This window comes from Lathyrus oleraceus, chromosome 2, assembly GCF_024323335.1.
Source record: "Lathyrus oleraceus cultivar Zhongwan6 chromosome 2, CAAS_Psat_ZW6_1.0, whole genome shotgun sequence".
In the NCBI taxonomy this organism is placed as follows: Eukaryota; Viridiplantae; Streptophyta; class Magnoliopsida; order Fabales; family Fabaceae; genus Lathyrus; species Lathyrus oleraceus.
The window spans coordinates 61,960,289-62,032,377 of record NC_066580.1 but is presented as its reverse complement, the minus strand read 5'-3'; positions in this window follow the sequence as shown (position 1 = coordinate 62,032,377).

The window sequence follows — 72,089 nt, the reverse complement described above, 5'->3', positions numbered from 1 at the left end:
TTCTATGTTTAGGCTGAGATTGCACGGCATGTGCTTCGCCTTCTTTCCTCTTAAACGCCCCATATCGTTTAGAGGAAGAACCATCATCTTTGGCCAACCGTCCTTCACGGACACCTTCTTCAAGACGCATCCCCATGTTCACCATCTCGGTGAAATCAGAGGGAGCGCTTGCTACCATCCGCTCATAATAGAATGAGCCAAGAGTCTTCAGAAAGATCTTGGTCATTTCTTTCTCTTCCAGCGGTGGAGTGATCTGAGCTGCCAGCTCTCGCCATCTCTGGGCGTACTCCTTGAACGACTCTTTATCCTTCTGCGACATGGACCTGAGTTGATCTCGGTCAGGCTCCATATCGACATTGTACTTATATTGCTTGACGAAAGCTTCGCCAAGGTCGTTGAAAGATCGGATGTTGACACTGTCCAGGCTCATGTACCATCTGAGCGCGGCACCAGACAGACTATCTAGAAAATAATGAATCAAGAGTTGATCATTATCAGTCTGTGTTGACATCTTCCTGGCGTACATGACCAGGTGAGCAAGTGGACAGGTGTTCCCCTTGTATTTTTCAAAGTCAGGCACTTTGAATTTGATCGGTATCTTGACACCGGGAACTAGGCAGAGTTCGACTACAGACTTGCCGAAGAGATCTTTACCACGGAGGGTCCTCAATTCCTTTCTCAGCTCAAGGAATTGGTCGTTCATGGCATCCATCTTTTCATGAACATCTGAGCCCTCAGATGGCTCAGAGTGATAGATGGTGTCGTCTACCCTAGGCATGGTATGCACGACAGGAGGAGCGGGAACAGGGACCGGGCTAGATGCCGGCATTTGAGCAAAGGTTGGAGCTGGCAGATCAGGCATGAGGCCTGGAGGCATCCCCCAAGGAAAACCGGGAGGCATAGCATTGGGCTGATGGGTGCTGACTGGCACCGTTGAAGTAGCTATTTCAGAGATAACCGTCCTCTGAACAGGAGTTGCTGGCTGTTGAGCAGGCTGATTTTGAGCAGCAAGGAGTTGCTCCATTAAAGCGCCAAGTCTGGCGACCTCTTCCTTCAATTCTCTGTTCTCTTGTTCCAATTGCTCCATGACCCTTGCTGAATTAACCCGCGTATAATACCGGTGAGTCAGCTTGTCTTCAAAATAAATGAAGAACAAAGGTTAGGACAAGAAGACCAGAAAAAGGAGTACCTGTTTATGCAAAAATGATGCATGAAATGCTTGTGCAAATGCTTTGTTTTCAAGGAACCCTTAGGGTATTATTTGCAATATTTTGAATATTTAAACATTTTAATTACTCATGGAAAATATTTCATTTAATATATCGAAACAAAGAAATACAGCATTTTTAATTATTACAAAGAGAAAAGGTAAATGACATCCTATGGATCCCTAGAAGCTCGGGATGCTGGAAGACGAGAAGTGCACAACTTCTTGATCTCTCTCTCATAGGCCGCCTCCATATCAGCTTTCTCTTTCGCAAGTCGATCATACCTCCTCTTCCAGAATTTGGATGACTGAGGAAGCAGAGAAGTCCAAGTGTCGTTCGGATCGTCGATCACTCGGTGCTCGAGAAATTCAATCATACATCCTTCTCCTTGAGCTGCTGCAGCAATTCCTCTCTTTCACGGATCCAAGCACGCGAAAGGTCTTCTTCTCTCAACTCCTCTACACGTTGGGTAGGGAAGGTTGAAGGCCCAGCCACATCCAATAGTGTAGGTCTTGGATGATCATACGACATCAAGTAGGTGGCAGCTCTCTGTCTGACCCAAGAGGTGTATGGCTCCAAAGCAACGCAGTTCTTCGGACCCAATTCGTTCCTACTCTTCTTGTGAATACTGCGCCAAGCACGGACAAATCTGGCTTTCAGGCCTTGGGGATCTTTACCCTCCTGGAAGAACACACCGTCTAACAGAATGCTATTAGGTTTATCCTTCAGGGGGAACCCAAGCTGACGTCGTGCGAGAATAGGATTGTAGGTAATCCCACCACATGTGCCAAGAAGAGGCACATTAGGGAATTCACCACAATAATCGATGATCTGGACGGTATCATACACGCGATCATACCAGGTGATATCATCATTGGTGAGAGACATGAGTCTCTGAGACCACCGTAGACATCCCTTGTTCTCCTTGAAAGCAACTGTCTGTGGCAAGTGCGAAATAAACCACTTGTACAGCAACGGTAGACAGCAGACAACAACTCCTCCACCCTTCATATTCCTTAGGTGCAAAGAAACATAAGCATCACCCAACAAAGTCGGAACTGGATTAAGAACTGAGAAGATCCTAATGGCGTTCATGTCCACGAACTTGTCGAAGTTGGGAAACAGCACCAATCCATAGATGAGCAGCACAAATAGAGCTTCAAAGGCATCCTCACTCATGACCTTCCCATAAAAGGTAGCTTGGGCAATGAGGAACTCGGAAGGAAAACCCTGAATTCCGCCTTTGGTAGTCAGATTAGCTCTAATCAGATCTTCATCTATATGCAACAAGCCAGCAATCTCTCGAGCAGATGGAATACTCTCTAAGCCACTGAACGGCACTTGATCCAGAATCGGAATCCCAATAAGATGAGAGTACTCCTCCAAAGTCGGCAATAGCTGGAAGTCCGGAAATAAGAAGCAGTGATGCAACGGATCGTAGAACTGAGCCAAGGTACTCATCAACCCTTCGTTAACCTGAGTGGTGAGCAGAGGTAGAAGCTTCCCATAGCGAGCTTTGAAACCCAAGGGATCTAATACATATGATGTCAGATTCCTTAACTCTTTTACATCGGGCTGCTTAAAGCTGTACTTCTTTGTATGCCTTTTTGGTCTTTCCATGTCTGAAAATTTTGCAAATAAACCCTTTAAGTTCCTTGAAAATTTTATTTTTTCTGATGACATGAATGCGGATGAATGCGTGAATGCATGAATGCAACAAACACACTCAAGGATCAAGCAAGGCACACCAAACAAAGGTCGTGGGAAAGCTCTATGTATCCCTAATATCAATCATCCATTTTGGTGGATTTAGGTTTTCACCTTATCGACACCCAAGTTCCATTGATATTAACGGTACATGAACCGGTTCAAACATCCTTAATATCAACCAGCCGCTTTGGTGGATTTTAGGTTTTACACCTGATCCGGGATCCATTGATATTAACAATGTTTGAACGACTCAACCACGAATCATGGGTTTGTTGAGAGTCACGAGCATGGAGTCTCGGTTAAGGACCACCCAAAGGGAGTGTACTAGGGTTTAAACCTGCCAGACATGTTCTATCAGAGGTTCCCATAATCATCGTTCCATCTTTCGAATATTATCGGAGGAACGAATACTCGTACTCCAAGAATATTCTCAAGAGAAACTCTCATGAGTGTAGTATCGCGTAACAATCGCATCAGAACTCACATCTGAACGACCTCCGCACTACGTTCCTAAAAATAGGCCAAGATGGGTTTGGTAAACTAAGGTCCTTGGCTTCTGCGGAACATGATTGAAAGAATAATGCCTAACCACAAATAACTTGTGTGACATTATTAATTCAAAATGACCTCCACCAAGTGAATGGACTCGCAAGTCAACTGGCTAAGGAATACTCCACACCAGTCAACAAGACTATGCCATTCTCCTATCCTAGAGTGCACTCGAGTTCGGGTATAGAACTCATCTCACAGATCACCAAAGCAAACAGCAATTGTATATCAAGCAATTCAAGCATTACAATCAATACAGTGATCTCAAATTGTACAAAAATATGTCATATAACAAATAACAATATAGCACAACAAAGGTGAAAAGTAGGCAATACCACCAAGGATCGTTTTCCCCAGCAGAGTCGCCACTTTTCTGTAGCGGTGTATTCGTCGCTATATGATTTATCGATTAAACCATAAGCAAAGCATACAATGAATTTCGAGTCGCCACCGCACTTTTATTTATCCAAAGGACTGGCTAAAAAGCGAACAAAAGCCTAAGAAGTTTTACACGTAGAAAACTAATAAAAAGATCAGAGAGTCTGGGTAAGGGGTAAATTACGCAATGGGAAGGTGTTAGGCACCCACTACGTCCTAGGTACTCCTAGGGAGCCCTTTTCACACTTGCTGTATAAGATTGTTATTTGTTATGACATAAATATTGTGCAAACATGATTGGGATGATGAGAAAAGAATGTACATGTTAGTTATTTTTGTGTTCGAACGGATGAACCCGTTGCCTACGTACCTTCCATCAAAGGTAAGGATCAAAACACCGTAGTTCGGCTAAAAGATTTCCAAAAGTTAGTGGATTCAATTTTAAACACAAGCCCTAAGGTCTTACGTTATCCACGGGAGAAAACTCAACCTTATACAAACAACAAGTCCACCATGTGAGAACAGCTTCAACTTGCTAGTGAGGGGTTAACCCTATAATAAGCAAGGAAGACATACAATTCAATCAACTAAGGACAATTAGGTGAGATTGACATCAACCAACTAAGATAAATCAAACCTATAGCTCATGTATGAAAAGATTAACGATGGACGAAGCCAAAACAATTGAATGGGTGAAGTTAATTGATTATGATTATGAAAGTGGAGTCAAAATATGATTAAGATTAATTCAAAGAAGTATTATGAAATGGAGTTTGAAAAAAAAAAGTCAAGGACTTGGGTCCAGGTTTTTAATTTGAAAACATGAAAATGTTCGCACAATATCTATGTCAAGTTTGAAATCAAAGTGTGAAAAGGTTTAGGACATAATGAGGATGAATGGATGAAGATGGATTGTAAAACTTCTCAGAAGGTTCACCTCTTGAAATCATATAGAAGATGATTCAAGTGAGTCCTTTGGAATAAGCAATGGATAATAACAAACAAACAAAGAAGAAAGTCAACAAAAGCGGATACCGGATGCCAATCACTGGGCTTGTACCAATCTCCTAAAACAGAACCGGATACCAGAGGCCACTCAATGGTCTTACACTAATCTCCTCAAACAAAGAAATAACATAAAGTGGATACCGGATGCCAATCACTGGACTTATACCAATCTCCAACAACAAAAACAACATTTGGATGTCAGATGCCAATTTATCTGGGCTTACTCTAACCTCCACAGTATGGTCCTAGGAATACAAATGCCAAATTACACGGACTTACAATTGTATCCTCACATACAAACAAACAAAGCAACATGTGATCATGGGAAAGCAAATGCCAACTTACAGGGACTTATAATTGCATCCTCACATACAATCAAACAAATGCATCAAGCAAAGATAAGATGAGTGGCCAATGAAATGGTCTTATACTCACTTCCATATCATAGGAGCAATGGCCAAAGGAATGGTCTTGCAATTGTCCTCAACGGGTAAACAACAATGATGATGTCACAAAGACAAATGAGATGATCATGCATTAATGAGCAATAAATGATGATGAGTGCATAAAGCATACAAGCAAACATGTGCATATGAAACAACAATCAATCAATGAAGGCATTCAGCACACACTATATCCAAACAAGGAGGCTCATACAAAAGGGTTAGGCATTGAAGCCAACTGGAATAGGGTCACAGGTGCTCTTAACCTTGCCATTGAGGGGCTAAGGTGAAGCAGATGAAAGGATATGAAGGGTGTGCCTCATTGCTCTTATCCCTGGTCAGGGAGAGCATTTGAATATCAGAAGGTGTGGGAGTTCAGAAAGTAGGAACTCTCTCCACATATTAGACTCAATAGATCTTGGGTTTGGATCTCAATGCTACAACCATGTAATGGGAGCAAGGAGAAGACTCACAGAATAGTAGGAGATAGGTTGCTTATCTCTTTGATCTACCAATTGCCTTATTTGAAGGACTTTTCCTGCTTGGGACAAATGTAAACACACACAAGCATTGCCTCTTAAGGAGGACTTCAGACAGTTGCCTGGCCAAGTAACAGGCCAGGTCTTCCAGACTACATGAAGAAAAGGAATTATACCTCAATGCAAATTGCTATAAAGCAAAGCAAAGCAAGTTCAAAGAACTAAGCAACTAATGGTACCTGAAATGGTCAAACAGAATCAGTACACAATTCAACAGTTAAAGTAAAAGGAGAATAGAATTAACAGTCAACATAATCAGATGAATGTGCAAAGCACAAGACTCAAATCATATGAGTCAAGCCACCTACAAAACAAAGAGGTTAGCTCATGATAAACAATCAGGCTCAATCAAATTATAATGATTTCTTTGAAGCACTTGTTGCTTAACCTGAAACAATGAACTCAAACATAAGCAACAGGACCACTAGGACAAGCCTAGGGTCAAAAGAGAATGAGAAAATCAAAACAGCAAATGATAGTCAACCAAAATCAAGTTTAAACAATCAAGAAGCAAACTCAATTGGTCCCACATTCATATCATTCATCATCATCATTTCATAAGCAAAAGAAGTCAAAGCATGGCAAATGAAAGCTCATAGAAGTCAACAGCAAGACTTAGCTCAAAACCAATCATAAACAATTCAATAAATCATCAAATAATTCATGATCAATCATAATCCATAACATGACATGCATATAAAATTTCAGCTCATTTGGATCATGGGAAGATGGTCAATGAAAATCAGAAAGTCAAAGCAAGTATAAGCATGCTCAAAGAAGTCAACCAAACATGTATCAACTTCAAAAAATCATAAACCAGTGATAACATATGAGAAATGAATGGGATCAACACCATGGCAACGCTTAAGATGTCTAGTAATCACATGTAAAGTTTCATGTTCATCCAATAAGGTATGAGAATTTCACAAAGGAAATGGCAACATGTATCACACAAGTCAACATTTTGGTCAAACAGGGGAGAAAATCTCAAACAATTAGGAAATGCCACAAATAATTCCAAGAAAATTCACATGTAAACTAGACATACAAGAGTAGTTTCATGCAAAAATTCACATCAATTGGAGGTCCAGAAGCATGGTATCAAAAATCATGAAGTTGCATATCATTGGTGTGACACAAATTGTCACACCCTACTTCAAAAATTCATAACCCACAATCCAGATAAGATAAATTCACAAACTCTACATCAAAATCACCATGAATGAGTCTAGTTTAAGCACAAAAAATTTCAGGGCCATTGGATAATGCATCATCATTTCACAAAGGTTTTGGTAAAAGGTACAAAATATGCATACATGTCACAAACCAATATGCCAAATAAAATCCATTCATCACAAAAATCTGGAAAAAATATGACAATTAAGTAGAGATCATGATGAAAAGAATGCAAAAAATCCCATTCAAATTGGACTTAAAATGATGAACTTATGATTTTTCAAAGTTTGATGATCAAAAGATGGAATTAACATGAAAAAACAACAATATTCAATAGGTCACATGGCACGGATGGCATTTTTGCAATTACTGGATCCACTAATCTAAACGCGGCCGTTTTACCCAGGACAAGGAAATGTTGTGATTGGTTCATATCAATAGAACAGTAACAAGGCCCATGCAGCACGTGAAGAAGAAGAAAAATCTGGGAAATTAGGGTTTGGCTGTAACAGTGTCATGCGTTCATCTTCTCAAAATCGTGAAACAAAAATTGTGCCCAGAAATTCAAATCAAACATGGCATTTGTAACAGCAAGCAACATGCATCATATATCCAGCAACCATTTTAACAAAATCAACTCAAACAGCATGAATCGAGCAAAAACAATATGCAACATCAAATTTAAAAACCAGATTTCTCCTAAACTAATCAACCATTTTCAATCATTCAAAGCTCAGTGCGACCAGGGCAAGGAGATCTACAAAGTGCATATCATGAATTAGAGAAAAAAATAGATCGAGTTTTTACTTGATTCTGAAGAAATTCGAGAAGCAATGGTTGTTTGGTGCTGCAAGCTTGAAACAGGTGCTCTATAGCCCTCCAAATGATGGTTGGTTGAAGGATTTTGGCTCAATGATGCTTGGAATGGATGCACACGAGTTCTGCCATTGATGATGCTTTGAAAAAAACAGTCGAGCAACAGCTGCTACAGATGGAGAAAGAAGGTTGGAATGGGCTCACAATGATGGTCAGATGATGGAGCAAGCAATGATAGCTCGAGTTCTCTTTGAATTTTTCAGCAAAAGTTCAAAAATGAAACATGAGATTTTTGTGAGAGAGAGAGTTTTTCTGTGGAAAATGGGAGGCTGCTAGGGTTTAGTTTGACAGAAAAAGAGTTTATATACTTCTTTTTAACTTCTCTAATCAAGGTTAATGGAAGATAAAATTGGAATTGCTAATTTGACATGTTTTTGCTAATTGGTGGTTTTCACTTAAGTGCATGGTGTATGGTGGCTGCAGCTCGAAATGGGCTTTCAAACAGATCCAAAATGCATTTTCTGAACTACCTCAATTGGCAAAATGTGTTAGAATTGGTTATTTCACAAAATCACTTTTGCACCACACTTGAAATTAATTAATGCAAGTCCAAAAAGGCCATTTTGATTGGTGATGTTTTGATGAATGATGATAACATTTTTGGAAAGAGGGGATCAAATGTGACTTGTAGGATAAAACCCCATCCAATTTGGCCAAATGGTTTGAGAGATATGGCCCTTTGAAGTTCAAAAATGTTTGAGATTGAATTGATCATAACTTGCCAACCATACATGGGAATTGAGTGTTCTTAGACTTTTTGGAAATGGGAGAACAAGATCTTCAACTTTCATGTTGGGCAAAAATTCATTTGAAGCTTGTATCATGATGTAAGTTTAGGATCAAGAAGTTTCCATTTTTGGCAATTTTGAATTACAGGTCAACTTTCTATTTCTGGAAATTTCTTGTCTGACTTTATTTTCTTCACTGTGGATGCTTGACATGATATATGAAGCTTATATAGACATGAATGAGACCTCTCAGACCAAATCCCATCCTCAAATCACTGATTAAATGGACAGTTGACCAAGTTTGACTTTCTAGGGTTTTGGATGACTGAACCACCTTCTGATGAATTCCAAACCCTAATTCTTCAAGATCTTGATTCCAAATGATGTCACAAGTCATATGAACCCTTGATGATTGATCATGGTGCCCAAATTCTGCAAGAATGGCCATCATCCACTGCAATGACTGACTTTGACTGATTTTGACCTAATTGGCTGATGATTGCTTCAGCTTCAAGTAACATGGTTAGATGACAATATTTTTGTACTTTTTGGTTAGTAATCATATGAAAAGCAAAGATATACAAATGCAAGACATGCTTGGTGATCAAGAACCACACTCACAAGGCAATCTACCCACTAGGAGAGAAACTAGGGCATGCAATGATCCTTGAGGCCATGATATGATATGATATGGGCCATGAGGGATCTTAGGGCCAAAATTGGGGTCTTACAGTTTTTTATTTATTTTAAAATACTCTTTGACTTTTAAAAAATCCAAAAATATTTTCATAGCATTTATGGATCAAGATAAGTCAATGAAAAATAGTCTCATCAATTTCTTATTTGATTTGAGATTATTTGAGATTTTAATTCATATTATGCTACTTTTAATTGTTTTTAATTGATTTTAAATACTTTCTGGTTTCAAAAATTTGTGAGAAAATTAGTCAAAGCTTGTTTGACTATGTTGAACCTATGAGAATTTAATTAGACTTTTTGAAGTTGATTTGAATTGAATTTGAGGTTCAACCTTATTTGTTTATTTTTATTTGCATTTTATTTTAATTCAAAAATACCAAAAAAATACCATTGACTCTTTGACTTGTTATCTTCATTTCTCTTCTGTTTGGTATGGATTGATATTGGTTTGATTCACATTTGATCAATTGGATTTGGTTGTGGTCTTATTTTCCCTTCCCTTTCATCTTCATCCCTTTCTTTCCATCAAATGGCCAATGAGTTAAAGTCTTGAAGTTGGTCTTGACAAATGAGAAGTTTAACCTTCTTTGATCCAAACCAAACTCAACTTGATCCATGATCAAGTGAGTTATTTTGTGTCCAAGATAGGTTGCTTCTTGGTCAAGCAAATAACTAAAAGTCAATACAAGGCCCTTCCCCTTTTGTCTGGCATGGCAAGTTTATGGAGTTTGGCTTACTAGTCATGATCTCTAACTTGTGTTCTTTGCCTATATTCTTATTGACCGGCCTCGGATAGGTGTGACTACAACTTTAGTCCACTTATGATTACATAACATAGCGCTACATTGTCTTATGACAAGCTAACATAACCTTACTAACCATTAACTTTAATTTGAGCATTTAATTTCTTGTCATTTACTTTTAATGTCATTTATTTCTTGCTCATTATTCATATTGATTTTCACTTTGCTCACTTGAGCACATATTTTATGTTTATGTCATTTTTCTTTTGCTCATTTGAGCCCATTATTGTGTATATATATATTGCTATTTTGTAATTCTTTGTGTTTTTTTTGTGTGAACCAAAGTGCAAAAGGAGAAAGGACTTAGAATTAGGACTTACCCATGCTTAAAGGAGTTCAAGAGCAACTAGGCCGCATGCCTTTAGAATGCTAAATATGTTGAAGAGCAACTAGGCCTCATGCCTTTAGAATGCTAAAATTCAAAGTTGACCTCAAAGGACTTCTCCTCCAAACTGATTCTTTGTCCATTCCCTTTATTGTGTTGTCAACTTTTTGATGTTTGCTTTTGTGTGATAGGGATCCTACCTTGAGATTGTGAAAAGAGGACCATTATCATGAGTAGCCAAGTTAAGAGGCAAGCCAAATGGAGATCCTGGGAGTTTGATTTCAATTGTTTGATTGCTTGTTTGTGTGCTAAGTCTAAAGGAAAAGGAGCATCTTGAGTCATCTCTATATGACTTCAAGCAAAGGAACTCCAAGGGTTTTTCTTTCCTCTCTTATCTTTTTATGCTTTAGTAATAACCCTTGTCTTCTTCTCCCCACTCTAACCAAGCCAAAAGTCATTTTCAAAACTTTGACTTTGTTTCAAATTAGAAACCTAGGCCTCAAGCCTTTGACTTTTCAAAACTATTTTCATAAATACTCATTATGAATAAACTTTAATCCAAACTTTGTCTTCATTTTGTAAATAATTCTAACTTGTAAATATAACTCATTTCAAGTTGTTTTGTGGCTCCAATGGCCACTTTGTTAAAACCTTTTCATAAACATTAGTCATAGGTTTGAGTTATCATAGTGGTTGATGTAAATCTCACCTTATCGTTAGTGTTGGATTATAAGCCTTCGATGCTTATTATAGGGTTAACCCCTCACTAGCATGTTGAAGCCTTCCTCACATGGTGGATTTTTGGTTTAGGTTGAGTTTTATCCCTTTGATAACAAAAGACCTTAAAGCTTTTAGTTAAAATCAATTTACCAATCTTTGAGACTTTTACCCCGAACTACGAGGTTTGGATCCTCCTTTGTGAGGGTCTGTAGGCAATGGGTTCGTCCATTCAAACAACAAAATTTGTAAATATAATCTATTCTCTTCTCATCCCTCCAATCTTTTGTACAAATCTTTTCACAAATACCAACCTACAACACATATTTGCACAAAGGGTTCCCTTAGAGTACTAAGGATGTTTTGGGTGCGTAAAACCTTCCCATTTCATAACCAACCCCCTTACCTAGATTTCTGACATTTTTATTAGTTTTTGATTTGAAAAACTTCTTACTTGGCTTTTGTTCACTTTTTAGCCTTTCCTTTGGACAAATAAAAGTGCGGTGGTGACTCGAATTGTATGTTGACTTTTGCTTTAGTCAATAAACCTAAAGGTAACGAAAACCCCCGCTACAGATAGTTCGAATTCAGCTTGGATTGCAAGGCAAGTGTGCATTTGGATTTGAAGTTTGATCCTTGCCAAGTGATGTCACCATGTTCATGCCATGCGCAGCCTATGCATTCCTTGTCCAAAATGAATGAATTTTAGCTATTTGGAAAGGTGGGATCAAGAGGAACAACTTTCATGTTCAACACTTTTTCATTTGGAGCTTTAAACTTGGATAAATTTGAGGTGGAAGTTTGGAAATTTTTGACATATCAAACTTTTTCTAAGTGTCAATTCATATGTCTCAATATTCCACCTTGCTTAACTTTTTATATGAGATTCAAATTAGAAAAATGTCTTCACCAAAGTTGTAGCTATCTCAAATACCTTCAAAATGGTCACCAATTTCATGTCATTTGGATTTAAAATGATAGAGTTATGCATTTTTGAAGTTTGGAAAAATCACTTGATCAATGGTATAGGAAAACATGTCCTATAATGTAACCTCATATCACATGCTCAAAAAAGTTGAAATAGCTCCCCCTCCAAACATAAAAGTTGAAGTAGACACATTGAATTTTATTGTGAAACTTGTAAATATTTCATCTCATAAAAATTGAGCAAGCTATGGCCTTGGGAAGTTGACTTTCAAATTAGGGTTTAGACAAAATGACCTATAATGTTACAACATAGAAAATGATTTTCCAAGAAATAATAGCTCTAGGTCTCAACATGAAAGTTGTTTGGAATGTCATTTAGAGTAGGTTTTCTCTTGTAATCATTTTCATATGATGAACATTATAGGAGATAGGGTCTAGGGAGACCCAGTTTTGATCAGATGAATCCATCTTGCCAACCACCATGAACCAACTTGCTAACTTCCAATTCTCTTGACTTTCTTGGCTCATGGTAGATCATATATGCATAAGATGATTAATTTTGAAGTGTTTCTTGATATATTTGATCAATTGGTGAGATAGATTGTTGGAGAAGTTACTCAAGGTATGATCCCAATGCTAATGCTTATGATGGAATTGCATGAGGGATCTTAGGGTCAAAATTGGGGTCTTACACTTCCACCTTGAATAAATTTTGCTATGGACTTCAAATGGAAAAGGTTCCTTCATAAAAGTTGTATATATTTCAACCCTATTCAATTAGATCATAAATGTGACCTCATTTGGATTTGGCATTAAGGAGTTATGCATTTTATAAGTTAAGGAAAATCACTTGTTCAATGGTAATGGCTCAAAGTGACCTATAATGTTTCCTCTTGGCACATACATTTGCAAGTTGAATTTGAACTTCTTCCAAACATAAAATTTGGATAAGGCATCTTGAATTTGATCATGAAACTTGAATGGCTTTCATGTAAAAAAAATTGAGAAAGTTATGGTCCTTGGAAGTTGACCTCCTAAATAGGGTTCACACAAAATGACCTATTATCTTTCAACATAAAAAAATGACTTTCCAAGAAAAACTACCTCTTGACTTAAAAATGAAAGTTGTTTGGAATTTCATAAAGAGTAACGTTGCTCTTGGAATCATTTTCATATGACAAAAAGTTTAGGAGATAGGGTATAGGGAACCCTAGTTTTTTGACCAGTTGGCTTTCTCTAGTTAACCACCATGAACCATCTTGCGAACTTCACATTCTATTAACATTTGGGACTCATGGAGGATCATATATGTGTAAGATGATATAGTATAAAGTATCCTTGAAATATTTGATCAAATGATGAAGAAACTTGTTGAGGGAGTGACACAAGATACCCAGATGAATTAGGGCTTCCAAGGAAAACAAGCTTCAAAATATTGATGAATTCTTGATCAAAATAGTAAATGAAGATCATGTGGATCCATATATGACGTCTAGAGTCAATTTGAACCATCTCTTGATTAGCATCCTTTCATTGAGGGTCTCAAACTCTAGATATGAGCTTGATGAGCATGGGTGAACACACACACTACCTAAAAAAGAAGTAAATTATACATTGACATATTTTTGGAATTTTGGTTAGTAAATAATGAAAAACAAAGCATGATACAATCAAAAGTGCTTGGTGACTCTCCCAATGCAAACTCAATGAATGAGGGGTAAGGAGGATGCCAAGGTGTGATCCCAAAGTTAATGCATATGATGAGATAACATGAGGGATCTTAGGGTCAAAATTGGGATCTTATAAGATGTACATGTTCTCCAGCTGCATGTACCACTCGATGGAATCCCCACTTAGGCTGTCTTGGAAGAAGTGCATGAGTAGTTTCTCATCATTAGAGTACGCAACCATCTTCCTGCACTATGCTCGGATGTGCGTCCTGCGACAACTGACCCCTTTGTATTTGTCAAAGCTAGGCACTTTGAACTTGGTAGGTATCTGAACGCCTGGCATCAGGCACCTTTTAGCAGCATCTAGTCCAAAAGCATTTGACCCCTCCATAGCCTTCATTTTCTACTCTATGGCTCTGAATTTCCTTTCGATTTCAGCACTGGTCGGCCCGAAAGCATCATAGACAGATTCCTCCCTGGGATTAAATAAAGTATCATTTTGATCGTCTACCTCAAATCCAAGAGGAACGACCTGGTTCTGATTCACTGGAACTCCTCCTCCAAGTGGAGGTACACCCCCTAGTGGACCCACATGGATTTGAACAGCAGGGTTGCCAAGTGGTGGCATAGGATTGGTATTAGCAGCAACCCTCTGATTTGCTAGACGGAGTTCCTCATGACTCCTAGAGATAGCTTCTTAGCCCCTAGCCACAACTTGAATGGTCTCCATCAACTGCTACATCTAGGCACACATACCGAACATTTCTTCCCTTAGAGCACTCTGGTTCTATTCGAGCTGGTCCATGAATTTTTTTTGCTTGCTTCGAGTGTTGTAACGATATTGAGATGTCAGCTTGTTGTTTCTGGATGGGAAAAGGTCAAGTGGTAAGTTTCTTGTTTTGCTTTTGTGTCATGCAGAATGATGCATTCTTTGGTATTATCATTATTATTTTTATCTTTTGGCAAAGCTCTTAGTTGTCATGTTATTTATTACGAGAAACAATTCAAACAATTGGCATTGCAATCAAAAATAAAAACACATACAAGATGGAATCATAAAACCTCATTCATTCATTCATCCTTTTCTTATTTTTGGAACACAACAAGTACAAGCAAATTAAAGAGAAAACCCTCTTTGCATTAATCAGAACAAGCTACAAATTGACTTGAAATGTAATCCCCTGGGAATTATGGAGAGCTTCGACATCTGTGATTAGCTCGACCATGGTCTTCTTGCAGAACTCCACAAAGTTGTAGACTTGATGAGGAGTGTTCTCAAGACACATGATCAGGTTAGCCTCCTTCATCATGTCACGGAAATCCTGGAGAGCATAATTTGTCAGAACTGCCATATTAGCATACTTGTCCCTCCATTTGGTGTAGAGCCCATGCAGGTTTCTGAGTATGGCATCTCTTTCAGCTATATCTCCTTCGGTCTTCCGATAAGCATCCTGCAAGTATAAGAAATTTTTTCTCATCTCTTGATACTCTTCATCAATGATCCCAACCTTCATACCTTTGATCTTCTCATGAGCCCTTTCCAATTAGGACTTCTCATGAAGGTAAGCTCGGTGTATCCTTTCTTTCTCCAATTTATCACTGGAAGCGTGATCTTGGTACTCCTTGATGGTCTTCCGCAGCTCACTGATCTGAGCTTCATAATCGTCTTTAGCACTCTTCTTGTCCATGTTGGTCAATTCTAGAGTTCTCTCCAAGTTTTGGACCACACACCAAGCTCGGTCTAGTTCGTTATTATGACCATCAAGCTTTGGATTTTCTCCCAAGAGAGCACCACCGACCCATTATTTCTTATATTTCTCTTCCCTAGCCCTATTCTTGTAGCTTTCGAACAAGATTTTTACTTCCTTTCCTTCGTCTTCCAAGTCATCACCCCTTTGCTTCTCCTTGATGAGTTGGAGTCGCAAGAGAGTGTTCTCTAGTTCAAGTTCATTGATCTTACTAGTGATTTTGTCAACATCTTCTTGTAAGATTGGCTCGGACTCAAGCATTTAAGGGAGAGATGAGGATTCAAAGTATAAGGGCATTTTGACTATTTGGGCTCATTCTTTTGCCTAATGTACATATGAATCTTTGGCGATGACATTCTTATTTCCATGTTATGGACCACTTATAACAATATTTCTCCAGGATTTACTCACCTTCCTCACACAAGGGTTATGTGGATCGACATTTTTGATGACAAAAGAAACCAAGTCTTCATCTCTAGGAGGACCATTCATCGCATGTCCAAACTGCCTCATGCATAACACGTAATTGTAGTTGATACATCTATGTGTACCTACCAGGGGTACATTTGGAAATCCTCCACATCTGAGGATGATGTTTTGGGTTTCCCATTCTCTTTTGTACTACTAGATAATATCGAAGGAGAGTGATCTTTGGATACGAAAGGACCATCTTGCGGCATGTGAGTCTTCATCTGCATATGTAGCAATGGAGCACAACATAGGAAAGTTCCACCTTTCATCTCATGATGGGTGTGGAAAGTGGGGTAGAAATCTGCTAAGAGGAATGGCACTGACTTTCCAGATAAGAAAACTTCCACTGTTGCATGATCTATGAAGTTGTCGATGTTTGGGAATAGGACGATCCCATAGATCAACAATGCCAAAACCATAATACAAAATTCCCACTTCTTCTCCTTAACAAATATCCAGGCATGGCCTTCGAGAAACTTCCTTGTGAATCCTTTGTCAACCCCTTTTGGAGCCGAACTGGCTCCTAGTTCCCCTAAATCAATCCCCAACACTACTGCTAACTTGGTCATAGTGAAGTCTTCTTCAATCTTCAGGAATGGATTATGATCTTTGATGGAGCGATTCAGGATCCTTTCAAACTCTTCCAAAGTAGGAGCTATCTGGAAGTATGGGAAGGTGAAACAACGCATCTGGATTTCATAATACTGGGCCAGAGGAGTAAGAGATACATAATCCACATTCTTATTTACTAGGTCCAAAATGTTTCTATAAGCGGCATAACATTTTTACTTGACAGGGGATATCTTGGAACTCAATGCTTTCAAGGTGTCCAATCGAGGTTCCTTGTACCTGAAGGTTGTCGCAACCTGAAAAATACAGTGCGCGAAAAAAAAACAACCGGCGAAAGAGAATGACAGGAGAGTCGCCACCGTGCGTTATTCATCCCAAAGGAGGGAAAGGAAACGCTCGAAGTAAACCTGAAAAGAGGGAAGGAAAAGATAAGGTCTCGCAACCAAATCTTGGGTTCGGGAGTCGGTTATGCGAAGGGAAGGTATTAGCACCCCTACGCATCCGTAGTACTCTACGGGATCCACTTTTGTGGTTCTTGTCTAAAGGGTGTGGGTTTATCTTGTGTTTATTTACTAAAAAGGTTAAGAGAAATGACTCGCGCGGATGTCGCATCCACTGCATACGTATCTCATCTGAATATGAGAATCAGAGTCTTCGTAGCTCGGCTGACCTATGGGTTAAGGGGATGTGTGCTCGCTAAGAAATCGCGTCTTATGCCTACGTATCTCATCTGGAATGAGAATCAGAGCAAGCCGTAGTTCGGCTAACTATGGGGTTATGGATTGGGTTTTGGACGAACGACGTTACTACGCAATCTACCGGATGCTCGACCTTTGGAAACTTACTCGCCTGTAGTAGAAGGAGTAAACGTGTTGCTCTGGGTTTTAGGGTTTGTTTGCGTTGTAGGAACGCGCCTGCAAAAAGGAAGTCCTAGGCGAAGGAACAGTGCTACCTTAATCGGCATGCAAACGGGAGACCGTCCTATGGGGAAACCATCACACCACACAGAACATGTATCTTAAAGCAAAATGCCACCAAGGGGCTCAAACATTGCCTCCTATCGAGGTCTTCCAGCTAAGAAAGCGGTAAAAGTAAGGGTAAGAAGTAAAAATACCACACGGATAAAGATCCGGAGTTACAGCAGTTAAAGGATAAGCAACCTTGGGATTCTCCCCAGCTAACACCATTAAAGAAAACCAATCAGTACGAGTAATCGGAATAAACCTTCGGATGGTATCCCTGCAAAAAGTATGTGAGCCCTCACAAAAACTCGACAAAAGGGGTTAGGCGAACAGGATGAAATCAAAAGATAACGATGCCATGGCGACATCAGACGAGTTAGAACAAAACAAAACAAAAAAGGCGAATGCTGTCACATTCGCGACTGCATCGCCTAGCGAAAGCTTAGCGAAGCTTCGCTGCGTGCTCGCCTAGCGAAGCGGCTAGCGAGCACCTGCGGGTTTTGGATTTCTCATTGGTACCTGCACGATGTTAGGGATTCCAGATCCTATGGCATTCATCTCAGAAACGAAATTGTTAAACATGCAAGGCATAAATCACATATTCATACACACATATTACCCGTGGGCGAAGCCTAATGTTACCTCATATAGTATTCAGATCCAAGGCATAAAGTAATAGGAACAAAGGCATACCTGATGAGAGACCTGTTAAAATTGGAAGACACGGCCGGATTGGCGAAGCAACGTTTAGGGTTTGCGTGAGGCGGAATGAACTTCTCAGGGCTGCCCGAAGGTTGCTGCAGAGTAGTTCCTAGGTTTGAAACTCCACGTGAACTCCAAGTCTATTTCTCAGGGAATTTTCCAGTGTCTGAAACCCTGCTGAAACTCTTATATTTATAGCTGATTTTCGTGGACTTGTGGGCTTGGAATGAGGTCAGCTGAGGCCCACAGCTCTTCTGCTATTTTTCTGAAACGCGCGCCCTTCGCCTAGCGAAGGATCTGCTCGCCCAGCGAGCGTGACAGTTCTTTTCGCTAGGCGAAGCATCTGCTCGCCTAGCGAGCATGACAGCTCAGTAGCAGATTCTTGCTTCTTCCAGCTTGGCGCTCTGTATGGTGAATAGGCCCCATTGGACCTGTTGGAAGTAACTCAGGTCTTTTCCTTGTGTTGTCTGATGTTCAAGCTTCTTGGAGCTAACTCTGATTGACATGATGCAATGTAATATGAAATGCTAAATGACCTAAACAATGAATGCATGAATGAGGAGGGCAAATTTTAGGATGTTACAGCTGCCCCTATTCAATCAACTGGAGACCTGAAAAGAAGATAGCAGCGGCTTTCGTACTTTCGAGGTATCAAGGGATTGAATACAATAGAAGCCCATAAATTTGCACTGAAGTGGAGCAACGTAACAATGCCTATCAGGCTAGTGAAAGTCCGTCCGAATACCGAAATAAATAATGTTAACCTGGATACCAAAATAAATGGTAACACAGAAATAACCATGGCCTGAATGCCGCTCATCAGTCTGAATACCGGAAAGGACTTCGATCTGGACATCGGCAAATATGAGATTATTAATATCGGTCTGAACACCGAGAGGCTGACCTGAGTGCCCTAAGTTGCGTCGACCTGAATGTCGGAAACTTCTTCGATCTGAACATCGGAAAACTGGCCTGAATGCCACTTCGGTCTGGATACCGGAACACTGGCCTGAACGCCACAAGTCGCATCGACCTGAACGTCGGAAACTTCTTCGATCTGAACATCGGAAAGACTTGGCCTGAATGCCACTTCGATCTGGATATCGGAAAACTGGCCTGAATGCCACTTCGATCTGAATATCGGAACATTGGCCTGAACGCCATTTCGGTCTGGATACCGGAAAACTTCATGCCTGTCAGAATTGGCAGAAATAGGGAATGATAATAGAGGCGGCGCATGGGCCAATGACACTTGCTGGGGATAACAAAGGTAAGCCATGAACAATCTTCAGTCTGAGTACTGGAAACAACTTTTAGCTTATCCCTTGGGATACCGAGAATGCTTTATGCTTACATGCGTATGTTTGAATTTTTCAATGGCGTAATGCTCCATGAAAATGGAAATGCTACGCGATTTGGAAGGATGCAATGCAATATGATTCTACATGCAGGGATGCGAACTGCTGGGTAGAATGCCAAGCTGCGGTAAGGGGATCTACTAGGGAAATGATCACCATCTTCTGGACCCTGCCAAGGCTGTTGGAGATGCACAGCGCAAAGAACTCTGTGGGGAGATGACTAGCCATGTGGTGTTCTGGCCATACCGAGACTCTGATCGGGGAAAGAATGGCATTGGAAGCCTGCTTCTGAGGAAAGCTACAATGGTTTTGGCAACCACGATTTGCGAGAGATGACTCAGCAGGGGGAGCAAACACTGATACGGTACCGAGGTTCTGCTTCAAGGAAAGAAACCATGGATCTGGCATTGGGATTATCGATCTGGCATCGAACTCTAAGGAGCAGCCACTTCTGCTGGGAAGATACAGTCTGACACTGTCAACTCCGCTAGGGATATATATAGTCTGGCACTGTAAACTCTACTGGGGAGTGTATGTCCTGAAACAAACGCTTGGGGAAGTACAGTGGTGAGAACCTGCTGGGGATTGAAGAATCCAACACTCTGATCAGCTCTGCAGGGATAAGACACCAGATTCGTCTGTCGGCGATTTCACTGGGGAAGTTATTCACGATCGCCCGCAAGGGATTTTAATGGAATGCCCCGAGGGTATCTGTTCTGAATAGACGATCCAAAGCACTTAAAATTTACAGCAATTTTAAATGTTTATTAAGCATGTACCTGTAAAGCCCTTATGTGTCATGATGCAATGTTTATCAAAAATTCGGACGTCATTTTTTGCAAACAAAACAGTAAAATGAAAATGAAAACAGAGATATACTGAATAACATGATTTTATTGATTGAATGGCCTCTGAATAGGCATTTACATTAAGAAACAATCCCTGGAAAGAGGTAATCGCACAATAGATAAAAACAGAAATTAATCTAATGGCAATGTGAAATGGATTTCTATTGGGTTCCAATTCTGCTATGACTTGCCCGTCTTCAAGATCCTCCAGATGATCAGCTTTCTGAAAGAGTGATTGGACTGTTTCCTATCCTTCAAAAAATTTCAGTCATTGGCACGAGGTGAGATTCAGAACTACTCAGAACGCAGTCATTCGCTTAATCCCTAACTTCTTCCTGGATCGCCCTTTTCGGGTTTTCAATCCACCGGGATACCCATTTTTGCCTAAGTTGCCTTTTCAGGTTTTCAACTTACCGGGTGTACAATCCTTTTTTATTTTTGTCCCTAATTTTTGCCCGAACCTTTTCATTTTCTTGGTTCGCCGGGATGCCCATTTTTTGCCTGGACTATTCTTTTTACTGTCCAGCGGGTCTATTTTATGCGAAGTATTTTTTAACTGCATCTGAGTTCACAGGGGAAGTGAAGTTTTCACCATCCATAGTTGCAAGCATTAAGGCCCCACCATCGAAAACCTTGGTGACAATATACGGTCCACCATAGTTAGGAGTCCACTTGCCCCTGTGATCTGTCTGAGGAGGAAGGATCCTTTTCAACACTAAATCTCCGACTTGGAAACAGCGAGGACGCACTTTCTGATCAAAGGCTCTCTTTATCCGACTCTGATACAACTGCCCATGACAAATGGCTGCCATTCGCTTCTCTTCGATAAGACTCAACTCATTGAACCTTGTCCGAATCCATTCAGCTTCCTCTAACTTGACATCCAACAGGACTCTTAGAGAAGGAATCTCCATTTCAACAGGTAGGACTGCTTCCATACCATACACCAGGGAGTAAGGGGTTGCCCCGGTCGATGTACGTACTGAAGTACGGTACCCATGCAAGGCGATGGGTAACATCTCATGCCAATCTCTGTACGTAACGACCATCTTCTGCACAATCTTCTTTACGTTCTTATTTGCCGCCTCAACAGCGCCGTTCATCTTAGGGCGGTAAGGGGAAGAATTGTGATGCTGAATGTTGAAGTTCTGACACAACTGCTTCATCATTTTGTTGTTGAGATTAGAACCATTATCAGTAATGATTCTTTCGGGAATCCCATAGCGACAAATGATTTCTTTCTTGATGAAACGGGCAACCACATGTCTGGTGACATTCGCGAACGACGCTGCCTCGACCCACTTGGTGAAATAGTCGATGGCAACAAGGATGAAGCGATGCCCATTGGAAGCAGTCGGCTCAATCTTTCCAATCATGTCAATGCCCCACATGGCAAACGGCCACGGCGAAGACATCACATTCAGAGGATTCGGCGGTACATGCACTTTATCAGCATAAATCTGGCATTTATGACACTTCCGAGCATACTTGAAACAATCTGATTCCATGGTCATCCAATAATAACCCGCTCTCAACAATTTCTTAGCCATTGCATGTCCACCGGCATGAGTACCGAAGGAACCTTCATGAACTTCCTGCATTAACATGTCCTCCTCGTGTCTGTCCACACATCTGAGCAAAACCATGTCGAAGTTCCTCTTATACAACACATCGTCTTTGTTCAAGAAGAAACTGCCTGCCAATCTTCTCAAAGTCTTTCTTTCATTGTTGGATGCCCCTGCAGGGTACTCTTGATTCTTCAGAAAGCACTTGATATCGTGATACCAGGGGTTGTCATCGACTACCAGTTCAGCAGCAAACACATGCGCGGCCCTGTCAAGGCGCATCACATCGATCCTGGGAGCATGGTTCCAACGAATTACCTTGATCATGGAGGATAGAGTAGCAAGTGCGTCTGCCATCTGGTTCTCATCACGAGGTATATGATACAATTTTACTGTTGTGAAGAAAGTCAACAGTCTTCTCGTGTAGTCTCTGTAGGGGACCAGAGTGGGCTGGAGAGTATTCCAATCACCATTCACTTGATTGATCACCAGAGCTGAATCTCCGAAGATGTCCAAAGTCTTGATTCTCAAATCAATGGCTTGCTCAATACCCAAGATACAGGCCTCGTACTCAGCTTCATTATTTGTGCACTCAAAAGTCAAACGAGCGGTGAAAGGCATGTGGGCACCTTTCGGAGTTGTGATGACAGCGCCAATTCCACTTCCTCTTGCATTGACAGCCCCATCAAACAACAAAGTCCACTTTTCGTTTGGATCAGGTCCCTCCTCAACAACTGGCTCTTCACAGTCTTTCATCTTGAGGAACATGATGTCTTTATCAGGGAATTCAAACTTCATCAGCTCATAATCATCAATCGGTTGCTCGGCAAGGTAGTCTGACAGAATACTACCTTTGATGGCCTTCTGTGACGTGTACTGAATATCATACTCTGTTAAAATCATTTGCCAACGAGCGACCCTTCCGGTGAGAGCTGGCTTCTCGAATATGTATTTCACTGGATCCATCTTAGAAATCAACAAGGTAGTATGGTTCAGCATATACTGCCTCAGTCGGCGAGCAGCCCAAGCCAAAGCACAACAAGTTTTCTCGAGCTGTGAATATTTGACTTCACAGTCGGTAAACTTTTTGCTAAGGTAGTATATGGCATGCTCTTTTCGACCAGACTCGTCATGCTGTCCGAATACACACCCCATCGAGTTCTCAGTCACTGATAGGTACATTATCAGAGGTCTCCCAGGAACTGGAGGTATAAGGATTGGAGGTTTCTGTAGATACTCTTTTATCTTCTTGAAAGCCCTTTGACAATCTTCATTCCACCTGATAGCCTGATCTTTCCTCAGCAATTTGAAAATTGGCTCACACGTGGTTGTTAGGTGAGAGATGAACCTTGCAATGTAGTTCAACCTCCCTAAGAAACTACGGACTTGCTTCTCCGTTCTTGGCTCAGGCATTTCCTGTATTGCTTTCACTTTGTCAGGATCCACCTCAATCCCTTTTCCGCTAACAATAAAACCCAACAGTTTTCCCGATCTCACCCCGAAAGTACACTTGTTCGGATTAAGCCTCAGTTTGAATTTCCTCAAACGCTCAAACAGTTTCTGCAAATTCAACAAATGTTCTTCTTCTGTCTGAGATTTGGCAATCATATCGTCCACATAAACCTCGATTTCATGATGAATCATATCATGGAACAGAGTCACCATAGCTCGTTGATATGTTGCTCCGGCATTTTTCAGACCAAACGGCATCACCTTGTAGCAGAAGGTGCCCCATGGGGTTATGAAAGTTGTCTTTTCCATGTCTTCTGGTGCCATCTTGATTTGGTTATAGCCAGAAAAGCCATCCATGAAGGAGAATACCGAGAACTGAGCTGTATTATCCACCAAAACATCGATGTGAGGTAATGGGAAATCATCTTTAGGGCTAGCTCTGTTCAGATCCCGATAGTCGACACACATCCGTACCTTTCCGTCCTTCTTAGGTACTGGGACGATGTTCGCAACCCATGGCGGATAATTGGTGACTGCTAGAAACCCTGCATCCAACTGCTTTTGCACTTCTTCCTTTATCTTGACAGCCATCTCTGGTCTTGTTCTTCTGAGCTTCTGCTTGACCGGAGGACAACCTTCTTTGAGAGGCAAGCGGTGTACCACGATGTCTGTGTCCAGCCCAGGCATGTCCTGATAAGACCAGGCGAAGATGTCAACGTATTCTTGCAGCAATTCAATCAGCCCTTTCTGCACATTATCTTCCAAAGCAGCCCCTATTTTGATTTCTCTCTTGGCGTCTTCGGTGCCGAGATTAATCACTTCAACAGACTCTTGATGCGGTTGAATAACCCTTTCCTCTTGTTTTAATAACCTGGTAAGTTCTTCAGGGAGTTCACAATCTTCATCATCCTCTTCTTCAGCTTGAAAGATTGGATTTTCAAAGTCGAAGCGAGCCATAGCAGAACCGTTATCAATAGGATCCGGTGATGTGCATCTGCATGAGTGATGGTATGTGCTTATGAGTGTGAACAAGAAGTGAAAACTAAACAAAACATTGCCATTTTTTTATGCAAAAATAGAAAGACAGGGAACGAAATATTTGAATGCAAAAAAGACGTCCTTTATTTATGATAAAAATGCAAGTGTCACATAGACGGGCCCTACAATGAGTCATTACGCCCTGGGCGGAGCGTAAGACTTGGACATGCATGAATAAACAAAGAAAATTACTCCTTCAGAAAAGTGACTTGGACAATCTCCTCAGAAGACCAATTGTTGATGACTTCACCCGGGACCCTCGGACGCACCCAATTGTCAATGTCACAATCACTATCCCCATCTTCATTGTTGACTGCAGAGACTTGACCATACTGAATGATGCCAGCACTGGAGAAAGTAATCGGCCCCTGATGAGTCTGAAGTGCTGAAGTTGTAGAAGTCAGAGTTGGCTGGTACCCAATCCCGAACTTATCTTCTTTCACTGGTAATTCCAACAGACGCCCCCAACCGGGAGCAACACCTGAATCCACCACAGCCCGTGCGTGCTTAAAGGATGAGATAGAGGCACCCGCTTTAACCTCTTCCACCGGAGCTGCATCCTTGACTTGAACTGACTCAAAAGCCTGACACAGAGTCTCATGAATTTCACCTTCTACTTCTACATACTTGAACGTAGACAGGTTACTGACCAGGATGTCCTCCTCACCACAGACGGTGATAATTCGTCCGTTGACCGGAAACTTAATCTTTTGGTGTAGAGTTGAAGAGACTGCCCCAGCATTATGGATCCAAGGACGACCCAGCAGGAAACTGTAGGAAGGACTGATATCCATCACGTAAAAGACAGTGTTGAAGGTTTGTGATCCAATCAGAATTGGCAATTCTACCTCTCCAAACACCGATCTCTTAGAACCATCGAAGGCTCTCACAATAAGATCTGAAGGTTTCAAGACCAAACCCTCTACTTCCAACCTCGACAGGGCCCTCTTGGGTAGCACATTGAGAGAGGAACCTGTATCCACCGGAACATGAGATAACATGGTGTCTCTGCATTCCACTGAGATGTGCAGAGCCTTGTTATGATTGCGTCCGGCTGGTGTCAAGTCAGAGTCAGTAAAACCCAACCCGTTGCTTGTATGGACATTGGCCACGATCCCTTCTAGTTGGTTCACTGAGATCTCCTGAGGTACATAAGCAGCATTAAGAACCTTCAGAAGTGCCTCCCTGTGTGCCTCCGAACACAATAGGAGTGAGAGAATGGATATCTTGGACGGAGTCTGAATCAACTGATCGACTACCTTGTAATCACTTTTCCTTATGATTCTCAGAAGCTCGTCCACATCCTTGGCAAAAGTGGGCTCAGAACCTCCCTGGGGTGCAGAGGTACCCCCATTCACGGCTTGCTTGGCTTTGGTTTTCGCCACAGCATCAGCGTTATCAGCTTGGGTAACCGGTGGTGAGAACAATCTACCACTCCTGGTGAATCGGCCGATTCCACCGACATTATCCACTGCGGGACCTTCAGCTTCAGGCTTTTGACCCTCTCCTACTTTCAGTGGCCGTCCCACCCCGTGATCGTGCGTGTATACGTTTCCCCCATAATGCCACGGAATGGCCCTTTCACTGGTGAAAGGTAAAGGACCAGGGGTTGTGATGGTCATAGTAGATTGTCGCACTGGTGGCACGGGTTGCGCTTCTGGCGCACTGATCTGATTAGTTGGGTAGAAAATAGTTATAGTAGCAATATCAGCGTCGTACTCAGAAGCCTCATTTAATGGAGCACAAACATCCGAAACACCGGAATCAAGCTCAATTACATCAGGATCAACCATACCATCATAGATTAAAGAATCAGTAGGAACAACTTCTGCGGACTCGTCAGTAGCATCTTCAAACCCCTCTTCCTCAACCCCTTCATCAAACTCTTGGACAGACGAATCTTCAACCTGGAGGATACCTTTGTCGAGCAAGGCCTGGATACCCTGCTGTAGCTTCAAACATCCTCCACTCTGAGTGGCACAGTCCAAACAACCCTTCCCACAATCGGGGAAGACATCGGCCTTCAGCAAGCATCCTTTGATATCCAACCATGGAGTCTTTAACTTCAACACATCCTTAATAGACTTGGCTTTTCCTTCCACCAAATTAACATTCGCACCACCATGCTGGGGCATGGGATTGTTGACGACATTCGGAGCCGGTGCAAGGTCGATGGCCTTTGAATCTATGAGGTCTTGAACTACGTGCTTAAAAGCTTTGCAGTTCTCAATGTCATGGCCAGGTGCCCCAGAGTGGAAGCTACACCTAGCGTTGGCGTCGTAACCCACCGGAAGTCTACCAACAGGAGGAGCCAGAGTGCGCAATTGCACAAGTTGTAGTTGTTGAAGACTAGAAAGTAACTGGGCGTACGACATTGGAAGGGTGTCAAAACGTCGGTCCATCATCCTTTGCCTCTGTTGATAAGCGGGTCTGTTACCCGGTTGTTGCTGTTGTTGATACTGAGCTGGTTGACGTTGCGGTTGTTGTTGTTGTTGTGGTGCTGCAGCTGGAATGGTCACAGCCGTAACATACGGTTGTTGATGATAATTCTGAAAATTATTCCTTTTAACACCTCTGTTCTGATAGGAATTCAAAGAATTCACTCCCCCCTCTCTCTGCTTATGCCCTCCAATGAACGACTTTTTCATCCCTGACGAAGATCCACCTCCACTTTGGATCTTACAGGTTTTCAGGTAATTCTCCACCCTCTCTCCGGTAGAGACCACATCAGCAAAGTTGGAAGCATTGCACCCCACCAGACGCTCCAGATAAGGTCCAGGCAGCGTATTCATGAACATGTTGGCCATCTCCTTTTCCAACATAGGGGGCTGAACGCGGGAAGCTGTCTCCCTCCAGCGTTGAGCGTATTCCCTGAAGCACTCATTGCTTTTAAGAGACAGATTCTGCAGTTGAGTTCTGTCTGGAGCCATGTCTGCATTATACTGATACTGCTTCACGAAAGCTTCCGCCAAATCCCTCCAACAACGAATGTGGGCTCTATCCAGCCTCATATACCATTCCAAGGATGCCCCAGCTAGGCTGTCCTGGAAGAAGTACATAAGTAGCTTCTCGTCATCAGAGTATGCAACCATTTTACGGAAATAGGCTTGCACGTGAGTTTTGGGACAAGAGTTGCCCTTGTATTTGTCAAAAACCGGTACCTTGAACTTCGGTGGCACTCTCACACCTGGGACCAGCCCCAAGTCAGCAACGACTACTCCCAAAGGATTTTGTCCTTTTACTGCCCTCAACCTCTCTTCCAATCTCCTAAACATGGGGTCCACGCCAGGGCCCATGCCAAAGTCTTCCTGAAGTGGGGGGAACTGATCGTCCTGATTATCATGCACGGGTTGTTGACCGGGGTTGGCAAGCGGGATCGGGATAGGCCCCGGTCCACTGGGTCCGTTAACCTCTCCAGCTGGAGGATCAGTCACTGTCTCTGGTTGAGCAGGGGGATTCCTCTGTATTATCTGCCTGAGCTCTTGTTGTCCCTGAGCCACCCCTTGAACCACATCCATAAATTGGGTCATGCGGGTCCTCATCTCGGCGAGCTCTGCTTGTACACCTTCCATTGCTCTCTGTTGATTCCTGCGAGTACCGTACCGGTGAATGCCTGAGTCAGCTATCCTGCTAGTGGGACACCAAACAATATGAGAACACTGCAGCGGTACCTGTTATGCAAGATATGACAATGAAAATGTAAATGCAATGACATGTTTATCAATTCCAAAGGTATTCTACCCCCTTGATTCCAGTCTTACATCAGACAGAATAGTGCAAGAAGATTGAGCAATAAAGGGAAACCATCATTCAAATGAGTTCAAGGAAAGGGGCCTTAGCCAAAATACATCGAAAGAGGATCTCCACAACAAGCCTGTGGATTATCACTCTACAGCAACAAAACAAAGAGTAATGGGAGGAACATAAACCAGGGATCAACCTCCTGTATTCAACCCATAAGGACTGCTCCTCACTTCATCCAGTAATGCCACTGTGTCGGGATGATCTGGAGATTCTGTCAAACGTCGGATGAGCAGATTCCTCTTGTGAATGATCCCATCCAGTTCGTTGATGTGTTCTCTGTAGTAATTGCCATCATCTTCTCCGAATACCTCTTCAAGTCTGGATTTCTTCAAACTTGCCAGCGTCTTGAGTTCTTCGATATATCCTTGAGCCTCATTGAGTCGATCTGTGATATAACCATTAGTTGATCGGGTGCACAGCAGCTCATGGTTCTTCTCCTTCAGCAAAGTCTTCAATTTCTCTATCTGACCAGTCAGTTCGCCCACCGTCTCTTCCTCTTTTGCCTTCCGAGAAGTTGAAAATGCATCCCGTTGCGCCTGCCACCCGGCTAATTTACCATGAGCATCCATTAACTGTTGCTTGACTCGCCTCAACTCAGAACTGGATGATTTCAAGGCTTCGTCTGTCTTCCTGAAGAAATCCACCTCCACAGCAAATTTCCTCTCGGCTTCCTTTTGCAATATGACGGCTTCCTCCTTCTGATATTCTGCCTCACGGAATTGATGCATATAGTCTTGCAACTTCTCCCTTAACTCCGAGTTCTCGATTTGAAGTCCTTCCATGGTGTTCTTCAACTTGTCATACTCCTCTCGGCTCACCGTTGCTGACTGCTCAAGCGTAGGTGGGTACAAAGGTTCTTCAATAGGAAACGGTAGACCAAACCCTTCGATTCTTCCCTGAAGCCACTCCCCATACTGAGGGTAAGTTCTACAATCCCCTTTTCCAAGCACAAATCTTCCTTTCTTGATCACCTTGAGCCAGGCCTCAGCTGCCTTACGGGATACAGTCAAATCAGGCGAAGAATGGAAAAACAGAGATTCTTCCACATCCTTTTCCAAAGGTGGAGTTCTTAAGGCATATCCGAACTGTCTAACTGCAAGAGAAGGATTATAGTTGATTCCTCCTCTTCTTCCTACCAACGGAACATTCGGGAAGTTCCCACAACTGTGAATAATATCTGCCCGAAGCAAACTCCGGTCAGACCACCAAGAAATATCTTCAGCTCTTAACCCCATCAATCTCTTCGACCAACTCAACGAGTCCTTGGCATCAACGAATGCTCCTGATTTGGGTAGATGAGAACTGAACCACTTATAAAACAAAGGTGCACAACAATTCAACAATCCCCCTTTCCTATTCTTATTCCTGTGGTGCACTGAATGAAAGAAATCTCCTAGCAAGGTCGGCACTGGGTTTCTCAACACGAAGAGGCGTACTGCATCCATGTCCACCAATTTGGCCACATTAGGGAACAAGACAATCCCATACACGCAAAGAGCCAACACAGCATTGAAACCCCTCTGGTCACCATCTTCCAGTTTCTTCTTTGCTTCTCCTAGTAAGAAACTCAGATGAAAACCATTAACTTCTCCTTTTCGACACACATTAGCCTTCAAGACTGATTCCCCCAAATATGTGGTTGAAGCAACCATGCTGAGATCGGGCAGACACTCAGAACTGTAGAATAGCAATTGTGACTTGATAGGGACTCTGAGAAAGCTGGCAATCTCCTCCAAAGTAGGGACCAAAACATAATCCGGGAATGTGAAACATCTCAGTGGAGGGTCATAGAACTATAGCAGTGTGAAGAGAGCATCATGTTGATCTTTGGAAAGAACCGTGACGAAACTTAGAATCAAACCGTAATCCTCTTGGAATCCTTCTAGAGAACCAGGATCCATTAACTTCATTAACTGTTGAATGGGCTCCAGACAGACCACCGGAAACTTGTAGGCGACGAGTCTCTTTCCGCCAATATCCATCTTAAGAGAACCAGAAAAAACCCGACCGGAATGAAGAAGAAGATGTAAACCCCCCAGAAATGGATAAACATGTGTTAAATGATATGAATGCAAATGATGTGATGATGTGAATGTAATGCCGTGGCATGTCAATCAGGATTGTTGTATCTGCTTGAACATCTGTCGGGTTGCACTGTCTGAAGAGAAACCCGCTGAGGGATATAATATAAGATCAAAGCTCTGCTCCAGAAACCCGGGTTGGTTGGAGGTTAAGGTTTCCTGAATTTAGCCCGCCCCTCACTGGTAGGTTCTAAGAACAGAAGTTCGTCAGCTTCGGCCCTTCAGTCGAGAATAATACGTTTACCACTGAAGGTTCGACATTATTACGGGATAAAAGACCTCCACTGACTCCCCTCAACAGGACGTCCTAAAGCAAGTTCCCAGTCTCGGGGTCCTCGGATTGATCAGCGAGAATGCGCCCACCAGAGCTAACATAATCACGTCTCGGAGGAGAGGCCTCGACTGAGTTCTCGGGAAATGGTCACCAGAGTCGACAATTTCTAGAGGAATATCATGTCGTTACGGCACATCCGTAGGACATGATATATCCAAGAGAAACCTCGTCTGGGTGTGGTTCTTCACGAACGACTTAACGTAGCAACATGCCACGCAAGCCTCATGATCATCCACTCTAAAACCTGTGTGTACACTCAAGCCTGGGTAATGGGCTTATCTCTCATAGAACATCCCATCCCAACAAACTAACAAACAACAGCTCCAACAGATACAGCAGATGAATGCAAGCAAGTAAGTAAATAAATGTACAAAAGCATGAACACCCAATAAACAAGAAATCACACAAGCTAGGAGGGACTCGCTTAGGGAAGATGGACCAGCAAGAGGTCAACTTCTATATGTCCCCAGCAGAGTCGCCAGCTGTCGCAACCTGAAAAATACAGTGCGCGAAAAAAAAAAACCGGCGAAAGAGAATGACAGGAGAGTCGCCACCGTGCGTTATTCATCCCAAAGGAGGGAAAGGAAACGCTCGAAGTAAACCTGAAAAGAGGGAAGGAAAAGATAAGGTCTCGCAACCAAATCTTGGGTTCGGGAGTCGGTTATGCGAAGGGAAGGTATTAGCACCCCTACGCATCCGTAGTACTCTACGGGATCCACTTTTGTGGTTCTTGTCTAAAGGGTGTGGGTTTATCTTGTGTTTATTTACTAAAAAGGTTAAGAGAAATGACTCGCGCGGATGTCGCATCCACTGCATACGTATCTCATCTGAATATGAGAATCAGAGTCTTCGTAGCTCGGCTGACCTATGGGTTAAGGGGATGTGTGCTCGCTAAGAAATCGCGTCTTATGCCTACGTATCTCATCTGGAATGAGAATCAGAGCAAGCCGTAGTTCGGCTAACTACGGGGTTATGGATTGGGTTTTGGACGAACGACGTTACTACGCAATCTACCGGATGATCGACCTTTGGAGACTTACTCGCCTGTAGTAGAAGGAGTAAACGTGTTGCTCTGGGTTTTAGGGTTTGTTTGCGTTGTAGGAACGCGCCTGCAAAAAGGAAGTCCTAGGCGAAGGAACAGTGCTACCTTAATCGGCATGCAAACGGGAGACCGTCCTATGGGGAAACCATCACACCACACAGAACATGTATTTTAAAGCAAAATGCCACCAAGGGGCTCAAACATTGCCTCCTATCGAGGTCTTCTAGCTAAGAAAGCGGTAAAAGTAAGGGTAAGAAGTAAAAATACCACACGGATAAAGATCCGGAGTTACAGCAGTTAAAGGATAAGCAACCTTGGGATTCTCCCCAGCTAACACCATCAAAGAAAACCAATCAGTACGAGTAATCGGAATAAACCTTCGGATGGTATCCCTGCAAAAAGTATGTGAGCCCTCACACAAACTCGACAAAAGGGGTTAGGCGAACAGGATGAAATCAAAAGATAACGATGCCATGGCGACATCAGACAAGTTAGAACAAAACAAAACAAAAAGGGCGAATGCTGTCATATTCGCGACTGCATCGCCTAGCACCTACGGGTTTTGGATTTCTCATTGGTACCTGCACGATGTTAGGGATTCCAGATCCTATGGCATTCATCTCAGAAACGAAATTGTTAAACATGCAAGGCATAAATCACATATTCATACACACATATTACCCGTGGGCGAAGCCTAATGTTACCTCATATAGTATTCAGATCCAAGGCATAAAGTAATAGGAACAAAGGCATACCTGATGAGAGACCTGTTAAAATTGGAAGACACGGCCGGATTGGCGAAGCAACGTTTAGGGTTTGCGTGAGGCGGAATGAACTTCTCAGGGCTGCCCGAAGGTTGCTGCAGAGTAGTTCCTAGGTTTGAAACTCCACGTGAACTCCAAGTCTATTTCTCAGGGAATTTTCCAGTGTCTGAAACCCTGCTGAAACTCTTATATTTATAGCTGATTTTCGTGGACTTGTGGGCTTGGAATGAGGTCAGCTGAGGCCCACAACTCTTCTGTTATTTTTCTGAAACGCGCGCCCTTCGCCTAGCGAAGGATCTGCTCGCCCAGCGAGCGTGACAGTTCTTTTCGCTAGGCGAAGCATCTGCTCGCCTAGCGAGCATGACAGCTCAGTAGCAGATTCTTGCTTCTTCCAGCTTGGCGCTCTGTATGGTGAATAGGCCCCATTGGACCTGTTGGAAGTAACTCAGGTCTTTTCCTTGTGTTGTCTGATGTTCAAGCTTCTTGGAGCTAACTCTGATTGACATGATGCAATGTAATATGAAATGCTAAATGACCTAAACAATGAATGCATGAATGAGGAGGGCAAATTTAGGGATGTTACAAAGGTGAATGTTCTTTTTGTGAGAAGAGGATTCATGATTGCTTTGTCAAAAGTCTTCATAGTTTCCTGCAATAAACACCAGATACTAAGAGCTTTGTTTTTTGTATTATTTATGAGTATGATACATGAATGTATGAATGCATGGATGATTCGGTTCATAAGTATGACTTTCATAAGTCGAACACACAAGCAGGTATAGTATCACATGCTCGATATACGGATGGAGGATAACACTTATTGCTTTCCTTAATAAGGATCTCATTGGTTATAGTCTAGGGTTATAGATAGAAACCCCAGAGTCATTGATTCATTTGACTATTTGCTGCTTACGAAAAAAGCGTGTCGGTCGTCAACATCATCAAATGAGTCTATTCTGGGTGAAATCTTCATACCGACCCACGCGAGAAAAGCTTCTCGGGGACTCGCATTACGCGACCATCGACATTTGGTTCTAGACAAGGGTCTCAAAGTCATGGACTTCCTTGACTGTTTTTGGCTTGCGGAAAAAGCATGTCGGTCGACAACTCTATCAAGAAAATATATTTGAGTGATATCTTCGTATCGACCCATGGGAGAAAAGCTTCTCGGGGACCCGTACTACGAGACCATCAATCTTAATTGGTCCAAGGTTTAATGTTCTACAAACATCCTTGGAGTCATTGATCCTAATGAAAATATTGATCGCTTATACCAAAAGCTTAACGGTCGTCAACATCTCCAAAAGAATCTACTCTAAGCAAGGTTCTCGTATCGACCCTTACAAGAAAAGCTTCTCCGTGGCCTATACTACTCAACCTCTTCTATCTCAAGTTTCCACTCTAGAATCGGGTAGAAAGTCTCTCCCACAAGGCTTCTTGCCATCAAAGTTGTATCCATCGATACCATAGAACCATGGAACCATATAACAGATTATAAAATTTAAAGCGAAAGGCAATAAATAAGACAAACAAACAAAAGGATAAACATCCACACATGCGAGAAAGAAACCTAGATTAGGCTTCACTTGCTTAGGGAATAGTCCCCAGCAGAGTCGCCAGTTGTCCCTACGCATAAAGTACATAGTCGCCATCGGTTTTTATTTATTCCAAAGGAATGGGAAAGTATCGAGAAAACCCCAAAGAATGGTCATCGCAATCACGGACAGGTTCGGAAGTCGGTTATGTGAGAGGAAGGTATTAGCACCCCTCACATCCATGGTACTCCATGGGAACCATCTAGGATGTTTACGCTTGAATGTGTGTCGTTTATCGAATGTTCTCTTTCCAAGGGTTTGCGGAGTGGGGGTAGATTTTAAATTAGTATGCTCTCCAAGGATTCGGTCCTCGTGCCTACGTATGTCCACTTGTTAAAGTGGGAAATCAGAGCCCCACAGTTCGTGGGTACAAAATTTACTTGTTGTGTTATTTTCAGACCTTGAATAAGGGGTTTTTATGGTGATTCCCTAAGGCTCAAAAAAAGGTTTGAATGAGTTGAAGTTGTTTTTAGGTTTTGAGAAAGGTGTTCTTGATTTCAGATTGCACTAAAGATTATGGATAAAGGTGAATACCTCGAACTATCGAGCCAAACGTCTTGTGTTCGAAGCATTCAACATGAGTGTAGGAAAGCTCCATTCTCATCCCTTCTTTACCACTTAAGGCTTGTGACATACAATCCTAATCGTATTTAATTGTATTTTTGAGTTTGATTTAAGAAAAGACTGTTTGACGTTGAATCAAGGGTTTGTTTATTGATTGCAAAATGGTGATCATTCTTAATACCTAAGGAATAACTAGTAGGCAATAATAAAGAAAGCAAGTAAAAAAGTACATCCAAAAGGGGATGGGGTACATGAAAATTAAAAGGGAGTGCAGAAATAAAAGATCTCATTGTCAGGTAGCCCAAGAGAAAACCTTGTGTGTGCATTGTGTCCTAAACTAGAAAGTGCATAAAAAGATTACAATTCTTCTTGATTATTGAATGCTCCTTGCATGTTCGGGTCAAATGCTTGTCCAAAGGCTATTGCAAGGGTCTAATAAGAAGTCCCTAAGTCCATTGTCCAATGTCCATTCCATGCTTAGATTATTACCTTTTTTCATTTTTTAAGTCTTTACCATTAAAAGTCCATTTTGATGAAGTGAGTGAAGAATGAGCATATGGATGTATAATATGTACATAAAGCAAAATAAATTAAATGAAAAAAATTAAATGTTAGAAGTTAGGTGCGGAATTTAAAAATTAGGAATTAGAAGCGAAAATTATAAGTTAGAGGTTAATTGTTAGAATTAATTGAAATCAAAAGGAAAACTATAAGAGAATTAATATCAATCTCAATCATTAGATCCAAATCAATATCTAAACAATTAATCAAAATAATATTCTAAACTATATTCCAACATGATCAAACAACTATCAAAAATCAAGATCAAATAAAATTCTATAATTCGAAACAATTACCAAAAATTAAAATCAAATAAAATTTTACAATTCCAAGCAACTAACAAAGTTAATCTCGAATTGAAAATCAAAACAATTATTAAGAAAGAATTCTAAAATTAAAGACTAATAATATTTTAATATGAAAACTATTATCAAAATAAAAAATTAAAGGAACTTTTAAGTATCTAAGCTGCCATAAAAAAACAAGGAAAGTGGAACAAAAACAGCAGAATGGGCTTTATTATGGAAAGCGCAACCGGAGGGGGGTATACACCGGGCCGCGGGGTGTGAAACATGAAAATTTTACTTCATACCCCTACGTTTAGACTCATACCCCAATAATTTTTTTAAAATACCAATTTTACCCTTAACTGGTTTTAACCAATTTACCATTTCCTTTTTACCATTCAGTTGATACTTCCAAAAATTACACATTCCACCCTTGCACTGAAACTCCTGGAAAAAGACTTCCGATATGTATTTTTTTCAAACCGAGAGACTAAATGAAAGACATCTAGAACACTGCAAACAGTAAACCGGAAGACTTCAACAAAGAGTTTTGGTTCTTTAATAAAAAAACGTTCCGGAACACTTATTGAAAGAGTTCCGGTAAACAAAGTGACACATACCGGAACTCTTTGTTGAAGTCTTCGGGTATTGTTTTTATGTATTCTTGAACTCTTCTTTGACTTCTGGTTTGCAATTTTTTTTTGGATTTTTTTTATTGTGCAGGAATGGAAAATCTTCCCCAAATATGTGTAGATACTTCTGATGCATTTTTAACGACTGAAAGATTTGGTACACGAGAAGAGGTGATCAGATGGATTAAAGAGGTTGGAATCGATAATAAAGTAACTGTTATTATCACTCGTTCAGATACTAAAATAGGCATGAGAGGGAGAAGTAACAAATTAATATTTGGTTGTGATAAAAGTGGGAAACACAAGAACACTGATAGTGGAACCCAAAGTGCGTCCATAAAATGTGGATGCCCATTTAAAATCAGGTCGACTTCGGCGAAAGATGGGTCTGGTTGGAAGATTGATGTAAAATGTGGATTACATAGTCATGGTTTACCTGATAGATTAGAAGGGCATTCCTTTATTGGTAGGTTGACCACATATGAGAAGCAACATGTCGCTGATTTGACAAAGAGACATGTACCACCTAAACACATATTGCTTTCCTTGCAAGACCGAGATCCTGAAAATGTCACTCGGATTACGCAAGTATACAAGCATAAGAGTGTGATACAAAAAGAGATAAGAGGTCCTAGAAGTGAGATACAACATTTGTTTAAGCTTATTGAGGATGAAGGCTATGTGTATTCAAGTAGAAAAAAGGATGACTCAGAAGTTGTGAGAGATATATTTTGGGCCCATCCTAATTCAGTTAAGTTGTTGAATATTTTTCCTATTGTGTTAGTTATGGTAGCACCTACAAGACACAAAAATATAGATAACCTTTGTTTGAAATTGTTGGCATGACACCAACCGAGTTGACTTTTGTTGTTGCATTTGTGTATATGGAGTCTGAGCAGACATAGAATTTTTTTGGGTATTGGAGAAAATAAAAGAATTGTTTGTGAAGAAAGATTAGTGTCCACAAGTGATTTTGACAGATAGACTCCACAATGACTCTGTTGTGTCCACCACCCGAGAAATTAAAAACCAAAGGAGGAGTGAAGAAGAAAGCGAAAAACCAGAAGAATATGATGTTTATAGGGACCCTTTGTATCATGAGTATGTTGATAAGGCATCCCAATCTTCACAAAGGTAATCTCAACCATCACAGACTTTGAAGAAGTTAACATTATCAAAGAAGCAACCACAATTCCAGAAACATTTCATTCTTCAATTTCCTAATCATATTAGGTCATACATTGAAGGTGTAGTTAATGTCCAATCAGATGGTAATTGTCGATTTAGAGTCATTGCATCATTGTATGGATATGGCGAGGATGGTTGGTCAATGGTTCACAAAGACTTGGGGTTGGAAATAATAGACAAGGATAGGTCAACTTTGTATGACAAGTTGTTTTGTAATCGGTTGTCAAAAGTGAGAGAATCTTTCATGATAGAATCCTTTGGTTCACAGCCACCTGAAAAATGGTTGACTCTACCAGATATGGGTTACTTGATAGAGAATCGCTATAATGTTGTACTTGTCTGTTTAGGCAATCCATGTGTAAGACCCCAATTTTGTCCCTAAGATCCCTCATGGCATCATGACATTGCATTACATAGCCTCAAGGATCTTTGAGCATCTTGGCTCCCTTTCACTTTGGGTAGGGATCTCTTGTAAGTGGTTAGAGATCACCAAGCATGCTTGAATTGTATATCATTGCTTTTCTTGTTTTATCCACTAACCAAAAGCACAAAAATATGTCATAAACCTTTTTTGTTTTGTAGCATTAAGCAAGCACAGGTCAAGCACTTCCAGAGGATCCTTTGTGCAGGAGAGGAGGTATTTTCTTGAGATGAGGACCACATGATCATTATAAGGAGCTTATATGAGGTAGGGTTTCATTTTGAAGCAATTTCCCCAAGTGGTAAAGGCTCAAGTTCATCAAAGCATGTCAAGGTCATCTGAGGACCAAAAAAAGTCAACTGTGCAGTCAACTGAGGGCTATGAGGTGGGGAAATGAGTTGAAAAAACTCCGTCATGTTCAAACAAGGTCTATTTGTCATTCTAAACATCTATCTTGAATATTTTGAGGTCATGTCAAAAGTTACCAAAAATGGAAAATGACCTGTAATTTCATGTTTCCAAAAATGGAAAGTTTTTGGTCCACATTCAACTTGACTTTCCAACATCAAAGAAGCTTCAAATGGATTTTTGGTGAACATGAAAGTTGTAGATCTTTGTCTCCCATTTTCAAAAAGTCCTATTTCATGTCTATATAATCAATGGTTGAGAAGTTATGGTCAAATGATCACAAGGTGTGCATGGAAGTTCAAAGTGACATAACTTTTGATACAAAGCTCCAATTTGGTCCATTCTTTTTGGAAATTGATTCTCATGTTCAAGGCATTCCAAAGTTACATCACTTGGCTCATTTGTGCAAAAGAACCAGGGTCAAATGTTCATTATTTCACATGTGTGCATTTTGAAGAAAATATTCATAATTCAAATTTGGCTTATGATACAAGCAAGACAACCATTCCATTATGACCATTGGATGATTTTGAGTGATTTCAGCCCTTTGCATGAGAGTTATCACGTGTAGCATGTGCATGGGAAGCTCATGTGCATTTTTGCAAATTGATCCACATCTCCTTAATCATGATTAACCAAGGCCTAATTTGGATTTCAGGGTGATTAGTGCACCATATAAATACCAAACCCCAACCATAATTGAAGGAGAAGCATTTTCATATCTGAATTTCAAAGTTTCCCTCCAAATTTTCTCTCTTCGAATTCTTGATTTCTTCACACAAACACCAGAAATTATTGCATATTCTTGATCATCATCCTTCATTGATCAAGAATCATCATCTGTTTTAAGCAATTCAGTCAAGATTCGAGCTGTTCAAGTACAAACTCATAGCAATGGAAGTTGGAAATTGAGCTAGATCCAGGTGGTTTCAAGTGTTCCTGTTTGCACAAAGCTTCAAGGCAAGAGCATAGGATTGGATCTGGAGCTTTACAGCTTTTGAGAACTCGTGTACAGCAACTTCCAATTTCAGGTGACTTCAAATTCATCATCTCTTTTTGTTGTTTTAAGGCCATAGAATGATAGATCATGCTTAGTGGATCATGTAGATATGATTAGATTTGAAAATGGATGAATAATGAGGTCGTATGATGAATTTTCAGTTTGGATCTAGAATAATGTTTTCGTTCGATCTGGAAAATACATGATGATTTAGGATGTTTTTATATGATATTTGGAATGTGTGTGGAATGGCGGTTCGATTGATGTATGGTTTTATAAATTCTGGAAAAAAATTCTGTTGTTCCCGCCGGAGTCGTGCCGGGGAAGAAGACTGGAGCTACAACTCCGGCGTCTGAGGTGTGCTAGGGTTTGTCCATATGTCACTCCATGTGGCTGCTTGCGTGTCTGAATGATTGGAACGTGTTTGTTTGACCTGTGCCACGCGAGCGCTGAATGCTGAGTGTGCGTGCCAACTCATTTAATGAAGTTGTATGTTTTGATGTTTGAATCTGAGCTTTGATTTGTTTTGGCGCGCCTCATCTGATGGCTATGATTAATTCTGATTTTATTTGAATTTTGCTATTTCCCTCCATATTTTTGTTTTATTTCATTTCATTTGCTTGTTTTGTTTAATTCATTAAAAATTGAAAAATGATCCAATTTAACTCCAATTTTTTTTCATAGATTTGTTTAGATGTCTAGTTTGTTTTGATATTACTTTCATGATTTGTGGATGGCTGGAACTTTTATGTGTGATTTTTGAATTGATGTGGTGTTATTTTGATCATGTACATTCAATGCCTTGTGAAATCTTCTATGATGAACCAATTGATCCAATTTTTTGTGTGCTTAATCTTCACACATGATGTGAATTTTTGGTCACTGGTTTGGAATTTTTCTCATATGTTATCATCACTTTTGACACATAGAGAAAGATGTGACAATTTGTGTCACATTTTTGACTCTGGAATGTTGCATTTTTGTTCACCTATCATTTAAATCTTTCTGGATGTGATCTTTTGTATATTGATCATTCATAACATGAGGAGCTTGCATAAAACATTTCAAGGTCATTGCATGCATTTCTGTTTTGATTTGGATTTTCTAAGTTTAGAAGTTCATTTTGTGCATATTGTTTGTCATTGCATAGCATAAGCCATTTGAGATACTTGCCTATTGAATTGATGTTGGTCCTTTTGAGGACATTTTATTGAATGTTTGAATGTGCATTATGTGAAAGATTGGGTTCTGTTTTGATCATTTGGTTTGGTTTTGAACCTAGTCTTTGTACTAATGTTTTGTGCATAAACTAACTGTGCTTTGTGTTTCAGGTTTGGACATTTAGCATTGATGGTTGGTTTGGTCTCACTTTGTGAGATGAAAATGAACTCTTGTTTATTTTTTAGGGTTCTAAGTGATAGGCTTGAGCTCATTTGAGTGCTTGAGCATTGTTCATTGAGTTGTGTACTGTGATTGGTTTCACTGTTTGTCTGTTGGTTTTTATACATGAAATACTAACTACTTAGTTTTTGTACAGGTACCTTAGTTGCTTGCTTGCTTTTGCTTTTGCTTAAGCCTTGGATTATGGTTGATACACCACTTAGGTAGTTATCTTCTTACTTCATGTAGTCTGGAAGTCCTGTCACCTTCTTGGCAGGCATTTTGCTGGCAAGTCCTCCTTCAGAGGCTCTGTTTGTGTTTGTTTACAGATTGTGCCAAAGACCTCTAAGATGAGGCATGTGTTACTTAATAACTCCTCTAAGTAGAGGCAATTGACGGATAAAAGGGATTAGTAGCCAATCCCCCGTTATTCAGTGTGTCGTTCTTTATGCTCGCACTACGTGCTGATGCTTCTGAACATGTACCCAAGATCTTTGTCCAGTGTCTGTCAAGTGGAATAGGATCTCACTTTCTGGATCCCCACGCTTTCTTTGTCATGGGCTCACCCAGGCCAGGGTTAAGAGCATGAGGTCTCATCCTCATTTCCTATTTGATCAGCTTCACCCTAACTCTCAATGTTAGTGGTTATGAGCTACAGTTTACCCTTGTACAGTTTGGCTTGTTTGTGGAGGTTGATATGACCCCTCTTAACTAAAGCCCACCCATTTGTTTGAGCCTCTTGTATGTATATAGTGTGTGATGCTGGTTTACTTGTGTTGATGTTTGATGTATTTGCTCTTGAACTTGGAGTTTCCTTTTGAGCTTTATTTGTGAATCATTATCATGATCATCCATGTGGAAGTTAGAAGATACATTGAGGATCTCTTATGAGACTTGTTTGATTGCTTATGCTTTGTGCTTGCTTATTCCAAAGGATGGGGACTTACTTGGATCATCAGTATGATCTCAAGAGAGGAACTCCTAGTGTGACTTCATTTGCTTATCCCTCACCTTTTTGTCTTAACCTTCTTCTTCCATTTTTAACCCAAACCAAAATCCTGTTTGTGCAAACATTTGACTTTTGTTTTCAACATTAGAAACCTAAGCCTTATGCTTTTGATTTTCAAACTTCTTTTCATAACACTCATTTTGAATTGAATCTTTAAGTCAACTTTGACCATTTTTGTACATACTTCTAATTGATAAATATAACCCATTCAAATTTCTTTTGTGGTTTCAATGACCATTTCTTAATCAAATTTTCCATAACCTTTAGGTTGAGTTTTCTCCCTTTGATAACAAAAGACCTTAAGGCTTTTAGACCAATTAATCCACTCATTTGTTTTGAGATTTTTACCCTGAACTACGAGGTTTTTATCCTATCTTTTTTAAGATGGTACGTAGGCAATGGGTTTTATCCATCCAAACACAAAATGTAAATAAACTTGTATATTCTTTTCTCATCTCTTCAATCATGTTTGCACAAATAAATTTCACAAAACAAATAAACTTTGCAACAAGTGTGAGAAGGGATCTCTAGGAGTACCTAGGATGTTTTGGGTGCCTAACACCTTCCCATTGCATAACCAACCCCCTTACCCAGATCTCTGACATTTTTATTAGTTTTTGATTTGATAAAAATTCTCGGTTTTTGTTCGCTTTCTAACCTTTCCTTTGGATAAATAGAAGTGCGGTGGCGACTCGACTTTGTATGATTTACTTTGGATTTAGTCAATATCTCCAATGGTAACGAATACACCGCTACAGAAAAGTGGCGTCTTTGCCGGGGATATACGTCTCCCTAGTGGGTTTTGCCAACTTTTCATTCTTGTTGTATATTTGTTTTGTGACATATTTTTGTGCAATTTGGGATTACTGTATTGTATGTAATGATTGAATTGCTTGATATATTAATTACTTGTGTGCTTGGTGATCTTTGTGAGATGAGTTCTATACCCGAACTCGAGTGCACTTAGGATTGGAGAATGGCATAGTCTTGTCGACTTGTGTGGAGTTATTCCTTAGCAAGTTGACTTGCAAGTCCATTCACTTGGTGGAGGTCATGTTGGGATCAATAATGTCACACAAGTAAGTTGTAGTTAGACATTACTCTTTCCAATATAGACCTTAGAAGCCAAGGACCTTAGTTTACCAAACCAATCTTGGCCTATTTTTAGGATGTAGTGCGGAGGTCGCTCAAATGTAAGATTTGATACGATTGTTACGTGATACTACACTCATAAGAGTCTCTCTTGAGAATATATTTGGAATATGAGTATTCGTTTCTCCGATAATATCCGAAAGATGGGATGATGACTATGGGAACCTCTTGTAGAACATGTTTGGCAGGTTTAAACCCAAGTACACTCCCTTTGGGTGGTTCTTAACCGAGACTCCATGCTCGTGACTTGCAACAAACCCTTGATTCATGGTTGATCCGTATATATATCCTTAATATCAATGGAACTTGGGTGTTGATAAGGTGTAAACCATAATCCACCAAAATGGATGATTGATATTAAGGATGACATGATCCATCCCATGACCTTTGTTTGGTGTTCTTTGCTTGATCCCTGAGTGTGATTGTTGCATTCATGCATTCATGCACCCATTTGTATCCATATAAAAAAAATAAGAAAATTTTCAAGGAACTTAAGGGGTTTATTTGCAAAATTTTCAGACATGGAAAAACAAAGAAGGAATACAAAGAAGTACAGCTTCAGGCAACCAGATCTGAAAGAGTTAAGGAATTTGACATCCTATGTACTAGATCCCTTGGGTTTCAAAGCTCGTTTTGGGAAGCTTCTTCCTCTTCTGACTACTCAGGTTGATGAAGGTCTGATGAGCGTGTTGGTGCAGTTTTATGATCCTCTGTATCATTGCTTCTCTTTTCCGGACTTTCAGCTTCTGCCTACCCTTGAGGAGTATGCCTATCTTGTGGGTATACCTATTTTGGATCAGGTGATGTTCAGTGGCTTGGAGAGTATTCCTACTTCTCGAGATATAGCAGACATGTTCACATAGATGAATCTATGATTGGTGCTCATATGACTTCCAAAGGTGGAATTCAAGGTCTCCCTTCCGAGTTCCTCATTGCTCAAGCTACTGTGTATGGGAAGGCCATGAGCGAGGATGCTTTTTAGGCCATATTTGTACTTCTCATCTATGGGTTGGTTTTGTTCCCCAACATCGACAAGTTTGTAGATGTGAACGCTATTAGGATCTTCTCTGCTCTTAATCTCGTTCCTACTCTGTTGGGTGATACCTATTTCTCTTTGCATATGAGGAATGCAAAGGGTGGTGGCGCTATTGTGTGTTGTTTGCCTCTGTTGTATAAGTGGTTTATTTCTCACTTACCGCAGACGGTCGCTTTCAAGGAGAACAAGGGATGTCTACGGTGGTCCACGAGACTTATGTCTCTCACTAATGATGATATCTCTTGGTATAACCGTGTGTATGATGGTGTGCAAATTATCAATTCTTGTGGTGAATTCTCCAATGTACCTCTTCTTGGTACATGTGGTGGGATTAGCTACAAACCTGTTTTGGCACGTCGTCAGTTTGGGTTCCCCCTAAAGGATAAACCTAATAACGTTCTGTTAGAAGGTGTGTTCTTTCAGGAGGGTAAAGATCCCCAAGGCCTAAAAGCTAGGATGGTTCGCGCTTGGCGCAAGATTCACAAGATAGGAAGGAAGGAGTTGGGTCCTAAGAATTGCATTGCTTTGGAGCCTTATACTACTTGGGTAAGGAAGAGAGCGTCTGACTATCTCATGCCTTACGAGTATCCGAGACCTACACCTATGATTTTGGTTGGGCCATCAACCCTCCCTAATCAAGGAGTAGAGGAGTTGAGAGACGAAGACCGTTCGCGTGCCTGGATTCATGAACGTGAGGAGTTGCTTCAGCAGATTAAGGAGAAGGATGCTCTGATAGAATTTCTTGAGCATCAAGTTATTGATGATCCTGATGATGTATGGACTTCTCTACTTCCTCAGTCTTCCAAGTTTTGGAAAAGGAAGTATGATCGACTCGCTAAAGAGAAGGCAGATATGGAGGCAGCTTATGAGAGAGAGGTGAAGAGGCTTCATGCATCTTATCTTCCTATGGCTCGAGCTTCTAGGGATCCATAGGATGATTATTTTCCTTTCATCTTGTACTTGATTGACAATGTTGTACTTCTTTTCCCTGATGATATTTTATGAGATATTTCCACATGTGTTAAAATGCTTAATATTTCCAAAATTTGCAAAAAAAAACCCTAAAGTTCCTTTGAAATATAAAAATAAATCATGTGCACAAGCATTGCATGCATCATGTGCATAAGCAGGTGTTGTTTCCGGTCTCTTGTCATGTGCCCTAACTTTGTGCTCTTCATTTATTTTGAAGACAAGCTGACTCACCGGTACTACACCAGAGCCAACTCTGCAACATTGATGGATCATCTCGAGCAAGAGAACCGTGAACTCAAGGAAGAAGTGGCCAGATTGAGCGCCTTGATGGAATCGTTCCTGGCTGCTCATAACCAGTCTTCTCTGACGCCTTCAACTCCTCCCCAGAGGACGCTTATTTCTGAGATTGTCTCTTCGACAGTGCCTGCTGCCAGTGCGCATTTTGCTCCACCATCCATGCCAACCGGGTTTCCGTGGCGGATGCCTCCTCATTTCGTGCCTGAGGGCCCTGCTCCAACTTTTGCTTCTTTGCCGGCATCTAGCCCGGTCCTTGCTGTTCCTCCTCCTGTCGTGCATACCGTGCCTAGGGTAGACGACACCATCTATCATTCTGAGCCGTCTGAGGGCCCAGATGTTCATGAGAAGACGGGTGCTATGAACGACCAATTTCTTGAGCTGCGCAAGGAATTGAAGACCCTTAGAGGAAATGATCTCTTTGGCAAGTCTGCTGCCGAATTGTGCTTGGTTCCCAATGTAAAAATTCCTGTGAAATTCAAGGTCCCTGACTTTGTAAAATACATGGGGAACACTTGTCCTCTCAGCCACCTGGTCATGTATGCCAAGAAGATGTCAACTCAGACTGATAACGATAAGTTGCTTATCCACTACTTTCAGGATTGTCTGTCCGGTGCAGCACTGCGTTGGTATATGGGTTTGGACAGCGCGAACATCCGATCCTTCAATGACCTTGGCGAGGCCTTCTTCAAGCAATACAAATACAATATGGATATCGCTCCCGATAGGGATCAATTGAGGGCCATGTCCCAGAAGGACAAGGAAACTTTTAAAGAGTATGCCCAGAGGTGGCAAGAGTTGGCAGAACAGATCGTGCCTCCGCTAGAAGAGAAGGAAATGACCAAAATCTTTTTGAAGACTTTGAGTTCATTCTATTATGAGTGGATGATTGCTAGCGCTCCTTCTGATTTCACTGAAATGGTGAATATGGGGATGCGTTTAGAAGAAGGGGTTAGAGAAGGACGTCTAACCAGGGATGAAGGCTCTTCTACCAAATGTTATGGGGCGTTTGCAAAGAAGAAAGATGGAGAGGCACATGTTGTGACCTCCCATGTGAAATCCAAAAGGCCCTCTGTGAGGAGGAAGACTGTGCGTCCCGCTAGTAATCAGCACCAGGTGGCTCATGTAGCACCTGTTTTCAGAGATAATCAGCAGTATCAGCATCATAATAATCAACAACCAGCTCAGCAATATCAGCAACAACAGGATCGTCCGCCGCAACAGGCCTACCATCCTCGCAATAGTAATCAAGCCAGCATGAGTTACGAGAGGAAAAGGGTCACCTTTGATCCTATTCTGATGACGTACGCAAAGTTGTATCCCTCTTTGATAGAGAGGAAGTTGATTACTCCGAGAGACCCGCCGGTTATACCTGCTAACCCCCAGAGGTGGTATAAGCCCGATTTGCATTCTGTCTATCATTCTGGTGCTCCCGGCCACGACATAGAGAATTGCTACCCGCTGAAGATCAAGGTTCAAGACCTGATGAGATGTGGCGTTCTGAGCTTTGAGGACGTAGGTCCTAATGTTAAGAAGAACCCATTGCCCAAGCATGGGAAATCTATTAACATGGTCTAGGGTTGCCCTTGAAAATACAAAGTCAAATATGTTATCCATATCAGACAGTCTTTGGTTGAAATGCATCGTTTTTTGTGTGACTACAGTCACTATGAGCACGATCATGATAGATGCCGAGTCTGCTCTGTTAATAGATTGGGTTGTCGCCAGGTGCGTAAAGATCTTCAGGAGATGCTGGACGAAGGAGTTATTGAGATCCTTCAGAATAGGAATGTTGACGAAGTTGAACCAGAGGGCAATGTCATTTCTCCAGTATTTCGGATACCTGAACCTGTTATTATCAAATATGATGGTAGCAAGCAGAAGGCTTCCCCTATTCTGATCATCAAGCCTGCAGGTCCTGTGCCTTATTCTTCAGAGAAAGAAATTCCTTTCCGTTATAATGTTGTTGATGTGGAAGGAGAGAAAGAAGTGACTTTGCCTTCCTCCTCTGTTGTGAACATTGCTGATGTGAGTGGTTTGACCCGCAGTGGTCGTTTGTTTTCAGCACCTCTGAAGCCTCAAACCAATGCTGATTTTGTTGAGTGTCCGATTGGGAATGCAGTGAATTCTTCGAATCCGACACCTGTTGTTAAATCCTCCTCTACATTGTTAACTCCTGCTTCTGTTGGCCCAAGTGGCAATGTGAACGAAGATTGTGATGAGATGATGAGGTTCATTAAGAAGAGTGAGTACAATGTTGTAGACTAGCTTCTACAAACGCCATCCAAGATATACGTGTTATCTCTACTTCTGAATTCAAAACCTCATAGGGAGGCTCTGCAGAAAGTTTTGGATGTGGCATATGTAGATCATGATGTCACAATAGACTAGTTTGATAGTATTGTTGCAAACATTACTGCTTGTAACAATTTGAGTTTATGTGACTCTGATCTCCCTGAGGAGGGACGAGACCATAACTTGGCTTTACACATTTCCATGAATTGTAAAGACAATGCCATGTCCAATGTGCTGGTGGACACTGGGTCATCCCTGAATGTATTGCCAAAATCCACTCTCTCTAGACTGTCATATTAAGGGCCTCCCATGAGGCAGAGTGGAGTTGTTGTGAAAGCTTTTGATGGGTCGTGTAAGACTGTGATTGGGGAAGTTGATCTCCCAATCAAGATTGGACCATGTGATTTCCAGATTACCTTTCAGGTTATGGATATTCACCTATCATATAACTGTCTCCTATGCAAACCATGGATTCACGAGGCTGGCGCCGTGACATCCACCCTACACCAGAAGCTGAAATTCGTGAAGAATAAGAAACTGGTAGTGGTAGGGGGAGAAAAGGATCTCCTGGTTAGCCACTTGTCTTCCTTCTCATACATAGATGCTGAGGATGAAGTTGGAACTCATTTCCAAGCCTTATCTATAGCCGAGCCTGTTGAGAAGAGAACTCCTTCATTTGCTTCCTATAGAGATGCGAAGATGGTCATTGAGTGTGGTGCAACTGCTGGTTTAGGAAAAATGATTGAGCTAGAAGATAACAAGTCCCGGGCTGGCATTGGCTTTTCTTCTGGGGTCTTCAACGAGAAAGGATTGTTCAAGAGTGGAGGTTTCATCCACGCTGGTCAGGCTGAGGAAGCTGCTGCTGTCTTGGAAGAGGATGCAGAGGACTCTAGCAATTTTTATATCCCTGGTGGGATCTGCAACAATTGGGTCGTTGTGGATGTTCCTACAGTTATCCACAAGTCAGCGTAATGATCACTTGGTTTAAAAACCCTTCTCCCATGCCAAAAGGAGGAGTGATGACATTGTTGGCAGCATAAATACAATGATATTTTCATTCAATAAATTCATGTTAAATGTTTGTTTTTCCAATTATTTTCCCTTTTCGCTTTTTTGCATGAAATTGGTGATCACATAAAACCCTAAAAATAGAATAAAAACAATCTTTTCATCTGCATAATGATTTGCCTTGTTTAAATTCTAAAGCTTTTTATATCCAAAATCATTATGCAGGTTGATTTCTAAACCCATTGAACATAATGACCCAATGCCATCTCCCAATTTTGAATTCCCTGTATTTGAGGTAGAGGAAGATGATGTTGAAGAGATTCCTGATGAGATTACTCGTCTGCTTGAGCACGAAGAGAAGATCATTCAGCCGCATCTTGAGAATCTGGAAACAATCAACTTGGGGTCTGGAGATTGTGTGCGAGAGGTCAAGATTGGGGCTCTCCTGGAAGAATCTGTTAAGAAGGGGTTGATTGAGTTGCTACGAGAATATGCTGATGTCTTCGCCTTGTCATATGAAGACATGCCTGGTCTAGATACTGATATTGTGCAACATATCCAGAATGGACCCAATCAAGTATATATTTGAGAAGCATGCTTTAACTGGAAGGATTGCCCGTTGGAAGATGTTGTTATCTGAGTATGATATTGAGTATCGAGCTCAGAAGGCTATTAAAGGTAGTATCTTGGCTGACCATTTGGCACATCAGCGTATTGAAGATTATCAGTCAGTTCAGTATGACTTCCCGAATGAGGAAATTTTGTATTTGAAAGTGAAAGATTGCAATGAGCCTACACTTGATGAAGGGCCAGAGCCTGGTTCCATATGGAGTATGGTGTTTGATGGCGCTGTAAATCAGTATGGAAATGGTATTGGGGCCGTGATGATTACTCCTTTGTGCGCGCATATTCCTTTTACAGCAAGGCTAACTTTCAAATGCACGAATAATATGGCTGAGTATAAGGCCTGTATTATGGGATTGGAGGAATGTATTGATCTAAGGATCAAGCATCTTGATGTATATGGTGATTCGGCCCTCGTTGTTAATCAGATTAAGGGTGAGTGGGAAACGAATCAGCCTGGCCTCATTCCATACAGAGATTATGCGAGGAGGATTTCAACGTTCTTTACTGAGGTTGACTTCCATCATATTTCTCGAGATGAGAATCGGATGGCAGATGCTCTTGCTACGCTTGCTTCAACGATTGTGGTGATATATTGGAATGAAGTCCCCAATATTACTGTGATGCGCTTGGACAGACCTACTCATGTATTTGCAGTAGAAGAAGTAAAAAATGATAAGCCGTGGTATTATGATATCAAGTGTTTCCTTCAGATCCCGATTTACCTGCCTGGGGCATCTGTAAAAGATAGGAAGACTTTGAGGAGATTGTCAGGCAGTTTCTACCTCAATGGCGAAGTACTTTACAAAAGAAATTTTGACATGGTTCTGCTCAGATGCGTGGATAGACACGAAGCAGACTTGTTGATGACTGAGGTCCATGAGGGTTCATTTGGTACTCATTCCAATGGACATGCCATGGCTAGAAAGATGTTGAGAGCAGGCTACTATTGGCTGACAATGGAGTCTGACTGCTGCAAGTATGTGAAGAAATGCCATAAGTTTCAGATTTATGCGGATAAGATTCATATTCCCCCGACACTTTTGAACGTGATTTCATCACCATGGCCTTTCTCCATGTGGGGAATTGACATGATCGGCATGGTAGAGCCGAAAGCGTCCAATGGACACAGATTTATTCTCGTAGCAATTGATTACTTCACCAAGTGGGTCGAAGCAGCATCATATGCAAATGTGACCAGGCAGGTGGTCGTGAAGTTTATCAAGAATCAACTCATATGCCGGTATGGTGTGCCAGATAAGATCATTACTGATAATGGATCTAACTTGAATAACAAGATGATGAAAGAACTGTGTATTGAGTTCAAGATCGCGCATCATAATTCCTCTCCTTATAGACCCAAGATGAATGGGGCTGTTGAAGCTGCTAACAAGAATATCAAGAAAATTATCCAGAAGATGGCTGTTACGTACAAAGTTTGGCATGAGATGCTGCCATTTGCTTTGCATGGATATCGTACATTTGTCCGCACTTCAACAGGGGCAACCCCTTTCTCTCTTGTTTATGGCATGGAGGTTGTACTCCCAGTAGAGGTGGAGATCCCATCAATGAGAATCTTGATGGAGGCCAAGTTGACTGATGTTGAATGGGTTCAGAGTCGTTATGACCAGCTAAACTTGATTGAAGAGAAGAGATTGACTGCCATGTGCCATGGTCAGTTATATCAGCAGAGAATGAAGAAAGCTTTTGATAAGAAGGTCAAGCCCCGTGTGTTCCGAGAAGGTGACCTTGTGCTCAAGAAAGTCTTGTCTTTCGCGCCCGATTCTAGGGGCAAGTGGACTCCAAACTATGAGGGTCTGTATGTTGTTAAGAGAGCCTTTTCAGGCGGTGTTTTGATACTTACAACTATGGATGGGGAGGATTTCACTCGTCCTGTGAATTCAGATGCAGTCAAGAAATACTTCGCCAAAAAAAAATAAAAACTGAATAGCTTGCTAAGTTGAAAACCCGAAAGGGCGGCTTAGGCAAAAATGAGCGTCTCGGTGGATTGAAAATCCGAAAGGGCGATCCAGGAAAAAGTTAGAGACATAAAAAAATATATAATAATGATATATGTATCCCGCTAGATTGAGTACCTCATCCTGGGGCAATCTAGGCAAAAATTAGGGATTTGGCAAGTAACTGCATCCTGACAAGACTTTTGTTCTACGACTGTCATTTCGTCAGAGATTCTCGCTCAGTCATCATCAACTGAAGCTTCAAATACATCGGATTCAGAATTGCTAGAGAAATGGTTATTATGTTCAATGTAGCCCTTTTCCAATATATATCACCAATTTCAAATTTGTAAAGATCTAGGGAGTCTTGCCATTTGCAGACTACCATTCTATGAAATAAATTTGAGCCTTTTATCCAATTATTGGCACTCTTATATGTTTCTATTCAACAAATGTTTTGCATGTTTTTATTAAGAAAATATCATTGTTTTAAATGATCAAATTTTTTATAATTTGTTTCTAAACAGAGTGAACATTCACAATGACGAAAGGATACTTAGGAAATCCTCAGTGCTCTCCCAAGGGTGGTACGATCCCCAACAGGGTAAGATTTTTGTCCATATTCCTGGCATGACTGTATCTCCTCCCTCCGGAACCCTTTGTGGTTTATCCTACCAAGTGGATTGCTTGTTGAGAGTCACCTCTCTTCCCTTCAGCAGAGTAGCAATCTTTCTTCCTCAGCAACTTGGATCTCTTTGGGCAAGAGCGGTATTTGGTGGTTGATCCCGATAAATCCTTTATCTCCTCGGATAGATTCCCCAGTAGAGTTGTTGGTATGGTGGACCATGTCTGTGATAACTCTCATCCCCAACTAGAATGATTGATGATTCATCCCCTGCAGAGTTCTTTGCTTCCTGGTATCTCTGATCCCCAGCAGATTGGATACTCTCCGGTGAACTTGGCTTTCTCTCTTGAGATGTAGTACCGGGTGGTTGATTCCTGGACCTGGTTGTGTTAGATATGTATGTCTGTCAGCATACATCATACATAAACCATGAATAATCATGCATAATTATAACATTCAGATATTCATGTTGCATTCTTTGCCATATATCGTTGTTTGATGTCTCCTGCTATTTGGTGATATACTTCCCCGAGTAGATGTGCGTGTCTGATCTCTCTATATAGAGGCAGCTCCATAAGCAGAAAGCGTCTATCCTTTCTTCCATATTCCCCATCGGGTTATATCCTCGTGGATGTTGATTGTTTTTGTTCCTTCCCAACACATATACTGGGATGGTTTTCCCCATTGAGTTATATCCTCACCGGGACAAGTCTGGATTTGGTGTGCCTATCTAGTTTGATCCTAGATCGGTCTCTTGAGACTCTTTTCCTGTTTCCCTGTGGTAAATGAATAATTGCTTAATAATTAGTAATTATTATCCCCGGCGGAGTCTGTGTTTCTCTACCCTCATACCGGTAGTTGTAAACCCTATTTCTTCCCTTTTTGCAGAGTAACTATTTTTGCTCATCTTTAATTGGTGACAGTTATCTTCATCCAGTATTCGGTGATGATATCCCCTCATCTGCTTGGATAATTGCCCTGATTACGCAATTTATCCCCAGTGGGTCATCTCTCGTCTACCTTGTTGTTGTTGGTGACGATTGTTTCTCTCCTGAATTGGTCATCATTATATACCTAGTTTCGGTATCCCGATGCCTTTTCTTTTTAGTCGATTTATCCTTTACTAACCCAGTAACCGGTTGTGGATAATCGCCCATGCGAGTATATTATCTATGTTTTGACGGTAATAAATAGTATATCTCATGCACTCTCGGGTCTGAAGCCTTTTGTTCTTCCCTAGTTGAGTAAGATTTATATCCCCCTTGTGGAGTCGAATATCCATCCTGTAATCGAGTTTGATTTTATCCCTCTTTTGGATGATGAGTGTTTTGGGAATATTCCCCAATTCACACATTGGTTGGTCACCTATTATATGCCCAGTAACCGGTGTTCCTGGTGTTCCTCCCTTTCTGCTCCCTATTATGACTTTTGTCCCCGGTGGAGTCAGATTTTCCTGAGTTGAAATATACCTCTTTAGGTCTACCTCAGATGTTTCGGAGTTTTGATATCTCTCACCCTTATACCGGTCTTAGATGTTCACTTCTTCCCGAGCATGTTGTATCTCTGACCCTTATGTCGGTGTTCAGATCACATGTCTCATTGAGCTCGTTACCCAGTAACCGGTAACACCTCATCTCGCTGCTTCCCCAGGAGAGTCTTTTTAGACATCCCCAGCGAGGTCCCTTAGTGGATTGTTTTTGTCCGGATTTCTATCCGAAGTATCCGTTATGGATAATTTTGCTGTATTGGCATATTCCCCAATACGGGCGTCTTCGAGTCAGCTCGAGTCTTTCCATTGGTTTATTCCCTTTGGAATTCTGCTCCCCAAACTTTGAGTCGTGCCCTACTCACGCATTTCTTTCTTATCCCCATAAGAGTCCCCAGGATTTTGTCCTATGGAATGTATCACTCATATCGATTGTTAGTGTCTCCTGATTTTCTTTACTACTTTGTGGACACATATCCCCACAGAGTGTTGCCATTTTGCATACATGCATTTGCATCATGAGGTCTCTTAGGGACCAAAATTTGTCTCTTTGTTATTATTTAAGCCCATTCTACCCCGTCGAGACGAAGATTTTAACCTTCACTTCTCCGGCTAGAATGACCTTAAATAGGGGCATCTATAAGACCCCAATTTTGACCCTAAGATCCCTCATGGCATCATAACATTGCATTTGCATTGCCTCAAGGATCTTTAGCATCTTGGTTCCCTTTGCCTTTGGGTGGGACTCCTTGTGATTGGTGTGAGATCACCAAGCATGCTTGAATAATACATCATTGTTTCTCTTACTTTTGTTTACTAACCAAAAGCACAAAAATGTGTCACTAACATCTTTTGTTTGAAGCTTGAGTATCATCCAAGACACCTTGTGGGTTCTATTTAGAGGATCAGTCAACACAAGGGAATGGCTTGAGATACTTCCAACAGGTTCAAATGTGGTTTATTCGTCAGTCAAAACGTTAATCTTGAAGGAGCAAAAGTTTGTTCATGAGCTGTCGTGCTCGCTAGGCGAAGCCCACGTGTTTAAAAAAAAAAAAAAACAAAACAAAAAAAAAAACGAAAAAAAAATATTAAATATATATATATATATATATATATATATATATATATATATATATATATATATATATTATATATATATATATATATATATATAAATAAATAAATAAACAAATAAATAAATTATAACAAAAAAAAATTGGACTTGGGCCTCTCTCATTTGAGCCCACAGGTCCACAAAAATCAGGTTATAAATTCAGAGTTCCAGTGAAACAAAATTTCATTCTATTCCTATTACCCTGGCAGGGAAAAAGATAGTGAGAGAAGAGCTAACAAAGTTCAGAGCAACCTCCAGAGACTGAAGGGAACTCATCGGCAAAGAACCAATTCCCTCTCATATAAACTCTAAAAGTGCTTTGCAAACCCAACCGGGCAAGTCAATTTCATTCGGTCTCTCCAGTCAGGTTTGCCTTATTCCCATTACTTTATGCTTTTAATTTGAATGCTCTGAATGTATGAGGTATTATGGGTGAATTTGATACCCTTTTGATGCATATGTTTGACAAGAGGTTTAGGCTTCCTACCCTTGGTTTCTTTTTGTGAGCTTTTTGTGAATTTTAATGGCATGATTCATGTGGTTACATTTTGATTTGGGGGAAACTCTTGATTACCCTATCCTGTTTGCTCTAACCTGTTTTGTGTTCGTTATGGCATTGTTTTCTCCTAATTCCGTCATATTACTCTAACCTGTTTGTTGAGTTTTTGTAAGGGCTCACATACTCTTGCAGGGATAGCTTGCTTGGTGTTCCACTTTATTTGGTGGGATACCACCTGGAGGTTTATTCCGATTACCTGTACTTACTCGCTTTCTTTGATGATGCTTAGCTTGGAAGGGTCTTTGGGTTTCTTACCTCTTAATTTGCTGTTGCCTCGGATCTTTACCCGCGTGGAACTTTGTTTTTCCCGCATTTTCCCGCTTTCTTAGGTTTCGTATAGCCTCTCGTGGCATGTAAATTAAGGTTGCGCGATTCCTTCATTGATTTTTCTTCTCTTAAGAACACGTTATCTCCTTCTACTACAAGCGAGTAAGTCTCCAAAGGTCGAGCATCCGATAGATTACGTAGTAACGTCGTTCACCCCAAAACACAACCCTTACCCCATAGGTGATCGAACTACGTTTTGCTCTAATTTTCATCCCAGATGAGATACGTAGGCATAAGACGCGATGTCTTAGCGAGCACACTCCTCTTTAACCCATAGGTAGCCGAGCTACGGAGACTCTGATTCTCAGATTCCGATGAGATACGTATGCAGTGGATGCGACATCCGTGCGAGTCATTTTTTTTTACCCTTCTTTTAGTAAGTAGTACATTAGATAAACCTACACGCTTTTCTCATCCCTTCAATCATGTTCGCACAAGTAAATTTTCACAAAAAACAACAACCTTTGCAACAAATGTGAAAAGGGCTCCCTAGGAGTACCTAGGATGTTTTGGGTGCCTAACACCTTCCCATTGCATAACCAACCCCCTTACCTAGATCTTTGACATTTTTACTAGTTTTTGTTTCAATAAAACTTTTAGGTTTTTGTTCCCTTTCTAACCATTCCTTTGGATAAATAGAAGTGCGGTGGCGACTCGACTTTGTATGATTTACCTTAGACTTAGTCAATATCTCTAATGGTAACGAATACCCCTCTACACAAGGCAAGAGCATAGGATTGGATCTGGAGCTTCACAGCTGTTGAGAACTCGTGTACAGCAACTTCCAATTTCAGGTGACTTCAAATTCATCATCTCTTTTTGATGTTTTAAGGTCATAGAATGATAGATCATGCTTAGTGGATCATGTAGATATGATTAGATTTGAAAATGGATGAATAATGAGGTCGTATGATGAATTTTCAGTTTGGATCAAGAATAATGTTTTCGTTCGATCTGGAAAATACATGATGATTTAGGATGTTTTGATATGATATTTGGAATGTGTGTGGAATGGCGGTTCGATTGACGTATGGTTTGATAAATTATGGAGAAAAAAATTGTTGATCCCGCCGGAGTCGTGCCGGGGAAGACGACCGGAGCTACAACTCCGGCATCTGAGGTGTGCTAGGGTTTGTCCATATGTGACTCCATGTGGCTGCTTGCGTGTCTGAATGATTGGAGTGTGTTTGTTTGACCTGTGCCACGCGAGCGCTGAATGCTAAGTGTGCGTGCCAACTCATTTAATGAAGCTGTGCGTTTTGATGTTTGAATCTGAGCCTTTGATTTGTTTTGGCGCCCCTCATCTGATGGCTATGATTAATTCTGATTTTATTTGAATTTTTCTATTTCCCTCCATATTTTTGTTTTATTTCATTTCATTTGCTTGTTTTGTTTAATTCATTAAAAATTGAAAAATGATCCAATTTAACTCCAATTTTTTTTAAATGTCTAGTTTTTTCGATATTATTTTCATGATTTGTGGATGGCTGGATTTTTTATGTGTGATTTTTGAATTGATGTGGTGTTATTTTGATCATGTACATTCAATGCCTTGTGAAATCTTCTATGATGAACCAATTGATCCAATTCTTTGTGTGCTTAATCTTAATACATGATGTGAATTTTTGGTCACTGGTTTGGAATTTTTCTCATATGCTATCATCACTTTTGACACATAGAGAAAGATGTGACAATTTGTGTCACATTTTTGACTTTGGAATTGTAGCGGTGTATTCGTCGCTATATGATCTATCGATTAAATCATAAGCTAAGAGATACGTTGAAATTTTCGAGTCGCCACCGCACTTTTATTTATCCAAAGGACTGGCTAAAAAGCGAACAAAAGCCTAAGAAGTTTTACACGTAGAAAACTAATAAAAAGATCAGAGATTCTGGGTAAGGGGTAAATTACGTAATGGGAAGGTGTTAGGCACCCACTACGTCCTAGGTACTCCTAGGGAGCCCTTTTCACAATTGTTGTTTGAAAATTATTATTTGTTATGACATAAGTATTGTGCAAACATGATTGGGATGATGAGGAAAGAATGTACAAATTAATTATTTTTGTGTTTGGATGGATAACCATTGCCTACGTACCTTTACAGGATCAAAACCTCGTAGTTCGGCTAAAAGATTTCCAAAAGTGGGTTAGGTTCAATTTTAAACACAAACCCTAGGTCTTACGTTATCCACGGGAGAAAACTCAACCTTATACAAACAACAACGTCCACCATGTGAGAACAGCTTCAACTGGCCAGAGAGGGGTTAACCCTATAATAGGCGAGGAAGACTTACAATTCAATCACTAAAGACAGAAGGTGAGATTAACATCAACCACTAAGATAAATCAAACCTATAGCTCATGTATGAAAAGATTAATGGACAAAGCCAAAACAAGTGAATGAGTGGAGTTACTGATTATGATTATGAAAATGAAGTCAAAATATGATTAAGATCAATTCAAATAAGTATTATGAAATGAAGTTTGGAAAAAGGTCAAGGACTTGAGTCCAGGTTTTTAGTTAGAAAAAACATGAAAATGTTTGCACAACACTTATGTCAAGTTTGAAATCAAAGTGTGAAAAGTCTAGGACATAATGAATGATGAATGGATGAAGATGGATAGTAAAGCTTCTTAGAAGGTTCACTTCTTGAAATCATATAGCGGATGATTCAAGTGTGTCCTTTGGAATGCAATTAATAATAACAAACAAACAAAGAAAGAAAGCGGATATCGGATGCCAATCAATGGTCTTATACCAATCTCCTAAAACAAAATGGGATATCAGAAGCCACTCAATGGACTTACACCGATCTCCACAGGCAAAGAAATAAAAGCGGATACCGGATACCAATAGATGGATTTACACCAGTCTCCTAAAACAAAACGGGATATCAGATGCCACTCAATGGACTTACACCAATCTCCTCAAAAGGAAAACAAGAATGAAACAGGGAAATCAACTGCCAATCTATCTGGACTTAGGTTAACTCCACAGTATGCTCACAGGAAATCCAATGCCACATCACAGGGACTTACAATGGTTCCTCACACACAAGAACAAAAGCAACAATATGATCACAGGAATGCAAATGCCAACTTACAGGGACTTATAATTGCAACCTCTCACACAAACAGATGAACAAACTATGATCACAGGAAAGCAGATGCCAACTTACAGGGACTTATAACTATATCCTCACATACAAACAGATAACAGAAGATATGAGTGACCAGTGAGGTCTTACACTCTATCCTTCCATATCACAGGAGCAAATGCCAAAAGCAATGGACTTACAATTGTCCTCAACGGGCAAACAACAATGATAACATCACAAAACAAATGAGATGATCATGCATTAATGGCAATTGATGATGATAGATGCATAACATATAAGCAAGCAAATGCACATGAAGCAAACAGTCAATCAATGAATAGCAAACAACACACTCTATAGCCAAACAATGGGGGGCTCACACAAGAGGGTTTGACTTTGAAAGTCCACTGTAATTGGTAAGGGTCGCTCTTAACCTGGCCATTGAGGGGCTCAGGTGAAGCAGATGAAAAGGAGATGAGGGGTGCGCCTCATTGCTTCAATCTCATATCAGAGAGAGCATATAAGAAAGTGTGGGAGTTCAGAAAGTAGGAACTCTCTCCACATTATTGACTCGATTAGATCTTGGGTATTTATCTCATTTGCTTCAACCAGGTACTGGGAGCAAAGAGAGGACACACTGAATAGTGGGGGATAGATTGCTTATCCCTACCTTCCACCAATTGCCTTATTTGAAGGACTTTTCCTGCTTAGGACAAATATAAACAAACACAGGCATTGCCTCTTAAGGAGGGCTTCAGACAGTTTGCCCGGTCAAATAACAGACCGGGTCTCCAGACTACATGAAGAAGAAATATTTATACCTCAAAGCAAATGCTAAAAAGCAAAGCAAGCAAGCAAGTTCAAAGAACTTAGGCAACTAAAGTACCTGCAAAAGTCAAACTTATTAGCAAACAAGTCAACAGTCAAAATCAAAAGATAATGAACCAATAGTCACACAGTGGGACCAATGGTGCAGGGCACAAAGACTCAAGCATATGAGTCACCTACAAAACAAAGGTTAGCATGTGGCAAACAATCAAATTCAATCACATTTGAGTGATCCTTAAAGCATGGGTGCTCAACCTGAAACAACAACTCAATTGTAAGCTCAGAAGACCACTAGGACTAGCCTAGGGTCAAAGATGAAAGAAAAAGGCCAAGGCAGCAAGTAATATTCAATCAAAGTCAAAATCAATCATGTAAGAAGCAAACACAATTGGATTCATAGTCATATCATGCATCATGGTCATTTCATATGCAAATGAATGCAAAGCATGGCAAGAGAAGCATACAAAAGTCAACAGAAAAGACTTCATCCAAAAGTCAACTCAAACATTTTCAAAAATCATGAAATAAATCACACTCAATCCTAACATCTAACATGGTATACATGCAAAATTTCATGGCATTTGGATGAGAGGAAGGCAGTCAATGAAATTCATGAAGTTAAACCAAATTCAAGTAAGCATGGTGAAAGTCAACCAACATAGGTCAACTTCAAAAAATCATATCAATTTGAAAACAGAAGAGAAATGAATGAAATTAACACCAATGCAAAGCTTGAGATGTCTAGTTATCACATATGAAATTTCATGGTCATGTGATAAGATTTGAGAATTTCACAAAAGATTTGGCAATGTGTATCACATGAAGTCAACAAATGAACAAGCATGGAAGAAAATTCTCACATAAATGGAAAACAGCAAGATTAATTCCAAGAAAATTCATACATGAACTAGACATGTGATAGATAATGCATGCAAAATTTCAAGTGATTTGGATAAGGGGAAGCATGTGAACAAAAATCATACATTTGCACATCATTGGTGTGACACAAATTGTCACACCCTAATTCAAAAATTCATATCTATCAAACCACAAATGGGAAATCCACAAACTTTATATGGAAATGAAGATCAATGTGTCTAGTTTTACCACAAAAAATTTCAAAGGCAATGGATGCAATATGACAATTTCACAAAGAGAATGGCACAATGTATCATTTTGGCATACATGTCAAGAAAATATTTATCAATTAAAATCCAGCCAATGGAAAATTAATTAAAATTCACCATAAAATAGTAGACATCTTTGTGATCATTATGCAAGAAATTTCATAATTTTTGGAATTAAAATGAAAGAGCAAATAATTGTGGAAGTTTGTGTAACAATTGGAGCAAACATGAACAAAATGCATGGCAAACAAGGTCAACAATGGCATTTGTGTAATTCTGCAGTCACTTATTGAAGTGCTGCGTTTTGGCCTTACAAAACGGAATGTTTTGATTGGCTCTCAGCCAATAAAACAGTAACATGGCCAACCAACTTGAATTTTTGAGTTTTCTAAAACCCTAGGGGTTTCTAACACAGCAAGGCCAAGGCACTCTTCTCATGTTCATTAATAGCAATCAACAAACAGCACACCACACAACAGCATCATCTTCAAGCTCAATATCGATTGAAATCCGAACAAACCAACAACCGACATGGCAATGGTGATCAACAGCAACACAACAACTTGACTAGCACCACAACATTCATCATCATGTTCATCAAAACAATAGCAAGCAACAGCATATAGCACAATCAAATGAATTTTTTATGACAATGTTCATAAGGCTCAAAACAGTAGGGCAAGCTTCATCATCTTTAATAAATAACATTCGAAACAAGCACCATTCAAAAGCAAGGCATAAATGGTTCATGCAGCAAGCAGGCCAACAGCAAGGTTTGAAATTCACACATCAAAAAAACATCATCAGTTTGCAGCATGGCTAACAGCATGGTTCATCAATAGCAGCAGTATTTCATTATCAATGTTCATCATGAACAACAGCACGGTTTTGGAACATCATACAGTCAACATCAATATCCAAACGAATTCAAATAACAACACACAATAGCATGGCATCAGAATACCTCGTGCAGCATCACCTAATTAAAACCAAACACAACAGACATGCCTCTCAAAAGGATTTTCATGGGCAGCTTAAGGTTTAATAGCAGCAAAATGCATTCATCATTATGCAATCAAACAAAACAAACAACAGCAACGACATGGTATTGACCATCAATGCTTCTCATTCAAACAGCAAGTAAGCAACAGCATTCAATATTTCAAATCTGCAGCAGGGTTTTAGCATCATGTAATTATCAAACCAGGTTCACTTAAGCAAACACAACAGCCTACACACATGTGACAAATAGCAACCAAGACAAAATGAATTGGAGTTCTGGCAAAAATGAGGGTTTATCACAACAGCCTGGTATAGCATCATATTCATCAATCATCATATCAAACAGAACAAACAATAGCAACAACATGTTTCAAAATTGCAGCATGGTTTTAGCCTCATGTCATCATCATTATAACACCAAAATTCGAGCAAGCAACCAGCAATGGTAATGATCATTTATTATTTTAGCAAACCTAGCTAACAGCAAAACAACATAATCATGGCAACAGCACTTTCATTCATCATTCAGTGTTTATCATCATACAGCCAACTTCAAACAATAGAGCATAAACAGCATGGCAGCACATGGTATTTCCAATATAACAAAACTTGACCACCACACAAAAGCAAAGCGCATGGTAATGGTTCATGCAAATCAGACAAAAGCAGCCAGCAGGAATTTTGGAAATGGCTAAGGTTTATGTGCTTGGCTGTAGCAGCAGCATGGTTCAATTAGCATGGTTCCTCATACAATCACATTGAGGTCAATTGCAATCAAAGTTCAAACAACATACAACTGGCATGGCAGCATTCAAACATGATTTACATGGATTTCTAGGCATGGTCATGAGGTTTCAAAGTAACAGCAGCATATATGGTATTCATCATCAATTTGTAGCATAATGTGTTCATCAAAATCATCAAGTGGAGTTCCAACCAACAAGCATCCAAACAACAGCATACAATATGTTCAGCTCAGAGAAACAAGCTTCAAGCAACATCATTCAATAACATGGCATTGCAACATATAGCAAACGGCAGTCAATCAACCTTGAATTATCTGGGTTTTCAGGCAATACTAGGGGTTTACACACAGCATACAACTCCAATATCAATTGTTCAACATTCAAGCATCAACTGTAACCAATGTCAATAATTAAAACAAAGCAATGTAACCTCATCATGCAGCACCAACCAAAACAAACAACAGCAACAACATAAATCAAATGGTTTTGGGCAATGGTCAGGTTGCAAACAGCAGGAAAACTTCTGGAAATTAATCTTGGAGTTCTCAAAACGACACAGCAGCAACAACAGTACATAACAGAACCAACATAACAGCAGCAGGGCAATGCATAGCAGTGGTATGTCAAATTCGATAACAGACCAAATACAGTGTAATAGCATAGCCATGAAATCAATCACATAATCACAAGCAATAACATCAGCCAAACTAGGGCATACATAAAGTCATGATTTATGGAAAGGACCAAGGTTTCAACTACAGCAGCATTGGGATTTCACAAGGCAACAGCATTCAAACTCATCATTAACTCGACAAACCCATAAACAACACCAAGAAAACAACATGGCAATAATAATGCTCTTCAATGCAAACATGTTATACACAACAAGACCAAAACAAACATGAGAGATTTCTAGGCAAAGTGTTTGGTTTAAATACGACAGCATATGCTCAACATCAATGTGTAACTTGAAATTTCAAAATGTGTAGAAATCCAAATCAAGTAAGCCCATAGCATCAGCACATATCAAACAACAAGAATGCATCATCAAAGCTCATTGAATCTATTCCAGCAAGGCAAATCGTGCAAAAGTTCATTTGTACACAAAAAGGAAAATTCGGATTTCTCCCACATGTCACAACCATTTCATTCAAAACAAATTGCATTGAAACTAGCATACCAAGACCTTTCAGAAACATAACATAGCAGGGCATATGAGGGAGGTCGATAACTTACTTGGTTTGGAAGAAATCGTAGCAACAGTTGTGTATTGATAGAATAAGGTGCAAACAGGCGACGCTTATGCTTTGTAGTGAAGGATGCTGAAGCTTTTCCAGCTTGAGAATACTTGGAGCTCTTCAAATCTCATCTTGCCATTAAAGGGTGCTTGGAAAAAACAGAGGGAGAAGGAGGTTGTACAGCTGGTGTTTGATGGTGGAAATGGACTCAGTATATTGTCCAAGTGATGAATCAACTAAAGGTTCCTTGGAGGTTTTGAGTTTTGTGAGCAGAAATGTGGTTTTGGCCAAAGAGCAAAAATGAGAGAGTGAGGTTTTTTCTGTGATGGCAGCTGCAAAACTAGGGTTTGTTTTGACAGAAAAACAATTATATATCACCTGTTTAACATCACTTAATTAAATGGTAAGCTTGTTTTGTTCAAAATGGGTGATTTGCATTTTTGCTAATTGAGGAACAAGTGAAATGGAGGGTGTGTGCTGCTGCGAATTGGGCTGCTACAGGCTGCAAAAAGGACAACATATTTGCTGTCTTGGTTGTACAAGAAAAAGCTGTACTGATTTTGCCTTATGTACTTCTATTTGCACCTTTTGCCAATTTTGAATTTTGATCCAAAATGATGATGGAATGATGGTATGATGATGGTTTTGGAATTGGAACAAGTCAAAAATGTGATATGGAACATTTCCCAATTGACCAAATCAAGAAAAAGTCAAAAACTCAAAAAGTCAAAGTTTGGTCAAACTTTGAATTTAAAAGCAAAAGGTCCAAAAATGCCATTTTGAATGGTAAGGTTTTAGGTCATGAAATTTATATTTTTGGAAAGAGGATGAAAAATGTGGTGTGTAGGAAAAAACCCCACCAAATTTGGCCTTATGGTTTGAGAGTTATGGCTTGTTGAAGTTCAAAAATTGATGAAAATGATTTGATCATATCTTGACAACCACACATGGGATTTTGATGTTCTTGGACTTTTTGAAAATGGGAAGACAAGATCTTCAACTTTCATGTTGGGCAAAAATTCATTTGGAGCTTGTATCATGATGTAAGCTTAAGATCAAGAAGTTTCCATTTTTGGCAGTTGAAATTACAGGTCCACTTTCTATTTCTGGAAAATTTCTGATTTGACTTGATTTTCTTCCATGATGAGGTTGAACATGATAGATGAGGCTTACACAAGCATGAGTGAACTCTTTAAATCAATTCTAATCATCAAATCCTGATTAAACCAACAGTTGACCAAGTTTGACTGTTTCTAGGGTTTTGGGACTGACTGATCCTCTTCTGATGAATTCCAAACCCTAATTCTTTGAGGACTTGACTTCAAATGATGTCTCAAGTCATATGAACTTTTGATTATTGAGCATGGTGCCCAAATTCTGCAAGAATGGCCACCATCCATTGCTTTGACTGACTGTTGACCATCTTGACCTAATTGCTGATGATTACTTCCACTGCAAGCAACAAGATTAGACTGACAATATTTTTGTACTTTTTGAATGATAAACATATGAAAGCAAAGATATACAAATGCAAAGTATGCTTGGTGATCAAGAAACAAACCCACAAGGCAATCTACCCACTAGAGGAAAGCAAAAGCATGCATTGATCCTTGAGGTTATGATATGAATGATATGGGCCATGAGGGATCTTAGGGCCCAAAATTGGGGTCTTACAGATGCCCCTATTTAAGGTCATTCTAGCCGGAGAAGTGAAGTTTAGAAATCTTCATCTCGACGCGGTAGAATGGGCTTAAATAACAGTAATGAGACAAATTTTGGTCCCTAAGAGACCTCATGATGCAGATGTATGCATGCAAAAGACGCAAATTCTGTGGGGAATATGATTCACACAGAAGAAAAGACGATCCATCGGAGTAATATACTCACCAGGAACAGAGACTCTAACAAGACTCTATGGGGATAATAAAAGAAATGTGTGAACAAGACACGACTCTGAACTGGGAAAAAACAAAACTGACACAACGTGATTAAAACACGACTCTGATTAGAAAACAGAAAACAGACTGGAGAACTCACTGGGGAGTGAAGGACTCACACTGGGGAAAAGAATTCCAAATGGAAAATAAATCCATTGGAGGGACACAAGCTGACTCCTGGAGAGAAGCAACAGAAAGTTCCACTGGGGAAGCAACAAAGAAATGAGATGTTACCAAGCATACGGGTAACAAACTCGGGAAAATCTGACTCCACAGGGGGACCGAGGTCATAATAGGGAGCAGAAAGGAGGGAACACCAAGGATACCGGTTACTGGGTATATAATAGGTGACCGACCAAAGCGTGAAATGGATTTCACTTCCAAAACACTCATCATCCTGAAGAGAGCTAGAAAAGCAGACTTGTTTAGGATGGACATTCAATCTCACAAGGAAAATGAATCTTACTCTGAGGGGAAAATAATCAAAAGATTGACTCAAGAGCGAACGAGATATAATATCCATTACCGTCAGAACGTGGATAGAATACTCAGATGAGACATATTATTCATTACCGGCAGACCGTGAATAATATACTCGAAAGGAAAATTATCCTGGACCGGTTACTGGGTTGTTTATAGGATAAGATCCGAAGACGTGAATTGGTTTTCACTTCCAAAACACTCATCATCCGAAAGGAGGGCTTGAAAAAGCAAATCGACTTACAGGATGGACATTCGCATCCACAACGGGAAAACGAATCTTACTCAAATGGGGACACAAACCCAAAGAGTGCATGAGATATAATATCCATTACCGGCAGACCGTGGATAAGATACTCGCATGAGATATATTATCTATTACCGTCAGAACGTAGATAATAAACTCGCATGGTAAGAAACACCAGAGATACCGGTTACTGGGTATATAATAGGTGATCTACCGAAAATGTGAATTGGTTTTCACTTCCAAAACACTCATCATCCAAAACACAAACTGGTTAAAGGATGGCCATTCGATTCTACAGAGAATACGAATCTTGCTCAGTTGGGGGAAAATCAACAAAGGATTCCAACTAAAGAGCGCATGAGATATATTATTCATTACCGGCAGACCGTGAATAATACACTCGAAAGGAAAAGACACCAGAGATACCGGTTACTGGGTATATAATAGGTGACTAACCAAAAAGAGAGAGACAATCGATACCAAGCATACGGGTAAACGAAAGACAACTCAAAGGATAAATTGCAAGCATCCGGCAATTATCCAACAACAAGAATATTCGACTCCACAAAGGGAAATAACGAATCTTACTCGACCGGGGAAACACAAAGGGTTTCGACTGAAGAGTGCATGAGATATACTATTCATTACCGGCAGACCGTGAATAATATACTCGCATGGAAGACTATCCACAACCGGTTACTGGGTTAATAAAGGATAAATCAACCGAAAAGAAAGGCATCGGGATACCAAATCAGGTATATAATGACAACCAATCAAAAGGAACAACAGACATTACCAACAAAAAGGTAAATGAAAGGCGAACTGCTGAGGATAAATTGCAAGCATCCGGCAATTATCGACAGAAGACTAGCTGGGGATACATTGATAAACAAACAATGATCCGGGGAACAAATCACTAGCATACGGTGAAAAGACCCACTGGGGATAAAATTGCTAGCATACGGCAATTATCCACAAAAGACTTGCTACGGATATAAGTGCTGATCTGAGCAACTTATACAAGCAAAGGAAAATCATCATCAAATATTGGATGAAGATAACCACAAAATTAGGGTTTACATCTACCGAATACGGGGTAGAAGACCAACAACTCCGCGTGGGGAACAGAACAAATCACAAATCCGCACGGGAAACCAAAAATAGGGTTTATAACAAACCACAAACTGCTGAAGAGCAGGAAAAAATAGGATTTACAACTACCGGGTATGAGGTAGAAAACCAAAAACTCTGGCTGGAGAATAAAAGGTGTATAACCACAAATTCTGTTAAGAAAGCCAGGAAAAGATAGGACTTACAACTACCGGTTATGAGGGTAGAGGCCCAAAAACATTCCGCTGGGGAACAACCCACTGGGAAACACAAGATATTTGACAAATAGCCAATTCGGGAACGATCCGAAAAGACAGACTGAATCAAGACACGTCCTAATGAGGATGTAACTCAAATAGGAAAATCCACCCCAATATATGTGTTGGGAGGAAACGGAAGAAACCGGCATCCACGAGGATAATCTCAGTGGGGAACTGCAGAAGGAAAGACAAACATTTTCTGCTTATGGGGTTGACTCTATATGGAGAGATTTATAACACCCGACATCTGCTTGGGGAGATCTATAAAGAGATCTATATCACCATAGCAGGAGACACGACAAACAAAAGATATATGGCAAGAAATGCAATATGAATATCTGAATGTTTATGAATATGCATGAATATGCGTGATTTATGTTTGATGAATGCTGACAAAACAGACAATTCTAACACAAACAGGTTCAGGAACTAAACGTCCGGTATTATACTTCCAGGGGAAATAAACCAACTGGAGAGCCAATCTGTGGAGATCCACATGCTGTAAAGCAAAGATCTGCGAGTACCGCTGAAGAAGCAGAGAATCAGATATCAGGAACAACCCACTGAGGGAGAATAATATCATCCAGATAGAATCTAACTGCATAAGCAACTCTACTGGGGAAAAATGTCGGCTACTCTCTTGGGCACAAACCAACTGAGAGAGGACAGATCAAACAAATAGGTTCTGCAACAAACCACTCCACTTGGGGAGAATATACAGTCAGGAAATAAATCCGTTCACTGGAGGCTAGAGCCATCATCCGACCATACTGGGATTGAAGGAGTATTCAACGGGCGAAACTGCCACAACAAACATCCTGCAGACTACGCTGAGGAAAAGATGGTTGCAATACTGGGATGTCAACCCAAATCAAAACTGCTCAGGAAAATAAATCCTGCTCTGCTGAAGAGAATAAACTCTGATGGAGAGATAGCAACAATTCCACAGACGACTTCGTCGGGGAACGGGTAAAGTACCGGGTATCAAACCACTGACTTACCGAGTCTTCAAAAGAAAACTAACGTGCTGAGGAAACAAACAAATCCTGCTGGCACACTGCATGGGGAAAAGCGGTAACAACTCCACTTGCAACTCTGGTGGGGATATTAATAACAGCCCTACTCGCGACTCCGAGGGGAGTATCAATCAACAGTTACACTCATGACTGTGCTGAGGAGACAAATAAAGTCGGGGGATATGACCCACTGGATAAAGGGACGGGGCACCAAGATGACAAACCATCAACCGCCGAAACTTCTACAAGGAAAACACCCATGCTAGGGAAAAAACTGCTGCTGGAGAGTACGAAGTCTTCAACAACAAATCACTTGCGACTGTACTGGGGAACAACCCCAACAACAACTCTGTCTGAGGAACAGCCTCAACAAAGATCTAAAGAAAGAAGATACCACCAAACCAGGAATATGAACGAATGTCTTACCTGTTGGGAATCATGCCACCCTCGGGAGAGCACTGAGATATTCTTGAGTATCCTTTCAATCTTGTGAATGTTCACTTTGTTTAAACAAAAATTTTGCAAAATTTGATTTGTTTAAAACAATGACATTTTATCAATTTAAAACATGCAAAACATTTGTTGAATTGAAACAAATAAGAGTGCAAATAATTGAATAAAAAGCTCGAATTGATTTGATAGAATGGTAGTCTGCAAATGGCAAGACTCCATAGATCTGTACAAATTTGAAATCAGTGATATATATTGGAAGAGGGCTACATTGAACATAATGATCCTTTCTCTACCAATTTGAATCTCGATGTATCCGAAGCTTCAGTTGACGACGAATCGAGAATCCGCTGACGAAATGACGACTGATGAACCAGAAAGTCTTGTCAGGATGCAGTTACTTGCCAAATCCCTAACTTTTGCCTAGATTGCCCCAGAGTGAGGTACTCAATCTAGCGGGATGCAAATATATCTCTTTTTTCAAGTCTCTAATTTTTGCCTGGATTACCCTTGCGGGTCCTCCACCGAGACGCTCATTTTTGCCTAAGCCGCCCTTTCGGGTTTTCAACTTAGCGAGCTTTCTGTTTTTTCATTCTTTTTCATTTGCATATACTTTTTTTTTTTAGGCAAAGTATCTCTTAACTGCATCTGAATTCACAGGACGAGTGAAATCCTCCCCATCCATTGTTGTAAGCATCAAAGCTCCGCCTGAAAAGGCTCTCTTAACAACATATGGACCCTCGTAGTTTGGAGTCCACTTGCCCCTGGAATCGGGCGCGAAAGACAAAACTTTCTTGAGCACGAGGTCACCTTCTCGGAACACGCGAGGCTTGACCTTCTTGTCGAATGCTTTCTTCATTCTCTGCTGATATAACTGACCATGGCACATGGCAGTTAATCGCTTCTCTTCAATCAAATTCAACTGGTCGTAACGACTCTGAATCCATTCAGCATCAGTCAACTTGGCTTCCATCAAGACTCGCATTGATGGGATCTCCACCTCTACTGGGAGAACGGCTTCCATGCCATAAACAAGAGAGAAAGGGGTTGCCCCTGTCGAAGTGCGTACAGACGTACGGTATCCATGCAAAGCAAATGGCAGCATCTCATGCCAATCTTTGTAGGTGACAGTCATCTTCTGGATAATTCTCTTGATATTCTTGTTAGCAGCTTCAACAGCCCCATTCATCTTAGGTCTGTAAGGAGAGGAATTATGGTGTGCAATCTTGAATTCAGCGCACAACTCATCCATCATCTTGTTATTCAGATTGGATCCATTATCAGTAATGATCCTTTCTGGCACACCATAACGGCAAATCAACTGGTTCTTGATAAACTTCACAACCACCTGTCTGGTTACATTCGCGTACGAAGCGGCTTCAACCCATTTGGTGAAGTAATCAATTGCTACGAGAATAAATCGATGTCCGTTGGACGCTTTCGGTTCAATCATACCGATCATGTCGATTCCCCACATGGAGAAAGGCCATGGTGATGAAATCACATTCAGGAGTGTCGGAGGAATATGAATCTTATCCGCATAAATTTGACACTTGTGACATTTCTTCACATACTTGCAACAGTCAGACTCCATTGTCAGCCAATAGTAGCCTGCTCTCAACATCTTCTTAGCCATGGCATGTCCATTGGAATGAGTACCAAATGAACCCTCATGGACCTCAGTCATCAATAGGTTTGCTTCGTGTCTATCCACGCATCTGAGCAAAACCATATCAAAATTTCTCTTGTACAGCACTTCACCACTGAGGTAGAAACTGCCTGACAACCTTCTCAAAGTTTTCCTATCTTTCACAGATGCCCCAGGCGGGTAGACCTGGTTCTGGAGGAAATTCTTGATATCAAAATACCAAGGCTTGTCATCTTTCACTTCTTCGATTGCAAATATGTGAGCTGGTCTGTCCAAGCGCATCACAGTAATGTTGGGAACATCATTCCACCATCTGACAACTATCATGGAAGCAAGCGTAGCAAGGGCATCTGCCATCCGATTATCCTCTCGAGGAATATGATAAAATTCAACTTCTGTGAAGAATGTTGAAATTCTCCTTGCATAATCTCTGTATGGGATGAGACCTGGTTGATTCGTCTCCCATTCACCCTTGATCTGATTGACAACCAAAGCTGAATCACCATAGACATCAAGATACTTGACTCTCAAGTCAATGCATTCTTCAAGTCCCATAATACAGGCTTCGTATTCCGCCATATTATTCGTGCATTTGAAAGTTAGCCTTGCTGTAAACGGAATGTGCGAACCCTGGGGATTAACAATTACTGCCCCAATTCCATTTCCATATTGATTAACAGCGCCATCAAACACCATCGTCCATCTGGAACCAGGTTCTGGACCTTCATCAAGCGTAGGCTCATCGCAATCTTTCATTTTCAAATACAGAATTTCCTCGTCAGGGAAATCATACTGAACAGACTGATGATCTTCAATTGGCTGGTGTGCTAAATGGTCAGCCAAGATACTACCTTTGATAGCTTTCTGAGCTCGATACTCAATATCATACTCAGACAATAACATCTGCCAACGGGCAATCCTCCCAGTTAAAGCAGGCTTCTCGAAGATATACTTAATTGGATCCATTCTGGATATCAACCAAGTTGTATGATTTATCATGTACTGGCGCAAACGCTTAGCTGCCCAAGCTAAAGCACAGCACGTCTTCTCAAGCATAGAGTACCGAGACTCACAATCAGTAAACTTCTTACTGAGGTAGTATATAGCAAACTCCTTCTTCCCTGATTCATCTTGTTGACCGAGTACACAACCCATCGAGTCTTCAAGAACTGTTAAGTACATAATCAGAGGTCTTCCTTCCACAGGCGGAGACAAAATCGGAGGTTCAGACAGATAATCCTTGATACTGTCGAAAGCTTTCTGGCAATCCTCGGTCCAATCATGAGACTGATCTTTCCGGAGGAGCTTAAATATCGGCGCACATGTGGCAGTCATGTGGGATATAAATCTGGAAATGTAATTCAAGCGGCCAAGAAAACCTCGGACTTGCTTCTCAGTTTTGGGTGCGGGCATCTCTTGTATTGCTTTGACCTTTGCAGGATCAACCTCAATACCTCTTTCACTTACCACAAAACCCAACAACTTGCCGGAACGGACTCCAAAAGTACATTTGTTCGGATTCAGACGAAGCTGGAACTTCCTCAAACGCTGAAAAAGCTTCAACAAATGCTCAATATGCTCAACTTCCGTTCGGGACTTAGCAATCATATCATCAACATAGACTTCTATCTCCTTGTGCATCATATCATGAAACAAGGTAGTCATAGCTCGTTGATACGTGGCTCCGGCGTTCTTCAAACCGAAGGGCATCACTCGATAACAGAATGTTCCCCAAGGTGTGATGAATGTTGTCTTCTCCATATCCTCTGGTGCCATTTTGATTTGATTATATCCGGAAAATCCGTCCATAAAGGAAAAGACTTTGAATTTAGCTGTATTGTCTACCAACATGTCAATGTGTGGTAGAGGAAAATCGTCTTTTGGACTAGCTTTATTCAAATCTCTGTAATC